General features: G+C 39.7%; 1 protein-coding gene across 1 annotated transcript; it reads left to right on the top strand.

Moving 5' to 3' along the window:
* The first annotated feature begins 40,121 nt into the window (after window positions 1-40,121).
* Window positions 40,122-41,139, top strand: LOC110780164 (uncharacterized). The gene is made up of 4 exons (XM_021984582.2): window positions 40,122-40,247; window positions 40,310-40,601; window positions 40,909-41,007; window positions 41,063-41,139. Exons 1-4 carry the CDS (start codon window positions 40,122-40,124, stop codon window positions 41,137-41,139), a joined length of 594 nt encoding a protein of 197 aa, XP_021840274.2.
* The last annotated feature ends 30,950 nt before the right edge of the window (window positions 41,140-72,089 follow it).

Below are 72,089 nucleotides of genomic sequence, written 5' to 3'. Positions count from 1 at the left end.
AAAACGAGGAACAAATGAAAGGAATTTACGATTCCGTTTCTACCTATAAGTTTATGTTTAAAGAGAAGTGACCTAGCAATCAAACTTCCTTGGTATCATATACCGCTTGAGGTTCTTACTTCGGTAATAACTCAAACAATGGAAGCTAGGATACACTAATGACCTACAAGTGGGAAATGAAGCATGGAAATGCTACATTAGTTGTAGGGTCATCTAGTTTGTTTTAAGTCCTTTCAAAGGCTGGAACTTAATGGCTATTTTGTTCCATAATCAGCATACCTAAATTTCTGTTTTTCAAACACAGAAAGACTCACATTCAAGAAAAAACAAAAACAATGTTTGTTTGTTTATTTGAGTGAAATGGTCAATTACGGGTTGAGTCAAATATGCTTGATTAAAACAAACAACTCTTTAACAATAAAAACTTTACTAGGTTCAAATCAACCCCTTGATTTGAGTTCCACTAATCTTTGGCATTGTTGCTTAGACCATGTCAACAAGTTAACATTCACAAGCTCTATTTTAATGGACTTTTGAAAGTTGGTTGATTTCTAGATCAACTTAAGACAAGCTAGTCTTACTTGTTGAAAGTAACAAAGAATATGAACTATTGTTAGAACGCCTAGACAATAGAGTTCAAAGCTAAAGAAAGGTTTTATGACTTTATTATTTCACACAGATTTGAGTGAATATAGGTTTATTTACTCAATGTGATATAAGTTTGAATCTGTTTGGCTAGTTCAAAGATTCAGAAGTATAAATCCCACTTGGTAAGAAATCATAAAGATCTAGGTTAGATCATGTTGATGATTACTTAAATCAAGAATGATCATCAATGATTGTGTAGTAAAATTCACAATCTAGCTCCATAAGATATGGCATATCTAAAACGGAATGATCGAAGTCGATTAGTACTTGATTCGATCAATGATGGATCATAAAGACTTTTTCCTTTAAATTCTAAAACAAAATGCTCAACTACCACCAAACTAAACTAAATTCGTCAAAGCTATAGAAAAGAAATTTCAGAATATCTTTTCGATAATATATATCTAGAGAGTTGCTAAACTCAGTGGGAGCTTAGTGTTTGTTATTCAACAAACTAAGGCCCAAGTATAGATATATGTTTCATTGTGATTTATTCAAATGAGACACAAGGGTATTGTTTCTACCACGAATTTTTGAGAACATAATGTTTGTTTGCTCGAAATAATGTCCTTTTGGAGATTCGTTTCCAAAATGACAAGTGGGAGAAAATAGACCTCGAAAGTCTTCGAGGCGAACAACAAACATAAACGGACATTCCGGAGGCTTTTCGAAGTGCTTCAGAAAGCCCGAACTTATTCTTTAAGGACTTTAGAAGTGGCTTTAAAGAATAGACTTCTCTTAGAAGACTTTACAAGTGCTTCAAGGAGAACAGAATATTCAAAGGACTTTCAAGTGGCCATTGATATTCTGTTGTTTGATGTTCTATACCCAAGTAGGCATAGAGTTCAAGTCACTGAAACTATGAGATTCTTCTATTAGATAGTGAAGAAACATGGAATTCAGGTCACTGAAACTATGCAATTCTTCTATTAGATAGTGAAGAAACCTACAACTTGCAGTCGAACTATTATCATGTAGATTAATGAGTTTGTGACCTGTAAGAAAGCTATGACGAAACCCAGATTCCCTAAAGTGGTTAGAGGCCATATATAGACTATATGTTTAATTGGTTAAAGGCCATAAAACATACTCAATGTTTTGATGACAAAATTGAAATTTTGTTGATTTGCAAGAATAGTTTCACACCTATTGGTTGCAAGTTTGTTTTAAGGATAAAAACCATCAAACATGGAATTGTGTTCACACACAAAGCTAGATTAGTTGCTAAAGGTTAAAAGCAAATTCATGGCATGGATTGTGTTGAAACCTCATGCAAAATCATAATGCTTAAGTCTATAATTCAAGCAATGATTGCATATGGCAATTGGATGACAAAACGTATTCCTCAATCAAATGTTGGAATATAATATGTACATGGTATGTCATAGAATTTGTGGATCCAAATAATGCTTGAAAAGGAAAGCTAGCTTATGAAATCTAAGTCCAGATTTAAGCAAGCAATTGGGAATTAGAACTGTATTTTAGTGAAGCTAATAAGTATTTTAGTTTCATAGAATGTACATGATTCTTATAGATATATAAGAAGTTTAGTGGGAGTACTTAAAACTTAATTGGTCCTATGTGTATTACACACATATCTCTCTATTGTGAAATAACATTCAAATGCTAATGACTTAGATTTGAAATTATTCATCAATGATGGACCATGGCGAAACTTAGTACATACTGGGTATTAAGATCTATTTACAAAGATCTTATGATATTGTTTTGGATTAAGTAATGGCATTTACTAAATCAAACACGAAAGTCTCCATTGGAGATATTCGACCCATGTGAATAAATCTAAGTAAAGGATGTTTGAACTATGTATAAGCATTTACTGAGTTAAACATCAAAGAATCTAAGTAAGATTCTTAAACCTATATTATATGTCAAAGAATTTAGCTGGATTTAGTATCTACTGAAACTAGATGAGCTAAAGTTACATGAATAGAATTCAATTGGGAATTATTCTGCAAAAGAATTTATCATGTATGATATAATATGAGGATCGCCAAAAACGTATCGTATGACTTTAGCCATGACGAACATATACCAATCTCTATTGATCTAAGTAAAGATCAACTAGATTGAGATCAAGAATACTTATGGTACTTGAAAAGGTACATAGGAATAGTTCTTGATTCAAGGAAATAAAGATATGCTAAATATTGATGCTACACGCATAAACACTGGCAAAGGATCAAGCAAGACCCTTTGGAGTTAACCATTGATAAGGACGAGCTATAGAGCATCGTGTTTTGAAAATGGCAACATGGGTTGGAGACCATGAGTTGTTGCGTGGGAAATTAAAATAATAATTTCTATGTTCTTAGATATAGTTGGAGAGTCTTCCACATATCTATGAACTGCTTGGATAGGTAAATCCAAACAAAGCATCACTAGCAACCTATACAGTTGAAGTAAAAGTAATTATTGCCTAAGAAGCAATAAAACAGGGTTGTTTAAAGTTCTTCACTGAACTTGGGTAGATCACCTATCTGCTGGCTTGATGGTTATTCATTGAAAAATGCGTAGAACCACTCTTGAAGCAAGAAAAACGTCTGCTAACTTGATGGTTCTTCATTGCAAAATGAGTAAAACCACCATCGAAGTAAGAAAGACTAGATCACATAATAAACAAACTCGAAAAGATCTTATCATCATATCTCGAAGAACATTCGATGAAAGGATATTAAGATTGGCAAAGCATGATAACTAAACCTATGCAACAAGTGAGAAGCAACACTCACGTTGTAGCACTGGAAATCAAGCATAGCTTTGAATTCCATGAATTGTTTTAGAAGATGGGTTTGAGGCCCATGGTTATAAAACATTGGGATTGAACATTTATCATATATGAAATGTATTTTCATATTCCATTTAATCTTGGTTTAGTATTAAATGATGAGTCCCTTCAAATTTGACGAAATATTCAAGATAGACTGTCAGGACCAGTCCTGTGACTAAGAAATGTCTATCAAGTGAACTTGAATGTCAAAGGTTGAAAATGGTCCCTAGTCGGAGTTTTCTATAAAATTGGACGCATAGAAAACGTTAGACGATTAGAATGCAAGATGACTAGTAGTTCTGTTTCTTGAACTATGTGGACATGGCAATGTCATAATCATTTGCATAGATACTTACTTTGGGAAGACTAGTATCGGACAAGACCTATGAAACTTTACTGTAAGAGATGAAAGTCTGTCATAAGTAAATTTCATTAAATTATTAGACACTAAATCCTCAATACCTGAGTGATTTGAGATTACTTGTTTGAGAACTGGTTGCTTTGACGTTGACCAACCGTCGCACCGTAAAAGGAGGCTATAAAGGCAACGCTCAGGTAATCACCTATCAAACGAAGTCTAATCTCAAGATCGCAAGATTGGGATTGTCCTCCCATAAATCGGGATGAGATGCTTAAAAGTTGTACAAGCTAGGCCACTCGGAGAGCTAGAAACTGTGAAATGCATGGCCGTGCTCGGATGAATCATAGGCTATGATTATCTGTTTATTTGATCAGTTGAACTCTGAAACCGAGGAACACCTCTGGACATAATAAGGATGACAACTCTTACCTTATGTTCAAGAGCAAGCATCGAGCGACAAAGGAATTAGGAAATGCACACTTGTCCCTAAGGACAAGTGGGAGACTGAAGGAAATAATGCCCTTGGTCCAAGTATGCATTCTATGATAAGTCTAATAAATGCGGTTCAGTATTAATTAACAAGTTAATAATTCAGTGAGATCAAGTGAGCTGAATGCCTAGCTAGAGACCGCTTCAGTTCAAGTGGAATTAATGATATTAATCAACAGCTTACTCTTGACTGAACCCGTAGGGTCACACAAATAGTACGTAAACGGATCAAGTATTTAATGGCATTAAATACTCTATCTATGGATATTCGGAATCGACGGATCTTGGTTTCAGTGGGAGCTGAGATCGTCACAGGCAAGAAATGAATACTCCGGAAACGATGATATTGCCGGAAACGGAAATATGGATCGTATCGGAAATATAAATATTATCCAAGTCGTAGATGTTGCCGGAAACGGAAACATGGTACGTATCGGAAAATATTATCGGAAATGGAAATATTACCAGAATCGGAAATATTGCCGGAAACGGAAATATTGTCAGAATCGGAAATATTACCGGAATCGGAAAATAATTCCGGAAACGGAAATATTAAATATTTGTTCGAAACGGAAATTAATTCCGGAATCGGAAATGTTAAATATTGTTCGTATCGGAAATGAATTCCGGAATCGGAAATTTAATCGGAAGCGTATCGTACGAATAAGCATCGGACGAGGCCTGCCGGACGAGGGCCCAGCACGAAGCCAGGCCATCGCCCAGCAAGCCAAGCGCGCCGCACAAACAGCCACGCCAGGCCCAGCGCAAGGCCAGGCCCAGCAGGCCGTGGCAGCGCGCACAGCGCGCGCAGCGCGCGCGGGAGCTGCGTGGGCTTGCAGCTCGCGCAGGCCTCGCTGCGTGGGCTGCTGCTCGTGCGCACGCATGGGCGGCCCATCGTGGCTGCCGTGTGTGCGTGTGTAAGTGTTTGTGTTCGTGCACGTTTCCTAAAACGTGCAGAGTTCGGTTAATGATTAAATTCCTAATTCTATTTGATAAATTAATTAAATTAGAGTTCTTGTAGAATTCTAGGTTTAATTAATTTGTATCTGAATAGGATTCCAATTCCCTTTCCATACCCCTATAAATATGTGGCCTGGGTTCACAATTTATAACGAGTTTTAAAAAGTATTCAAAGTGAGTTTTTGAGAGAAAAATTCAGCCACACATCTTGCTCAAAAGTGCCGAAAATTCTAGTACCTTAAGGGCGATTCTAGTTGGTCAATCTTAAGGCGGATCCGGACGTGCTGTGGACTATCTACGGAGGGACGACACTTGGAGTCCTAAAGACTTGTTCTTGTTCGGTTCGGGCGCAGCTAGGGAGGGCACGCAACAAAGAGTATGCATCTAAATTATGCTATATGATTATGTGTAAATAATATGTAATCCTGGGTTAATGGTTGTTTCCGCATGATTTATGTAATATCATATGTATCATAACCTAACACCTTTGCTAGTGTTTATGCGTGTAGCATCAATATTTAGCATATCTTTATTTCCTTGAATCAAGAACTATTCCTATGTACCTTTTCAAGTACCATAAGTTTTTCTTGATCTCAATCTAGTTGATCTTCTCTTAGACCAATAAAGATTGGTATATGTTCGTCATGCCTAAAGTCATACGATACATTTTTGGCGATCCTCATATTATATCATACATGATAAATTCTTTTGCAGAATAATTCTCAATTGAATTCTATTCATGTAACTTTAGCTCATCTAGTTTCAGTAGATACTAATTTCAGCTAAATTCTTTGACATATAATATAGGTTAAGAATCTCATTTATACTCTTTGATGTTTAACTTATTAAATGCTTATACATAGTTCAAACATCTATTACTTAGATTTATTCATATGGGTCGAATGTCTCCAATGGAGTCTTTCGTGTTTGATTTAGTAATTGCCATTACTTAATTTAAAACAATAATATAAGATCTTTGTAAATAGATCTTAAAACCCAGTGTGTACTAAGTTTCGCCTTGGCCCATCATTGATGAATAATTTCAAATCTAAGTCATTAGCATTTGAATGTTATTTCACAATAGAGAGATATGCGTGTGATACACATAGGACCAATTAAGTTTTATGTACTCCCACTAAACTTCTTATACATCTATAAGAATCATGTACATTTTATGAAACTAAAATACTTATTAGCTTCACTAAAATACAGTTCCAATTCCCAATTGCTTGCTTAAATCTGTACTTAGATTTCATAAGCTAGCTTTCCTTTTCAAGTATTTATTTGGATCCACAAATCTTATGACATAACATGTACATAGTTTCTTCCAACATTTGATTGAGGAATACGTTTTGTCATCCAATTGCCATATGTACCAATATGCAATCATTGCTTGATTTATAGACTGGAGCATTACGATTTTGCATGAGGTTTCAACACAATCCACGCCATGAATTTGCTTGATACCTTTAGCAACTAATCTAGATTTGTGTTGTGAACACAATTCCATATTTGATGGTTTTTATCCTTAAAACCCATTTGTAACCAATAGATGTAAACCATTCTTGCAAATCAACAAAATTTCAATTTTGTCATCAAAACATTGATTATGTTTTATGGCCTTTAACCATCTAAAACTTTTGAGTCTATATATGGTTTCTAACCATTTTAGGGAATCAGGGTTTCGTCATAGTTTTTTTACAAGTCACAAACTCATTAATATACATGAAAATAGTTTGACTGCAGGTTGTAGGTTTCTTCACTATCTAATAGAAGAATCTCATATTTTCAGTGACCCGAACTCTATGTTTCTTCACTATCTAATAGAAGAATCTCATAGTTTCAGTGACTTGAACTCTATGCCTACTTGGGTATAGAAAATCAAACAATAGAATATCAATAGACATTTGAGAGTCCTTTGAATATTATGTTCTCCTTGAAGCACTTGTAAAGTCTTCTAAGAGATGTCCATTCTTTAAAGCCACTTTTAAAGTCCTTAAATAATAAGTGTTCAGATTTTCTGAAGAACTTTGAAAAGCCTCCGCAATGTCCGTTTATGTTTGTTGTTCGCCTCGATGAACTTTCGAGGTCTATTTTCTCCCACTTGTCATTTTGGAAACGAATCTCCAAAAGGACATTATTTCGAGCAAACAAACATTATGTTCTCAAAAATTCGTGGTAGAAATAATACCCTTGTGTCTCATTTGAATGAATCACACTAAAATATATATCTATACTTGGGCCTTAGTTTGTCGAATAACAAACACTAAGCTTCCACTGAGTTTAGGAACTCTTTAGATATATATTATGAAAAGATATTATGAAATTACTTTTCAATATCTTTGACGAATTTGGTTTAGTTTAGTGGTAGTTGAGCATTTTGTTTTAGAAATTATAGGAAAAGTCTTTATGATTCATCATTGATTGAATCAAGTACTAATTGACTTCGATCATTCCAACCGTGAAATTACAACACACAATCATTGATGATCATTTTTGGTCTTAAAGTAATCATCGTCATGATCTAACCTAGATCTTTATGATTTCTTGTCAAGTGGATTTCATACTTTTCTATGAATCTTTGAACTAGCCAAACAGATTCAAACTTATATCACTTTGAGTAAATAAATCCATATTCACTCAAAACCATGTGAAATAATAAAGTCATAAAATCTTTCTTTATCTTTGAACTCTATTGTCTAGGTGTTCTAACAATAGTTCATATCTTTTGTTACTTTCAACAAGACTTGCTTTATCTTGAATGATCTAGAAATCAATCAACTTTCAGAATTCCATGAAAATAGAGCTTTTGAATGTTAACTTGTTAACATGGTCTAAGCAACAATGGTAAAGGTTTGTGGAACTCAAATCAAGAGATTGATTTGAACCTAGTAAAGTTCTTATTGTTAAAGAGTTGTTTGTTTTAATCAAGCACACATGACTCAACCCGTAAATGACCATTTCATTCAAATAAACAAACAAACATAGTTTTTTGTTTTTCTTGAATGTGAGTCTTTCTACGTTGAAAACAGAAATTTAGGTATGCTGATTATGGAACAAAATAGCCATTGAGTGCTGGCCTTTGAAAGGACTTAAAAACAAACTAGATGACCCTACAACTAATGTAGCATTGCCATTCTCCATTTCCCACTTGTAGGTCAATAGTGTAGCCTAGCTTCCATTGTTTGAGTTATTACCGAAGTAAGAACCTCAAGCGGTATATGATACCAAGGAAGTTTGATTGCTAGGTTACTTTTATTTAAATATAAACTTATAGGTAGAAATGGAATCGTAAATTCCTTTCATTTGTTCCTTGTTTTCCTATTTCTTGTACCCGTTAAACTTATAGCTTTAAGAATTGACTTCTCTAGTGTTGACTTTTATACTTTGTTAGACATGTCCAATGTCACTCCGACAAAGTTCTTACCATTTTATTTATGTTGAATATTCTGTTTCAACTAGATGATCTTACCACAATCTTCTAAAGTTCTCTAAGCATCGATCTATTCGAATGTCTAGGGACTAGACTCATTCGAGAGTTAAATGGATAAAAGATATTAGGTTGTTAACCATTGGTAAAGCTGAGTGTTTAAAGTCAATGCTTTATGATCTCAAAACTACATTGTATTTTGAATTCACAAGCACCAATCGGTTTTCCATTCGACTTTGATACCCGAAAACAACCATAAAAGTGGCTATAAGAAACGTACATCTAAACTTGATCACTTTCTCTCATTTCCGTGAATCGCTCTTGGATTCACTACCAATCGAGGAAATTTACTGTTATCTTTCTAAAAGGATTTACTGCAGTGCAAGATATTTAATTATAAACAATAATTAAAATATACATTGAAGCATGCAAAGTCTAAACATTTATCATAAGTAATAACTTGAAAATTAAAGCAATCATGCAATTTAAACAAGTCATTGGCATTTTATTCGAATTTATTGTTCAGGCAGGTGTGAATAAAATGAATCCAAGATCCTTAAATCATTGAAGAATTAAGCACATTATGTATTAAGACTCAACTCTAAAATATTTTAGGTAAGCAAATCCTTTGCTAATAGTCTAGAAACTACTCTTGGTTGATAAGTACGTCTAAGAACTTATTAGGTAAACCTATATGTTTTTCCACGACATAAAAGGACTCCTTCCTTATATCGTTGAGTTTCACCAAAACTAACATGTACCACAATTATTTGTGTACATTACCCCTTTAGGATCAATAAGTAACACCTCGCTATGGCGAAAAACTATTACTAAGATTGATGTAAAGGTTATCCAAGTAAGTGTTATTTTGGCATGGCACATTTTAACTCAATTTTTAAAAGTTTGGAACTTAAGGCTCTTACTATATTGGTTAGATTTTAAGTGAACTAAAATCCTTAATCAACATAATCAAGCCATAATCTCATGCATAATTAAGACATATTTAAAGCAATAAATAACTTAAAACATGCATAAGATATAAATGTGATCTAGTATGGCCCGACTTCATCTTGAAGCTTCAACTTCAAACTCCGTCTTGAAAATGGATTGGAAACTCCGTCTTGAATTTCACCATGGGAGGCGCCATTTTATTCAAATAGGATAAGCTATAATTGAAACTAATTACAACTATTTGATGGTACGCAGACCATATTTAAAATTAAAAACTTTGGTGCATTAGACCAATTTTACATTCAAATTAATGGTAAACAAACCATATTTATTTGGGTCATACTAGTCAATTTCCATAACCTGCAAAACAGTACATTTACAATATACCATTCATCCATTCATTTATCAATGAATGGCCCACATAGCAAGTTAGTAGAACATATTATGCATCACATAAACATTTGCAACAACTAATTAAGGCTTCCAATAATCTACAATTATTCAATCCTTATTAGTTCTAATAGAGTTGTTTTAACCTTAAAGGAATGTAGACCTAATCAAGAGTTTAATGACTAAAAGCTCCCACTAAAACCAATAAATTTACATGCTTTACAAATTTTAAACATAAAATTGTATTTCCTAGTCCAACCGGAAACTTACAAATTTAATTAAAATTTAAAGCTCATATAAAATACTATTTAAATCCTTTGATTTTATTGTCAATTGATTAAAATTAATTAATTTAAATTTTATCAAGGTTTTAATTTTTGTAAAATAATTAGTATAAATAAATTTATAATAATTAAATTAATCAAAATTAAATTCTGAGAAAAAATTAAATTACGAATTTAAATTTAATTAAAATCGTTTTCAACCGAAAAATTAAAACCAACCAACGGGTTAAGACAAAGCCACAGGCTTGCGCCCATGCCTCGTCGAAGCCTTGTAGTAGCAGCGCCCATGGGCCGCGTGCACAAGTGCAACGCCCATGGTCTGCCACTGCAATGGTCGTAGCACTAGCATCAAGCAGGCCGCATAGCACCCAGCAAGCCGAGCAAGCCACGCACTAAGCGCAGCAAGCATCGCTCGCTGGGACGAGCCAGCGCGCACTGGGAGAACCAGTGGTTGCTGGAGCGTACCAGCGCTTGTCGCTTGTGCGCGCGGCCTGTGTGCTCGTTGCCTTCGTCTCGCCACTCGCTCACATGCACACCGCACACACCACACAGGAGCGTAGTCCCCGCGCGTGTGCACTGTGCCTTGTGCCTAGTACCGCATGGGCGATGAGCTCCCTTGCTCGTCGTCGCATGCCCGCACTATGCAACACCCCTTAAGGGTAACACTTAGCTTCCATTGCTTCGTGCGTGCAAGATTCGTGAACGATTTTCATAAAAATCAAAATTTTTATAATTTAAATTTATTGACAAATTAATAGCTCATATTAATTTCATAAATTTAGGCGAAAAATCGAAAATTTATTATTCAAATTAATTTTCGATTATATTTATTTTCATGGATTTTAATCTAGGTCATAAAATTTTAAAACTTTTTCAATTTTAACAAATTTTATGGTGGTTTTTAATCATAGGATCCTAATTAAATTGCTAATAAATTATGAAAATCAAACCAAATTCTAAATTATTCGAATTTCATCAAATTAATTACAATTACAAATTAGGTTGTACAATTAAAAAGATTAGGCTTTAAAAAATTTAAACATATACAGTAGGTCAATCATAGATTCAAGATTCGCAAAATTTTAATTTAACATCATAAAAATTATAAATTTTGCGTTCGAAAAACTAAAACCTCCGAAAAGTCAGAGTTAGGCTTCGAATTTGGGAATTCTGGGTTCGGCGACAAATCATTGATTTTTGTCAAAATTTTAAAACGTCGTTTACATGCGAAATTCACTATTAAATTATACGATTCCGACCATTATTGACAAAATTGCCGAAAAATCATGCGAACATATAATCAAATAATCGCACGAATTTGCAATTAATTATATACAACGAAATTAATCACCCCTTTAATTCATTGCAAATTTATAAAATTTAACCATGTTAACTATAATTGATTATGGAATTAATTAGAGGCTCGTGATACCACTGTTAGGTTATGACAAATATAAATCATATATTTTCATGCGGAAAAACCGTAAAGCCAAGGATCCAAATTAATTGCCACATAGTCAATTAGCATAATTTAGGATACATACATGTGTGCATGCCTTCCCTAGCTACTCCCGAACCGAACAAGAACAAGTTTAGGACTCCAAATGTCGCCCCTCCGTAGATAGTCCACAGCACGTTCGGATCCGCCTTAGATTCAACCAACTAGGATATTCTCTAAGGTATTATGTTTTATTCGAAAGCTTAATTATATATTTTAGGCGATTTATTAAATTCGTACTTGAACTTAAACTATATGAATACTTATTGATCGTTGTATATAAATTGTGATTATGAACCACGTATTTATAGGGTGGAAATAAAGGACTTAGATTTCTACTAGGATTCAAATAACTAAATCTATTAGAATTCTAGTTAAATTAATCCTTTAGAATTTAATGTTTTAATCAAACACAAAAACATCTAATCCGTGTAGAATTCGGAAAACAATTTAATCAAGCAATCCTAAACGACCAAGGAGTTGGTCGTGCGTAGCATTGCACATACACGCAGCCCACAAGGGGCATGATGCGCGGCTCGGCCCAAGGCAGGGGCTGGCAGCACGCGGCCCATCCGTGGGCGATGCTGCTGGGCCTTGCCTAGCTCGCTTGCAGCGCGCTAGGCTTTGCCTTGCTCGTTGCTTGCGGGATTCGCTGGCCTTGCTGCGCACGGGCTTCGCTAGGCGTGGGCCTGGCTTCGTGCTGGGCCTTGCGTCTAGCAAGCTCGTCCGACGATCGTTTCGTACGTCGCGCTCCCAATTCGTTTTCTGATTCCGGAATTCATTTTCGTTCGAACAATATTTAATATTTCCGATTCCGGAATTTATTTCCGTTTCAAACAAATATTTAATATTTTCGATTCCGAAATTTATTTCCGATTCCGACAATAGTTCCGATTCCGGTAATATTTCCGTTTCCGGTAATATTTTCGATTCCGGCAATATTATTTCTGTTTCCGGCAATATCATCATTTCCGGAGTATTCATATTTTGCCTTTTGACGATTTCAGCTCCCACTGGAACCGATATATTATTAATTCGTTCCCATTTAAATACTTGATCCGTTCACATAATTTTTGTGTGACCCTGCGGGTTCAGTCAAGAGTAAGCTGTGGATTAATATTATTAATTCCACTTGAACTGAAGCGGCCTCTAGCTAGGCATTCAGCTCACTTGATCTCACTGAATTATTAACTTGTTTAATTAATTAATACTGAACCGCATATATTAGACTTAGCATTGAACGTATACTTGGACCAAGGGCATTATTTCCTTCAGTAGTTCAAGATGAATAACCTCCAAGGCCTTTGGAAGAGCCAATAGAAGTAGTTCCTCAAGACGTTGTTGCCCCTCGTAGATTACATAGAACTAAGGCTCTGCCGGACAGATAGACTATTGTCCTCTTGACTGAAAACTTGGAAGTTCTCATATTGGATAGTGATGAACTGATACGGTTATGGATGAAAGGGATAGTCTTATGCTAGCAATTGGAACCAAAACTGATTTGGGTTCAATGGCTCATTTTGTGTGCATGGTGACTTGGATTGAGTGAGCTCGTTATATGGTCCTTATTATCAAGGTGGTACGTTAATCAAACTGGTCCGTTTAATCACATTGGTCCGCTTGTTTAAACAGATTGTACGCACTTATTATTTTAATTGTTTTGGTTAAAGTCGGTTTAATAAAGGGATATTTGTTTAAATCCCCAATTTAAATTCAGTCATTACTTAGCTTTGATTATTGCTGTTTGTAAGGAGAGTTTTAAGCCTTTGTAACCTCCAATTTAGTGACTGAATTGGGAGGCTTTAGAGCTTGTAACTACCAGTTTTAAAGGCTCTTAAATGGCTCTTAATTAGCCGTTTAAAGCTCTTATAGCTGTTGGTTTTTGGCTATTTATAGTCAGCTTCTTGATTGGAATAAACAACCAACTGGATGATTAAAAACACTTGTTTGTTACATTTCGAATTATAGTTTATAATTCGGCCTTTTTCTTTGTTTTGGACGCGTTTCCTATTCAAAGAACTGATTGTGAGTCAATAGGTCTTGTCTTGCATTCACGATCAACGAGTTAAAGGTCTAGCTTGTTAATCAACTATCCTTGGTTATACAACGAGTTTTTAAACTCGTATCATTAGTGGTATCAGAGCTGCTGTTCGTGTGATCCGCCCAAAAAAAAAAAAAAAAGAGAGAAAAAAAAAAGACCTGCTGTTCGTAATTCTTACAAACTGAAATATGGATTTTGATGATCCTGACTTTCTACAACATCTCCAAGAAGCCTTGAAGAACGTTAGAGATGGGGGGTATCGTAGGCCTCCTAGGCGTGATCTACGGGCTATGGATGAATTCAAAGTCACCGAACTTCCTGAATTTGTTGGTGGAACAGATCCGGAAGCCTATTTGGAGTGGGAGCGCAAAATAGAGAGAATGTTCGATTTCAAGGACATTGATGATGAGAAGCGTTGCAAATATGCCATATTGAAGCTAGGACGAGGGGCTTCATTGTGGTTCGAGGGACTGAAATCCAAGAGAATACGTGAAGGGAAGGAGAAAATTACCTCTTGGGAGTCTTTGAAACGTAAGCTACGTAAAAGGTATGTGCCAACAACTCATAGAATAACAACTTATCGTAAAATTGCCGAATTGAGGCAAGGAAAAATGAGTGTGGCTGAATATATTGATGAGTTTGAAAAGTTGTCCTTAATGGGAGAAATTGAGGAACAAAAACTTTCCAGATTTTTAAGGGGTCTAAATTATAATATTGCCAATACCGTAGACCTTTATCCATATTCTGATTTTGACACTCTTTGTGGACTTTGTTTAAAATTGGAAAATCAAGGGAAGGCAAAATATGGGGGTGGGTCTAGTATGGATGGTAAAGCCAAGTCTTTGGCTAAATCCGAACCTAGCTTGAAACCAAACACATCACCTAGTACCGTAGGTTCAAGTAATTCTACGGCTGCCCCTAAACTATCTAACCCAACCAAAGAAACAAGTCTGTCCAAGGTGCGTTGTTTTAAGTGTCAAGGGTTTGGGCATTATCAAAATGCGTGTCCAAATAAACGAGTAGTGACCTTGAGAGAAGCTGTTGAATGTCGTGAGGAGTTGTTTGAAGAGGAAAAGAGGTTTGGGGGACGTATTTGTGTTTGATGAGAGTGGTGATGAGGAGGAAGAGGAAGGGTATGAGGCTCCAATTTATGACACAAATCTGGTTCTTAGAGCGCTACAAACTCAAATTTCACCTACTGATCTAGACCAACGAGATCAGTTGTTTCATACTAAATGTCTAGTGAAAGATAAGTGGTGTAGTGTAATTGTTGATGGGGGGAGTTGTACCAATGCTGCTTCTAGTGAAATGGTGTCAAAATTAGGCTTAATCACTACTGCCCATCCTAGGCCATACGCACTCCATTGGCTTGATGATGGTAATAGTGTAAAAGTGTCGAAGCAAATAAGGGTTGGTTTGACTATGGGTTCGTATGTGGATGAAGTTCTTTGTGATGTTATTCCTATGGATGCTTGTCATATTTTGTTGGGTCGTCCTTGGCAGTTTGATAGGGACGTGATTCATAAAGGGAGAAGCAATGAGTATGAATTGAGACACAAAGGCAAGAAAATTGTGCTAAAGCCTATGTCATCTCAAGCGGTTCGATCCATGAGTGTGAAACAAAAGAAAAAGCCGAATCTCACCATGTTGGCTAGTGAACGAGAAATTGAGCAAGCTCTTGATCATGGAGAGGTTGTGTATTTGCTCGTGACTAAGGAGAGTCCAATTGAAGGCCAAAATTGGAAAGAAGGCAGTCCCATTGCCGAATTGCTGTTTGAGTTCAAGGATGTATTTCCGGATGAATTACCACCAGGTTTGCCCCCTATTCGTGGTATTGAACATCAAATTGATCTTATTCCAGGAACTTCTTTGCCTAATAAGGCTGCCTATCGTTGCAATCCGGAGGAAACAAAGGAATTACAAAAGCAAATTGATGAACTTGTGAATCGAGGCTATGTTAGAGAAAGCTTGAGTCCATGTGCTGTTCCGGTGTTGCTTGTGCCTAAGAAAGATGGAACATGGCGAATGTGTGTTGATAGTAGGGCTGTGAATAACATTACCATCAAGTATCGTTTTCCAATTCCGAGACTTGATGATATGTTAGATGAGCTCCATGGTTCGAAGTTGTTCTCAAAAATTGATTTGCGAAGTGGTTATCATCAGATTCGGATGCGTGAAGGAGATGAGTGGAAAACGGCTTTCAAGACAAAACATGGTTTGTATGAGTGGACCGTCATGCCATTTGGTCTCACTAATGCTCCTAGTACGTTTATGAGGCTAATGAACGAAGTGCTTAAATCATTTTTGGGCAGATTCGTTGTGGTATATCTTGATGACATCTTGGTGTATAGTAGGAACGAAGAGGAGCATCTGATTCATTTGAGGGATGTTTTTGAAACACTTAGAGCTCAAAGACTCTATGGGAAGCTAGAGAAGTGTTCATTCCTTGTTGACAATGTTGTATTCTTGGGCTATGTGGTTTCGAAAGATGGAGTGTCCGTGGATCAGTCCAAAATCGAGGCTATCAAATCGTGGCCTAATCCTAAAACTATAAGTGAGGTGCGTTCATTTCATGGTCTTGCTTCATTTTATAGACGTTTCATTCGTGATTTCAGTACTATTACTAGTCCTATCACTAGTTGCTTGAAGAAAGGTGCTTTTGTATGGGGAGAGGACGCTCAAAAGGCGTTTGATGTGATTAAAGAGCGTTTGTGTGCTGCTCCTATTTTGGCGCTGCCAGATTTCTCTCAACCTTTTGAGGTCGAGTGTGATGCTAGTGGAGTGGGGATTGGTGCTGTTTTGATCCAAGGTAAGCGTCCCATAGCTTATTTTTCGGAAAAGTTAGGGGGTGCTCGTTTGAATTATTGCACTTATGATCAAGAGTTCTATGCCATTGTTAGAGCTTTGGATCATTGGAGTCATTATTTGCGTTCTAGCCACTTTGTTTTGCATTCTGATCATGAATCTTTGAAGTATATTAATGGGCAACAAAAATTGAGCCCAAGGCATGCTAAATGGGTTGAATTCTTGCAATCCTTTCATTTTTCTTCGAAATACAAAGATGGTAAAAGCAATGTGGTGGCTGATGCGTTATCACGAAGGTACACTTTGCTTGCTACACTTGATGTTCGTTTGTTGGGGTTTGAAACCTTAAAAGATTATTATCATGATGATGGTGATTTTGGAGTTGCATTCGAGAAATGTGCAGTTGGTGCTTATGGGGAGTACATGTTGCAAGATGGGTTTCTTTTTAAAGGTAATCGCCTTTGCATTCCTAAGCATTCAATTCGTGAGTTACTAGTGCGTGAGGCTCATGGTGGGGGATTGGCTGGTCACTTTGGCATAGCCAAGACCTTGGAAATCTTGAGAGAACATTTCTTTTGGCCTAAAATGTTAGGTGATGTAACGAACATTGTGAATAAATGTGTGACCTGTCATATGGCCAAGAGTTCTTTCAAACCCGGTCTATACTCACCTTTGCCGGTTCCAGTTCGCCCTTGGGAAGATGTATCCATAGATTTTATAGTGGCTTTGCCTCGTACTCAAAGAGGTAAGGATGCTATTATGGTCGTGGTGGATAGATTTTCAAAAATGGCTCACTTCGTTGCTTGTCACAAAACGGATGATGCTTGTAATGTGGCTGATTTGTATTATAAGGAGATTGTTCGTTTGCATGGAATTCCAAAGACTATTGTTTCTGATCGAGATTCCAAGTTCTTGAGTTACTTTTGGAATACATTGTGGAGAAAGGTGGGAACCAAGTTGTTGTTTAGCACTTCACATCACCCTCAAACTGATGGGCAAACAGAGGTGACAAATCGAACCTTGGGAATGCTATTGAGAGGGTTGGTAAGTAAAACGCAAAAAGGATTGGGATGTCAAGCTTGCTCACGCTGAATTTGCTTATAATCGGTCTCCTACTTATGCTACTGGTCATTCTCCATTTGAGGTAGTATATGGGATTAATCCATACTTGCCCTTGGATTTAATTCCATTACCAAAAGATGAGTTGGTTCACAAGGATGCCGATGCTAAGTTAAAGTCTATGATGAAACTGCACCAACAAGTTCGTGAGCGAATTGAAGCTATTAATGCCTCTTATAAACAGAAATCAAATAAGAATCGCAAACCGAGGTTGTTTGAAGAAGGTGATTTGGTTTGGGTTCATTTAAGGAAAGAGCGTTTTCCAAGCAAACGCAAGAACAAGCTTATGCCTAGGGCTGAAGGTCCTTACAAGGTGGTTGCACGTGTGAATGATAATGCTTACAAGATTGAGCTTCCGGGAGACTATGGTGTCCATGCTACTTTCAATGTAGGTGATCTTTCACCTTATCTTGATGATGATGGCCTTGCTGAATTGAGGTCAATTCCTTTTAAAGGGGGAGGGGATGATACGGTTATGGATGAAAGTGATAGTCTTATGCTAGCAATTGGAACCAAAACTGATTTGGGTTCAATGGCTCATTTTGTGTGCATGGTGACTTGGATTGAGTGAGCTCGTTATATGGTCCTTATTATCAAGGTGGTACGTTAATCAAACTGGTCCGTTTAATCACATTGGTCCGCTTGTTTAAACAGATTGTACGCACTTATTATTTTTAATTGCTTTGGTTAAAGTCGGTTTAATAAAGGGATATTTGTTTAAATCCCCAATTTAAATTCAGTCATTACTTAGCTTTGATTATTGCTGTTTGTAAGGAGAGTTTTAAGCCTTTGTAACCTCCAATTTAGTGACTGAATTAGGAGGCTTTAGAGCTTGTAACTGCCAGTTTTAAAGGCTCTTAAATGGCTCTTAAATAGCCGTTTAAAGCTCTTGTAGCTGTTGGTTTTTGGCTATTTATAGTCAGCTTCTTGATTGGAATAAACAACCAACTGGATGATTAAAACACTTGTTTGTTACATTTCGAATTATAGTTTATAATTCAGCTTTTTTTCTTTGTTTTGGACGTGTTTCCTATTCAAAGAACTGATTGTGAGTCAATAGGTCTTGTCTTGCATTCACGATCAACGAGTTAAAGGTCTAGCTTGTTAATCAACTATCATTGTTTATACAACGAGTTTTTAAACTCGTATCACTAACTAAATATTCATTATAATTTTAGTAGAAATTCTACGTCCCTAAAATAACCCGAAAGCATTATCTATCAACTCTCTCCTCCAAGAAAATTCTATATTTCATACACTCTCTCCTAACTAAAGGTGTATGTTATTTCATTGTCATTCTATCTTACCCCTGTACACTTGAATTCATTTAAGCAAAGTTGATTCTTGATTTGTTATTGCTCAGATTCGAAACCCTCGTTAGACTCCCAACTACCTCCAGAAATTAAGCCTTTATGTGCATGGTAACCCTAAGGTTTTCAGTATCAATTCATTTTATTCTAAAAAAAATTCTACATAGAGATTGACTAATAGTTTGTTTGTGTTCCAGCTTGAGCCTACTGATCATGACGATTGGGTGCCGCCTGATTGTGTGATTCATTATACCACGGAGGGTAGTTCTAGGATGACAAAGGAGGTGCCTTCCGTCCCTGACGAGGAGGGATTTCACCCGCTAGTTCCTGTGAATGCTCGTGCTGTATGAGTTCTTGTTTGTCTGGAAGTTGTACTTATTATGTGCTTTGTTTTGTGTATGCTTGCTGACGTTTTTGTTCCTGTCAGCTACATATTATTATAGTTAGCCATGTGGTCAGGGTGGTTAACCGGCTAAAGGTCGCGCTGTCCTCGATTCGGGCGTCTCTCTCTTGCCGCAACCCGGGTTCGACTCAGGTAGTGTGCCTGATTATTTTGTTTTGGTTGTCAGTTGATTAGATGTGTGCTGACTTGTCATTTGTGTTTTACAGACTGGAGCGTCGTAGGCTCATGCCGGGAGACGGTGCGGACTGCTCGGAGGGACCGGCACTCTTTTGAGGGTGATCGTGGCGCTTCTGGGTCGCATGCGCGGCCATGTTGTTTAGATGCCGGGTTAGGACAGAGGCCTAGGCGACCGCAGGCTGAGCTCATGAGGAGCTATACTGGTCCATTCAGGGTACTGTTGTCTCAAATGAGTTGGCAGGCCCCCCCATTTCAGCCATTCCAAGCCAGTTGGCAGCCTCAGCCATTTCAGCAGCCTTTCAGCACCGGGTGGGTGCCTGCACCGCAACCACAGAGTTGGGAATCTTCTCAGCTTGACGCTTTGTTCAGTGGGCTACACGACTCGCAGGGTGCGGGTACGAGTGGGGGTGCTCCAGATGAGGAGGATGAAACGAGCCCTCATAGTAGGCCATGTACATGTATTTGCTTTATACATGTAGTATTTTCCGTGTTGGTATTCATGCTTTTCAGACTTTGTAGATATTCTTTCATTTATGTGTACTTATAATTTATTATGTCTGCTCGTGCATCGAATCCCATTTGCGAAAAATAAGCCATTTTTTGTAGGGGTGTTCAAAAATACCTGACCCGTATTACCCGACCCGTTGACCCGGTGACCCGGTACATTTAAAGCGGGTAATATGCGTTTTTTTAAAATTAAATGGGCCGGGTACCCGACCCGGTAAAAAGCCCGGGTACCGGGTCGGGGCATGGGCCGCACATTCCATTAAATGGGTACCCGAATATACCCGTTAAAAATTAAAAAAAATTAAAAAACTTTTTTTTTTTTTGAAATTTGGGTACAGCAAAGCCAAAAGCTCAGAACTTCAAAAGTAAAAAGAAACTCAAAAGCCCAGACAACCTAAACTAGGGTTTCATAATTCATACTCTCAATTCTCAAACACTCACACTCAAACCGTCAAACAAACCCTCCTCCGCGGCTCCGCCTCACTTCCTCACTCAGTCTGCAGTCAGTCCTCCTCGGCTGCTCGTCACATCTCTCCTCACTCTCTTGCTCACAGATCTCCTCAGTCCTCACTCTGTCTCGCTCACGGATCTCCTTTTTCCGGCAAGGTTTCACCGCAAGGGCGCAAGGTTTCACCGCAGATGCACTAAATGTACAGGGTGGTGGATCATCTTTGGCTCTTTGCTCATTTGTTGTAGACCTGTAGTGCTGATTGCTGACTGCATTTATATGAATTGTTGCTATGAATTTTTATTTTTAATATTTTGGATTTTACAATTTAGTTGTTAAGTAATCTAAATTTTAGTTCATACATTATGCATTTATGCTACATGATTGTTTACAAAAACTCAAAAAGCATGAGAATTTTTTTTAATAATAAAACCGGGTACCCATGACCCGACCCGGAATAACAGGGTACCTGTTTATCGGGTACCCGGTTATTCCGGGTCGGGTCATGGGCCGAAAAATTTACTACCCGGAAGTCTGGGTACCCGCATTTCCGGGTACCTGTTTAGCCGGGTACCCGGTAATGAACACCCCTAATTTTTAGTTCCTTGCCTTAGTTGGAGGTATTGCCTTTCTTGGAGGTATACCGAGTCACCTAAACAGAAAAAAAATACATAAATGGAAATGATAAATTTCAAGTTTTAGGGTCAACAACATTGTTAGAGTTGTAGTCGAAAAGAAAATTTTATTTAGAAATCGAGTTTGAGTGCGATTACAAATTCTTTAGAAAATCGGTTGAATCCTAACTGTCCTGGAATAGATGAATTATAGCATAGTTTGTGTTGGATTAAGATTCGTATTGAGGATCAGAATTTGTGCAGCCGGAACAGTTTGTAGGGAATTAAACTTCAGGCGCTGGAAAATTCCAGCGCATCAGTTCCGAGCGTTGGAAATTTCTAGCGCTTATATTTGAGCGCTGGAAATTTTCAAGCGCTCGTTTCCTTGTGCTGCAGAAGTACGAATTGTACACCTGTTCCAAACTGATTCAAGTTCTGCATGGCGTAACTATAAATAAGGGTCCGTGATGTTGGCTTATCTTCACCTTTGCATGTGCTATTGCTTGTCTGAGTATTCCTGACTTTTACCGTTTCTCTTTTTCCCGTTTGTCATCATATATGTCGACTCCCGTTCCCCCTTTTTCCTTGAAAATTGTTGTTAGCAAGTGGCTTCGTTCACTTACCCCGACTGATAAGATGTTGCTGAAAGAATATGCTTTAGATGCGTTTTTAGGATTACAACAAATAAAACTAGATTTCAACTTCATTCGTGTTGCCCTGAACTTTTGGGATCCTGACCATCACGTATTTATTTTTCGTAATAGTGAAATTGTTCCCTTGCCTGAAGAGTTTGCTGCGATTTTAGGCTACCCTGTTACTGCACTTTCCATGATCCCTAGTATTGCTGATGAGGGAAAAAAGATGGTGGGGAAAAAAATTCCTTGGTTTTTCTGAGAGTGCGGTTAATGAGATGTTAGTTGGGGATGGGATACTGTCGATCTGTCCATGCTCATTAAACCTTTTAGGATCTCTACTGTTAATGTAACTGAACAAAAGCGTAGTATTAGGGCTCTTTGCTTCTGTTTGTTGAATTGTTATTTATTTTACAATAACGACAATATGTTTGGAGATCTGAAGCTGATGCCAATTGTCATCAGTATTCCGTGATGCCCATGGTGGGTTTCGAAACTATTCTTTGCGCGGATGTTTTGAAGAAGGATGCGCAGTGCGGGACATTCGGGGGTAGCTCTGATACCAATTTGTAACACCCCAAATTTGGACCGTTTCTATAACAAAAAAAACCCTGTTTTTATTTCATAAAACAATCGCCCAAACCTTAGGAGTTTCACTGCTACATTTATTCTCCATGGAAAATAAATGCAAAGCAACATACCAATTTAAAACCATTAAAGTCAAAATTAACTAAGTGGTCTAAAAGATGGCCAATAAAATATTACAACCAATTCTCATAAAACAAATAACACAAACCAACATAAACCGAATTAGAATTTGTCTCTTGACTAGGTGGTTATTCTAAGAGTCTCCTCACTCGTAGCCAAGTACCTTTACCAACCTGAAATAATCATAACACATATAAAGCCATGAAGTTTAGTTACTATTCCTGTAATAGTGATATTACTGAATTGCCCCCAAATTTCTTCATGATTTTTTTTGTATTTTCCTTAAGAATAGTAGATTTACATTTTTCTCCGCTTGCCTCTTACCCTACATACCACATATCTCCTCTTAGGTTAGAAACTTGCGTTTCCCCTTTCCTCCTTTCCTCAGCGTGGTAAACTCCGCTTCTCTCCTATCCTCTCCCAATTAGGCTTAGCTCCACTGCTCCTTTGTCCCTACTTTTTTTTTCTTGAAAGTGCAGAAACCATCATCACTCGAATCTAGCTTTTGCCATCATCACTCGAATCCATGCTGAAAATGCAAAAGCCATCATCACTCGAATCGAGCATAAAACTCGCAAGATCCAAAACCTACTTAAACATTATTCCAATTTTCTCTCTCACATTTTTTCAAAGTTTCAATCTTTTCAATTTCTGATCATCAATGTCATTTCTAATTCTGGGTTTAACAAAAATTGGGGGAAAAAATAGGTATAAACCAGTTGAAGCTCTCAAAACCGTGCATGAAGGTTCATCTTCCATTACTAAAGAAGATAGGTTAATGTTGACATTTTTCTTTTTAATTTCATAATTTGATTATTTTGTATTCTAGGGTTTGTAATTTTGGTTTCTAATTGCAGATAAATTGTGTATAGTCGGCGAATTGGATATCGGTTCATCGGAGGATAATGGCGATTAAAGATGTTGATGGATGCTCGCTTCTTTGGATTATGAGTATTATGATATTCTCATGAAGTATGATACCTTCACTTTGATCTCCAATTTCAATAATTTTATTTTACACTATATATTTTTTTGCTTTTGCATTTTTGATTTTTTTTTTTTTAAATCATTTATTTGATTTTGGTAAATGTATGCATTGTGAGTCTGAAATTGTTTCTCAATTGATGCAATTTTGCTGGCTTAATACCATTATGCCATAATGTAGTTTTTGAAAGCAAAAATAATGGGTTGCAGTGTTGAACATTTTAGAAATTAGAAGCACTAGCTAGAAATCTAGAACATTTAGTCCTAGATTGAGGTTTATGATTGTTGGGCTTGTGATGTAACTGATTTACTAATAGGTGAAGACTTGGCCAGATAGATTTTTAAACTATGTCTAGAGAGTTCTGATTGGTTTCAAACAACGTCCTATAATATGATCCAGTTTTGACTGCAGATAATAAAGATAACAATATTCTAAGCAGTACAAAAAGATATAATTCTCCTTAAATCTTTGTCCTCTGCTTTGAAAGAAAGCTTGACTGTTTTGGATTCTTAAAAAAATATAGGAATCTGCAAAATGGTGGAAGGTGGAATTTTCAAGGCAGAAAACACAAAGTTTACAGAATGTTTCAGAATCATTGGCAAAACACCTTATATCATACACCTTGCCTTTTCTGCTTACATTGGAGGCCTTCTCTTTGGCTATGACACATGTTTTTTTATCCCTATCAGACCTTGTTTTTATATGGTTGCTTGATAAGAGGTAAGGTTGTATACATCTGAACCACCACCTTAGACACGCGCTTGTCTTAGGCGGAATGTTCCAGTGAACAGTTGGTAGAATGTTTAAAGTTCTGTTCTTGAATTTACAAGTTTTGATTGTTTATGTAAACAAACATGCCGTTGAGCCAACAAGAAAACATCTCCCTTTTCTTCATATGATCGTTCATTTAATATCTTTTGACCCACTGCTAGGATCCTCACAGCAACTTCAAGCTAAAAATTGTTTTGTAACACTATTCAATTGATTAGTGTTTGTTGTTTTCTATGGTTGATTTGTAACACCCCAAATTTCTCTTCTTTTAAAAAACAAAACAACCTTTAATTAAATAAGGCCAATCGTGAGAGAAACTTAGGAGTACTACCGCCACGTGATTACGTTAAAGGCTAATTACTCAACTAATGCAGCGGAATAACTCAAATACTTTTCTTCATTGAATAATAGTAGTCGAAATAATAATAGTGTATATTCAATAAACCCTTGAAATTTAAATACTAAAATATGAACTCACAAATGAAACCAACTTAGAAAAATAAATCCTAACTAGTGAACTCTCCATTAATCCTGTATGCAAGCATGTCAAATCATCACATCAAGTTCCTGAAAACTGCTCACCAAAAGGTGAACCGGGCCAAGCCAAAACAAATAGGAAATACGGGTTAGCAAAAGCTAAGTACGAATATATGCAAGACATGTAAAACATTTATATATAGTTGAACATACTTTCACAAACCATTTAATTTAAACTTGTTTAATTGAAATCATAGAAGATTCATTTTCCAAAATTAGAAACTTTCCATAAATAGCAACTCTCCATAAATAGTAACTTTTCAAAAGTATTAACATTTCAAGAATTAAGATTTCCAAAATAGAAATTTTCCAAAAGTAGAAACATTCCACGAAAAGAAATATTCCCAATATATAAACTTTCCAAATATAACAATATTCCAAAAGTAGAAACTTTCCAAAAATAGATTCCAATTAGAATATGAAAATCAAACACCTCTTCTTATCTCCCCTTCCTTCCTAAATGTGCACACCCCCAAGCTAGTATTCCATCACAAATCTATACATTGGGGTACTAACCAAATAATAGTCAACAAGTGACCCTCGACTTACACAACAAGTGATGCGTATGAACATAAAAGTTCCATGAAATCCATTCCACCTTGAGACTTTATAAAAGTACAATAATGTCATGAAAGACCATCCAGTTCCAACCATATGATAAACCAACAATCCTCCTTTTATTTAATCAAATTTATTTTTAAAGAAAACAACGTATTTCGAAATAAAGATTTATAACTCATCAAAACCAAACAAACTATTTCAAACACCACTTGAACAAATCCATCATCATATTAAAATCAAGAAAAATGTTTAACCTTTAAAAAATCCTCAAACAATTTTCACAAATCAAGAAACAATTCAAAATCACTAATTCACAATTTTCAATTTGAAAACAATTAGTAATTTGAAGTTAATAATCAAACCATACATAGATTTCATTCATATAATAATCTAGCCACATACACGTACCTTGATTAAATAACACCTCACACAAAGATTAGTTTGATCCTGCTACAGATCACTCACGAGTTCCTAACAATTAATAAATAAGACCCTAATTAATTCATGGTTAAACAATTAAATTAATAAAAATAAATTTAATGGACTTAAATTAAATTCATGATTTATGAATGCATAATAACAGTATTATAAATCAAAATTTTAAACTTATGGTTTAAAAATACACTTTTAAAAATTACGGCATTAATTTAGAAGAGTTTAAATAGTAAAAACTGACCGTAAAAGAGAAGGCTTTGAAAACAATTGGGGTGTGGAAGTCATGACACCAAGAGGTAGACGTCGGCGGCAAGGAGTGCCAATGGGGGTGTCGTGGTGGTTGTATAAGGGTTTTAGGTAAGAAGGTTTAGAGCCAAAGAGGGAGAAGAAGTTTAAGAGCGGGCGTGGGAAAGCTCTCAACTTTTGGTGTGAGGAATGATGAATGAAGTAGGGGGTATTTATAGGTATAGGATTAGGTTTAGGGTTAGAATGGAACCCTAAGGGTTATGGACGTGGTTGGTGTTCAAGCTATGATAGGATTCTGAATCTAGTCATGATTTTGGTGATATTCGGTTTAGAGTAAAATTGTTTAAAATAGAAATACAAAAGATAAAATCATGAAATTTTAAAAATAGGCTTGAATAATTAATTAAGATTTATCCTGAAATTTTCAGAATTTATCTCAAAGAATTCGGATTTTTATGGAATTTTAAATTGGTAAAACTCTTTAAATCCAATTTCAAATAGAATTATCTTATTTTTCCAAAATAAATCCGAAATATATTCTCATTAATATCTAATTTTATAAAATTGATTTTATAAAATACTATACATAATTATCGGATTTATAAAATAATTTTAAGTTGATTAAAACTCTTTTTCTCCAAAATTGATTCCTAATAGAATTAGGAATTAATAAAATCCGAAAAAAATAATTTAAATTCAGTTTTGAAAATAATATTCCCTCTAAAAAATTTGAATATTTTCTCTCCAAAATATTTGAATATTAAATATATATTAAAAAATGCATAAAATGATTAATAAAATGCCTAAAAATATGGGGTATTAAAGTCTACCCCCCTTAAAAGAAGTTTCGTCCTGAAACTTAGGACAAAATACCACGCTATATTCCAAAAACGGAAATATCTCAATTTTATCGACTCTTTTAGAAAGAAGAAGATGCTAATGCACATGCATAAAATAGACCAAATTTTACAAAAGTTTCCAAAAATATGTTTAAAATGGGTAAAAGCGCGCGAAACTCTATCACATTCTACCCCCTTAAAAAGAAAGTTACGACCACGTAACTCGCCTATTAAGTTTTTGAAAACTAAAACTCTTGGAATGAATGAATGTGATGCCCTACTATTACATTAAAAGTTTAGCTAGCAAGTAGATCATAAATAGAAAAAGTACCAGCTTCTACTTCTTACGCTTTTTCAGCTTCACGCTGATTCATAACGAACAATTGTCCCTTCAATTGGGTGGCGTTATTCCCACCTCCACGTTTGGTGTTGTTGATTCCATTCTGCTGGCTTAATCCTTGTTGACTTGAGTGTGAGTTTTTCCCATTCTGGCCTAGGTTATATGTTGATTCCCCAAATGCTTTCTTATAGCATTCAAACTCACGATGCCCTTGCTTCTTACAGAAATAACAAGTAACTAGGTTTCCCTCACAATCCATTTCTGGATGGTTGTTCTCACACTTTTTGCAAAAGTAGTTTCTTTTAGGCTTATCCTCATTCCCGTTACTTCCATTTTCATAATTTCCCTTCCATTTTTGGGTGAAATTGCGATTCTCTTCCCTATTTTGGTTAAAATTCCCTTCCCTCTTTCCATGGTTAAAATCCCCATCCAGCTTAGGTTTCTTCTCGATCATTCCCTTAGAAGTTTCTATTTCCCTTCCTCTTTTCACCAGAATTTCCATCAAGCTCTCTTCCTTTAATCCCATACAGGTGAGTTGCATGTCCATAAACATCATCTAAGGATTCAAAGTTAACTCCCCCAAGCTTTCCTTGCAAAGTCAAAGTTAACCCTTGCTCAAACCTTGAGCTTTTATGGCTTCAGTTGGGACTATTTCAGGTGCAAACCTCATTAGCTCTATGAACTTGGTGTAATAGTCATTCACAGTCATGGTCCCCATTCTAAGGTTTGTAAACTCTAGGCATTTCTGCTTCTTTAGGTAGGGAGGGTAAAACTTAGCTCTCAAAGCTTCTTTCATGGTTTCCCAATCAAAATCAGGTTTGGCCATTAAGTCTTTCTTTCGTTGTGACCACCATAGGTCAGCTTCTTCCCTTAGATAGTACACAGCATTATTGATTTTTAGATCCTCAGAGCAACTGATAGCATCAAATAGTTTGTCAAATTATCACCCCTAACACAATGCAGCTTAGGACCATGGGAGTTCTGTAAAACTCTGGTTCTTATGCTTATTTGCCTTTAGATAAATCGAATATGATTTATTAAATACCAAAAAAATCAGTCTTTTACATGCATTGCCCTTCTTCCAATGCTTTCGAGGTAAACTACTCAAAAAATATTTTATTCTTCCACCACACTCCCCCCCCCCATCCCCTAAGCCCCCTACACCACCCACCAAAAAAATGTTTCGCCTTCCCCTTTTTTGGGATGGGTGTTACCACTAATAAATTCCCATCAAAGCCCTTTTTATCATCTGATATGATTCCAGAAAGGAAGTGTAAATACTACCAAGTTCCATGATTTCCATTCTGACTCCATAGCTCCAGAAATCAAATACGTAATACCTCTTTCCAATATCTAGCTTCAGATGTTATAAAATATTACTATCAATTAGCAGTCAGGAAGAATATATTTCTACTTCGTATTTGACTTCATATAATTCAACAATATAGATGTGTCAATGCTTGAAGAAGATCAATAGGTTGTTAATAATGGTAAATTGATTGATGGTGTATGTGTGGTATCTGGAGCTCTTCTTTACATCAGAGATGAATTCAAAGAGGTAGAACTAAAAACATGGTTGGAGGTATGCTTGTAACTTATAATTCAGACGATGATAACATGGTTTTGACTTTGATGTTAAAGAATATGTGATATGTGCCCACTTTTGGTTATTTTGTTTACATTAATTGTATTCTCTTTAGATGTTATAGATGAGTAGGTTTGTCCCTACTTACTCGTATACTCTATATTAAGTAGACATGTTAAAAAGTGACACCGACTTGAATGTTCGAAATAAAACATGCCCGCAAATGACTTGAAATATCGGAAGCCTGTGAGAAGTTTGTTTAGAAAAGTATTTTAAAGCCGAATTTTATAAGAATTTTATAATATTGCTAAATTATATCAAATCAAATACGAAGTAGTTTGAATGACACATCTAATATTCTAATACAACGTAGTTATATTTTAAAGTAGAGTATACTCTTTGAACCAGGTTAGTTAATGTGTGAATTTAAAGGATTTGAATCATGGATAATGTTGATCCCAGGCATATATCATTTATTTTATATATGTATTTTCTGGTTATATATACGAAAAGATTATTAAACTATCCGCAATTTCAGGCTATACTTGAAATGTATTGATGTATTGTTCTAGTTCATATTGTTGTTTATTATCATTATATGGTGAACTTGCTTTTAGATTCTAGAGATCCATTGTTGACCGAGGCAATAACATGCAAAGTAACACGCCACAAGGTTTAATAATTTTACTTAATGCTTTTGCACGTTTGCTAGGAAGAGGTTGGGGGTGTTGTTGTTGTCCGGCGGTGCTTTTACTTTGTGGGAGAGGAGTTTTGTGTCGGAGGTTTGGAATCTAATTAGAGTAAATCGTGAATTTATTTTATATATCTCTACGTGTGATCCCATTTCCTAAATTGGGATTCTTATTTTCACTATGTAATATGCACACTCTCCTCTTATTCTTATATTAGTTCCCAAAGTTAGATCACATAATGGACTTCTCTGTTCCCGAACAAGTAAAAAAAGTAAAGGAAATAGTAGGTGCTTGTGAGATCAGACTTATCTATCTAATATTTTTGTCTTTGAACATGGGGAGAAAAATTTATGATGAACCTATGATAAATAAGAAAATGGGATTTATTGTATATGGATTCTAGATACCTTATCGCTCTTGCTTGGATTTTATTTTGTTTATACCCTAATTCGGTTGGAAAGTCAAACTCTTGAAAAGAGACCTAGGAATTATTTAAGTCGTGCTTTCAAAAAGTTTCAAAGTAGGTGCTGAAAAATCAAAATTTGAGATTTTTTTATACCAACAGATTACTTACAGGGCTGCCATTGCAGCTGCTATTTCTCAATATTGATTCATCAGTGAAAAAAAGTTTTTAGTTCCTGAAAAGAGGCAATCTTGTTGTGCGTCTATCTTCGGATAATTGGTCAGAGGTTGTATCGTTTAAGCAGATGAAGATTCAAACGCACATGTTCACAACAGTAAGGCCAGTAGCCTATTTAATTTTTAAATGTGTATTAAGATAGAGGGAGATCTGCTGAAAGAGGGGGGAGATTAGCCGAAAGGCTACTATTGTTCAAGGCTGTGTAGTGAAGCCAAATTCTTGTGATTGCTTTGTTTGAACTACTTTATCGAGTGTTTGTTTGATCTCACTATAACCAACCCGAGGTAGTATTGGCCAGATTGATTTTTATCCCCTCTTATCTACCTTGGAATTTTTTTTAATAATATTGTGTATTTCAAACCCGGGGTAGTTTGTTTGAAGTGCTTAATTCCTTGTAAAAGTGATGTTTATGGTTCGTTATTACGTGTAAACTTTAAATGTTTTCAGAGTTCCAGACATTAATTAATTACCGATACTTACTGTTGTGGGATCTTTTACGGTGCTGACGTGGCACACGTTCCTCGGAGGTATCAAGTATGACTTGGCATGAACTTCTGGCAACCTGCAAAACAAGAATATTCCCGTAGGAATATTCCCTCCGATGCTTAAGTAAGTATAAGCTAGAGAGATAAGTAATTTGTAGAGAGAAGGCAGAGCAAAGATAAGTTTTTGTTGGTAGGGATGAATTGAATGCCCTTTTACCTTGGGATCTGAGCTATTTATAGTGCTAGGGTTTCTTGGGGACTGTGCCCTCAACCCTAGCTGCGGGGTGTGTGCCCCTTGGGGATTTAGGACACGTGGCATTCGGCCCGCAATGATGAACCTTTTACCATTTGGACCTGCCTTCTCAGAGAGGATGGGCCTTCCAAAATGGGGTTCTGCTCTTATTTCGTTTGGGTACCAAGGTTTGGGCCTTCTTTCTAGGTTTGAGCCCAGCTGGCCGGTATTGATCGTTGTGTCATCTTTGGGCTTTGTGGTGGAGATATTCAAGCCCACATCATTTGCCCCTCATGAGGAGTGAAAACAGACGTTAGTTTTCACTGCTCTTGGAGTGTCCAATGAGGTGATGACGCGTGGCAGGGGTAATCATTTCTTGCCCCTCTATAAATAAGTGGCCAATTTGAGTGATTTTCCCCCTCATTTCTAGTGATCATTTGAGAGCAATAGGAGAAGGCGATTTCCGGCATCTAACATCCACCGAAATCCACCGTAGCACCGCCACGATCTTCAAAGTCGTGTTCTTGCAGTTCTTCATCAAAGTTCTTTCACAAACTCTCTTTGATCTATCAGGTAAATGCTTTCTTTGGAAAAATTTGTTTGTTGATTTTGATCCTTCCCAATTCTCTTTTCTTAATCTGCAAGGGTCTCGTCAAACTGAGGGCGTCAACTTGTCCCTTTGACGCCTTCTCTTTTCAAGTATGCCCATGTCTTGAGCCAAGTCTCCAGCCTGTGCAGGATTAAATGGCGCGGATAGAGGACGAAGAGCAATTCGAAGGAGAATCCTCTTCTCCTATAGAGGAGGACGTCCCTGAATGCACCGATGTCGCGCCGGCGAGCACGTCAGGTGGGGAGGAAGGTCACCTTCATTCTAGTGCAATCTTCCCACTTCAGACGTGGCTGAACTTTCTCACCCTCAAGGGGAAGGTCTATGGGAAGTCTCTGAATCTAGGTTCGGAGTACAAGTTTCGTATGCCGGCTGGCATGGACTGCACCAGCTTTGGACTGGTGGAAGGAGAATTCGCCGTGTACAACTCATTTCTGAAGCTGGGTATGAGATTCCCCCCTCACCCTTTTGTGGTGGAGTTGCTGGACGGCTTCAACATTGGCCTGAACCAAATGTCCCCCAACTCCTGGGCGGGTGTGTTTGGCTATATCGCTCGTTGCGAGCTCGCAGGTATCACCCCTTCCCTTCCGGCATTCCTAAGGATCGCCTCCATGTCCCAAGTTTCTAGAGCCGCCGCGGGCTGGCTAATTCTTACGTACAAGGGAGCTTATCGGACGGTGATGGGGAAGGCGTCTAAATGGCATCACTGGAGGAAGAAGTGGGTGGTCATCAAAACCACAAATCTGGAGATGTGCGAGCGGATGAGACGTTGGAACGTCAAGCCCAACTTGGTTGGAAAAGGCAGCTCTTTCCCTCCAGTTGTTGTTGTTGTTCAAGGCCAAACCACAAATCTGGAGATGTGCGAGCGGATCTCGTTGTTGTTCAAGGCCAAGCCGCTCGTCATTAAGGACAAGTCGGCCTACATACCCGAGGGTTGGTTGCCTCATCTGGATCAACTGGGCGATCCCGTTTTCCTCTCGACTGTGGGCTTGTGTCCATATATGCCGAGAGGTAATGTATCTATACTTCCAATCCTTCACTGTTTTATCAAAACTGTACTAATGTCTTTATTTGTTTTTTCAGACGAGGCCATGGATAAGCTGGACGATGCCTCCAAAGGCCAAGTGGATATGTCGTCCTGGTTGGCGAAGGTACTCGACGCCAGCACCTATAAGGCTTGGCAGCGTCAGCAGGCGGCCGAGCAAGCCATCCCAGAGCAAATGGCTCCCCCTCCTGCCGAGGAGAAGGTATTGATCAAACCTTCCTATGTAATTCCCTTTATTGTTTGCAACTTATATGTTTTCATTTCTTCAGAAGACGAGGAAGGCGGCCACGGACGTGGCTCCTTCTTCTAAGCGCAGGGCTGGCGGCATAGGGAAACCCGTCTTCAAGTCAGTGGCTTCGAAGGCTCCTAAGGGGTTTGCCGTCCCCAAGGCTGCATCCGCTTCTCCTAGCTTCCAGAAAGCTGGTGAGACGGCTGATCCTCTTGCGGGGATTCCTGAAGTCGTCCGCCGAAACATCCCTCTGAAGACGGCGGAAAGAGCTAGGAATTCTGGGGGTAAGTTTTACTCCAACATCGTAACCACCTGTCGTTCCTCGTCTAGCAGTTCTCTAGTTTCCCCCAGCGATTCTAAGGGCGTTGTTTTTCCCATAGAAATTCCCGATCCTCAGAAAGACATTGATGCTGAATTGGATCAGATCCCTTCTTCAGGCGGGTTCAATTTTCATGACCACATGAAGATAATGACGTTGATGCGCAATGCCATTCCTCCCCAATATGTTGAGACTCTCCCCGAGGCGGCCGAGAATATGCTTGCCGCCATGCAGTCCTCGGCACTGGACGTGAGTTTCATTATGCCTTTATTTTTACACACTCGTTTCTCTTTGTTTTACTCTTGCTATTTTTGTGCAGATGTTCATTCTGCTGGACTCACTGAAAAAGTGGCGCACTGCTTTAGTGCATGAAGAAGCTCGACACCGTCTTCTAGCCAGTCAGTGTGACGACCAGCATTTTGCTGAACTGGAGAAGCTTCGCTTCGACAGGCGGGAGCAGATTGACGCCGTGACTACCGCCCTGACCTCCCAAAATGCTGAGAACACAGCTCGTCTCCTGCAAATTGATCAGAACTTTTCTGAAATGGAGGACCTTTCCAAGAAAATCAAGGAGAAAGAAGCTGAGTTTTCTCGTCTTGAGACTCAGTTTAAGGAGTTGGAGGTCCAGCTGGAGGCGGCTAGCAAGGAGGTTGCTTCGTCAAAGAGCGTTCTCGACCAGTCGACCATGCTAGGTGAGAAATCAACCCGAAGGGGTATGGAGCTTGCATGGAATGCTGAATTTGCAAGTGAACGTCCCTTTAGCTGGTTCGAGAAGTTCCTCACCTATCAGATTGAGGTGGGGAAGGCTCAAAAGGAAGGACGCACTCCTCCTGAGTTTGTACCCAGCGAGGATGAGGAATGAGCTCCTACGCGTCTTGTATTTATTTTGAACATGTTTTCGTGACGCCTTGCTTAGTGGCTTTGTGCATAATTTTTGTAATTATGACTAACTTTTTGGGAATGACATGGCGTCTTTTGAACGTCTTATTGCTTTTTAGCTTTTGTCATCATTTTTTTTTAATTATGTCTGACGCCTCCAACTTGAGACGTCAGATGTCTGCCCTGGTCTTTTTGCCGAGGTCTTTTGCTACTTTATATAGCTATGTGTTAGAAATGTGTATCCCCTGTGTTCTAGGTGATCAGCCTAGTGAGGGTGCTAATCTGGGCCACTTCTTAGGCCTTTAAACGACTAGTCTTTTTTAGGAGAGCGCTAGTTTGCATTTCTCCGAGGAATTTGATAACATATTTGCCATAAGGCTTTCCCAGCAAGGCCGGCTTGCAGGGAATTTTTCATTTAATGTTTAAAACATGCTACATGGTGCGTCTAGGTTCTAGACGTCTTTACAAAGCATATAATCAAGATAAGTGTCGATCTAGAAAAAGTACTTTTTGAGGTTATCCGCATTCCATGTACGCAAGATCGGACATCCCTGCATGTCCTGGATCCGGTATATTCCGTCTCGAACCTCCTCGTAAATCTCATACGGACCTTCCCAAGTAGGGGTGAGTTTCCCTTGTTCATTGGCGCGTCCGACGGCTTCCATTTTCCTAAGTACAAAATCTCCAACTTTAAGTATTCTTCTAGAAACCCTTTTGTTGTACTCCCTCGTCATTCGGAGTTTGTATAGCTGCTGTCGTAGAGCCGCGTTACCTCTGGTTTCTGGTAAGAAATCCAAGGCCGCCTTCATCATTTCCCAATTGGCATCTTCATTAAACAACATGACGCGCAGGGTTGGTTCACACATTTCAATGGGTAGGACGGCTTCAGCCCCATAAGCTAACAAGAATGGTGTTTCTCCTGTGGAATTTTTTGCCGTGGTCCGTATAGACCATAAAACATTGGGTAACTCGTCGGCCCATAAACCCTTTGCCTCATCAAGCTTCTTCTTCATCCCTTCATAGATGATTTTGTTGAATGCTTCTACTTGTCCGTTAGCTTGGGGGCGTCCTACTGATGCAAAACATGTTGTGATACCATGGTCAACCAACCAATCTTCTAATTTGGGCGTCTTGAATTGTGGCCCATTGTCGAAGACAATAGACTGAGGCACGCCAAATCTTGTTTATTATGTTTTTCCAAATGAATGCTCTCACATCTTGTGCCTTAGTGTTCTTTAAAGCTTCAGCTTCTACCCATTTGGTGAAGTAGTCGACGGCTACTATTACATAACGTAGTCCTCCTGGTGCCGTCGTATAGAGGCCTAATAAGTCCATCCCCCACTTGGCGAATGGTATAGGGCTGGTGATTGGCGTCAGTTTATGTGCTGGTTGTCGAATTAGGTGAGCAAATCGTTGGCATTTATCACACCGCTTGACCAAATTGAGGGCGTCTTCTTTGGGAGTGGGCCAATAGTATCCGGTTCTTAAAGCTTTTTCGGCCAGGGCCCTCCCTCCTATGTGAGAGCTGCATAATCCCTGATGAAGATCTTCCAGTACCTCTTGCCCCTTCTCGGGGGTTACGCAACGAAGAAGAGGCCGTGAGAAGGCTTTTTTGTATAGAGTTCCATTCCATATCTCAAACCAGGTGCATTTCTTTTGTAATCTTTCTGTCTGCTTGGGGTCAACAGGGAGTACTCCATTCATTTTGAAGTTGACAATATCATCCATCCAGGTGGCTGTTCGGTCTAAGATGTCTGTTCTCGAGGCGTCAATGCTTTTGGACTGTTTTACCTCCCAGAATACATGACGTGGCGTGTCGCAGGATGCTGAGCTTGCCAGTTTGGATAAAGCGTCTGCCTTGTTATTTTCAGACCGGGGTATGTGTTGTACTTCAAAGTTAGACAACTGTTGAACTTCTTGACGAACTCTTTCCAGATATTTTATCATGGCCTCATCCTTGGCCTCATATTCTCCTTTGACCTGACTGACGATTAACTGCGAGTCAGACAAAACCAGGACGTCTGTTGCCCCTGCGGCTTTTCTCATCTGAATTCCACATATCAGGGCTTCGTATTCAGCTTCGTTGTTTGACGCCTGAAAGTTAAACCGCATTTCATATTCATAGATATCCCCTTCTGGTGATTCATAGACAATGCCGGCTCCTGACCCGTTCTGAGTGGCAGAGCCGTCCACATGAACTATCCACTGGGTTTTCTCATTCTTCAAATAAGGTGGCTTGGTCAGCTCCGCGATGAAGTCAGCAAATGCCTGTCCCTTTATTTCCTTCCGCGGTTCATACGAGATATCAAACGCGTTAAGCTCAATTGCCCAGTTGAGCATTCTTCCGGACGCTTCAAGATTGGTGAAAGGCCGCTTTAGCGGTTGATCCGTGTATACTACCAGTCGATGAGCCAGGAAATATGGACGAAGCTTCTTACTAGCCAAGAACAGAGCAAAGCCAAACTTTTCGACTGTTGGATATTTGAGTTCAGCATTCTGCAGCATGTGACTGACAAAGTAGACAGGTAGTTGCGTCCCATCCCTCTCTGTAAGTAAGACGGCACTTAGTGCATATTCTGAGATGGCAAGGTACAGATACAAAACTTCCCCTAAGAGAGGGCTGACCAGTCGTGGCAAAGTATGCAGGTGTTCTTTTAGGCGAAGGAAGGCAGCCTTAGCTTGCGACGTCCACTCAAACTAGGTGCCCTTTTTGATGGTACTGAAAAAGTAGTGACACTTGTCTCCAGCTCTAGATAAAAATCGTCCCAAGGCGGCAAGACACCCAGTTAGGCGTTGCACATCTTTGACCATCCTTGGCGACGTCATATTGATGACCGCCTGCACTTTGTCCGGATTTGCTTCAATGCCCCTTTCGTCAATAAGGAAGCCAAGGAACTTGCCAGAAGATACCCCAAATATGCACTTCTTGGGATTGAGTCTCATCTGGTATGTCCTGAGGGTCTCAAAGGTTTCTCTCAAATCGTCGAGGTGATCCATCTTCTGCTTTCTTTTTACAATCATGTCGTCGATATAGGCTTCTATATTCCTCCCCAGCTGCTTTGCAAAAACTGTGTTCACCAACCGTTGGAAGGTGGCGGGGGCTTTTTTTAAACCGAACGGCATTACTTTGTAGCAGTACAATCCTTGTTCCGTGACGAATGATATCTTCTCCTGATCTTCGGGCCATAATGGGATCTGGTGAAATCCGGAGTAGGCATCCATGAAGCTCATCATGGCATGTCCGGCTGTTGAGTCGACGAGTCGGTCTATCTTTGGCAGTTGGAAACTGTCCTTAGGGCAAGCTTTATTGAGATCGGTGTAATCAACACACATCCTCCACGTCCTATTGGGCTTGGGTACCAGGACTACGTTAGCTACCCAGTCTGGGTACTGACACGGACGTATGAAGCCTGCATCCATTAGTTTCTTAACCTCGGCAGCGGCGGCCAAATTTCTTGCTTCTCCATGATTCCTCTTCTTTTGTCGTACTGGCTTTACAGCGCTGTCCACAGTTAACTTATGCACGGCCACCGCCGGGTCTATGCCTGGCATCTCCTCTACCGTGAAGGCAAAAATTTCCTTGTATTCTCGGAGCAGTTGCACTAATGCTGCTGACATGGGGTCGTCAGGGTGGACCCCAATGGGAACCGTTCGAGACGGGTCTGCTAAGTCCAGAATTATAGCATAGTGTGCTCCCACTGGCTCAGGTCGTCTTTCTGCATTGTGCTCCGTTGGTGTCTCCCGGGTTTTACGACGACTTGCCAGAGGTTTAGCTTGCTCTTTTCCCTTCGGAGAGGCTCCCTAGGCCGTCGGCTCCAATGTCGATAAGTAACAATCCCTGGCCAACTGTTAATTTCCATAGAGAGACCCAAAGCGTCCGTTACTTCCGACAAATTTGACCAACAGTAAATGAGGAACGATCACAGCTTTTAGGTCGTTGAGCGTTGGGCGGCCAAGTATGATGTTGAATGTGGTGAGGTTTGCTACAATAATAAACCTGATGACAACTTCTTTGGTCACTAGGGGAACTCCAAAAGAGGCCGGGAGCAAAATGGAGCCGATTGGATGAACGATGCTCCCTCCGAATCCTACCAAGGGCCCGTACACTTTTTCTATGTCTTCAGGATTGTGTCTTAATTTCCGCAGACATTGCAGACTGATTATGTCGGACGAGCTCCCCGTGTCCACCAGTACTCTCTTCACCTTGAGATTAGTCACCTTAATCTCTATAACCAGAGGGTCATCATCATATGGCGTTGCCGCCCTTCTGTAATCGTCTTTGGAAATTTCTACAGAGGGTAGATTCTTCTGTGCTGGGCGAAGATGAGATGGACCTTTTTGCCGTCCTTCCTTACATGGTTCTCCTGCAGCTATTCCCCCTGATATTACCATAACTCTTTCGTTTAAATACTTAGAGGTGGGGCTCACTTCTTGGTGTGCGTCCTCTAAATGGACGTACTGGCGGAGGTGTCCTTCGGCCGCGCGATCAGTTAATATCTTCCTCAACATCCGACAACTTTGGGTGTCATGCCCTTCGTCGTTGTGGAAAGCACAGAAAGGGGTTTGTGGGCAGGAGGTGGTCAATCGTCGGGGGGATGGTTCTATTCCCAGACTCGGTCCTTCAGCAAGGAGGATCTCGTCAAGAGCCGTGTTGAACATAAAGGGACCCCTAGAGGACGACCTCCTTCGCCCCGTTTTTCCCTCGGAGCTACAGCCATTCTTCCTTCGGGTGACGCTCTCATGCTGTCTTCTAGGAGCCTCTAGAGAGTAATGGCCCTGGGCCTCATTTTTCTTCTGTAAAGTTCGTTTCGTCCATCTTCCTGGACGTTCCTCTTTGACATGCCAACTCTCTCCCTCCAGGGTGCGTCTCTTCATAGGTGAGTCGGGATCTTCTGACAAAAACTCTACCATCCTGCCATTATCGTGCTTAGGATTGACTTCGTGAGAACCATCCAACAAGGGCCGCACAGAAATGACGGCAGCAGGCCGGCTAGCTGCCGCGTCACAATGAGTGTTGGACCCATCTTTAGACACCCCTTCTCTGGCTGGGAGTTCTGTTTTGCCCTTGGTTTTTCCGCAGTCAGTTTGAAGTTCAGCCATGACACTGTACCTCCCCACAGACGGCGCCAAATGTTGTGGGATCTTTTACGGTGCTGACGTGGCACGCGTTCCTCGGAGGTATCAAGTATGACCTGGCATGAACTTCTGGCAACCTGCAAAACAAGAATATTCCCGTAGGAATATTCCCTCCGATGCTTAAGTAAGTATAAGCTAGAGAGATAAGTAATTTGTAGAGAGAAGGCAGAGAAAAGATAAGTTTTTGTTGGTGGGGATGAATTGAATGCCCTTTTACCTTGGGATCTGAGCTATTTATAGTGCTAGGGTTTCTTGGGGACTGTTCCCTCAACCCTAGCTGCGGGGTGTGTGCCCCTTGGGGATTTAGGACACGTGGCATTCGACCCGCAATGATGAACCTTTTACCATTTGGACCTGCCTTCTCAGAGAGGATGGGCCTTCCAAAATGGGGTTCTGCTCTTATTTCATTTGGGTACCAAGGTTTGGGCCTTCTTTCTAGGTTTGAGCCCAGCTGGCCGGTATTGATCGTTGTATCCTCTTTGGGCTTTGTGGTGGAGATATTCAAGCCCACATCACTTACCCTATATCTTCTCTCATGAAGTATAAACATATGCAGAGAAATATAGGTCAATCTAAATTCTCCCTATTAGTATTTTGGCAACATATTAAACCTACATTGTGAGGTAACAGTTCGTTGCCTGATTTTGTGTTATTTATATTTACATTTTACATATCCAGTGTGCTATCATCTGAGTGATCTCTTTATTGAACTAACTTTTGGTTATGTTCATTCGATTTGGTTAACTGAATAACTGATATACATAATGTAGAGTATATGTGTGATTTTGTTAGATGCCCTAATACACGGGCGCATATAGGGAACACGTGTACCTAACTGTGAAGCTTACCCTAATACCCTGCATACCTCATTATGCTTTCATTTTCTATTTCTAATGTGAATTATCTCATTACTTCCCCAAATGTTGGCTCCTTTATGTGCTAAAATCTTTGTAGGTGTGGCAAGTTTGTGCCTCATATAACTCGAAACCTTAATGAAAACTTGGGGTGCCAAGGTTCACCCATCACCATCTGAGTTAACTGAGGCAGGCCGTAGAATTCTCCAATCAGATCCTTTGAGCCCTGGTAGTCTAGGAATAACAATAAAGGAAGCTGTAGAGGTTTGTGCAAAAACTCCTGATACAGTCAAGGAAGTGTGCTTAATGATGTCCTGCTACACCAGGCTGTTATAGGAGAGGAATGCATAAAGCAGATGACAACATTTGGTGAGACCCCCGATGTGATTATTGGGTGTACTGGTGGAGGGTGCAACTTTGGAGAGTTGTGTTTCCCTTTTATTAGAGAAAAGCTGATTGGTAAAATGAATCTTCTCAAAAGATCTATTGAGCCTACTGCTTGTCCTTCCCTGGCCAAAGGCGTTTTTTCTTATGGCTCTGGGGATCCGACTGGGATGACTCCATTGTTGAAGATGCATACCCTTGGTCATGATTTCATTCCAGATCCTATCCATGCTGGTATTTTCTAACTTTTTTCTTATCCTCTATATACTTTGGAAAACCAACAACTATCATTCATACTTTGCCACTGGTTATGGTTTTTTCAGAAAGATCATCAAACTTAGTTATCCGCCTTATCCCATTGCAGTTCTCAAATAGATGGACATATAATAACTATTAACAATTATTTCATGATAACTGATAATTAAGCAAATGATATTGCAAATCTACAGGGTATCATAGAATTCTGAAAACAGATGTATTTCTTAAGGTTTGTTTTTCCACTTATGACAACCATCGTGATTCATGGTTATTTGGTTTGCAGGTGGACTGCTTTACCATGGTATGACACCACTGATTTCACATGCATATGAATTGGGTTTGATGGAAGCAGTGGCAATCCTGCAAACTGAATGCTTCCAAGGTAATTTCACTCCCTTGTTATCTTCAGACTTCTACTTATAACTTTCTTTTTCTAGCTTATGTTTCCAAAACAAAGAAAACAATGCATTGCAAGTATAGTTCCCATGAAAGAAAATTTATCTGGTACAACTGATGACATTCAAGTCTGATCTGACCCCTTCTATGATATACTTTCAAGAGCCATTCAATTTTCAAGGTCTGAAGTGAAGGAAATAATGCCCTTGGTCCAAGTATGCATATAATTTTAGTCTAATAAATGCGGTTCAGTATTAATTAACAAGTTAATAATTCAGTGAGATCAAGTGAGCTGAATGCCTAGCTAGAGGCCGCTTCAGTTCAAGTGGAATTTAATTATATTAATCCACAGCTTACTCTTGACTGAACCCGTAGGGTCACACAAATAGTACGTAAAAGGATCAAGTATTTAATGGCATTAAATACTCCATCTATGGATATTCGGAATCGACGGATCTTGGTTCCAGTGGGAGCTAAGATCGTCAAAGGCAATAAATGAATACTCCGGAAATGATGATATTGCCGGAAACGGAAATATGGATCGTATCGGAAATATAAATATTATCCAAGTCGTAGATGTTGCCGGAAACGGAAACATGGTACGTATCGGAAATGGAAATATTGCCGGAATCGGAAATATTGCCGGAAATGGAAATATTGTCAGAATCGGAAATCTTATTGGAATCGGAAAATAATTCCGGAAACGGAAATATTAAATATTTGTTCGAGACGGAAATTAATTCCGGAATCGGAAATGTTAAATATTGTTGGTATCGGAAATGAATTCCGGGATCGGGAAATTAATCGGAAGCGCATCGTACGAATTAGCATCGGACGAGCTTGCTAGACGAAGGCCCAGCACGAAGCAAGGCCCACGTCCAACAAGCCAGCGCGCCACACGAACAGCCAAGGCCACGCCAGGCCCAGCGCAAGGCCAGGCCCAGTAGGCCGTGGCTGCGCGCGCAGCTGCGAGCAGTGGGTTGCGAGCAGTGCTGCTGCGCTCGCGTGGGCTTGTAGCTCACGTGGGCCGAGCGGCCGTGTGGGCTGTGCGCGGGCATAGCCTGCACGCTTGCGGGTCATGCTCGTGTAGAGTTTGTGTTCACATTCGAAACCTAAAGTGTATAGGATTTGTTTAATGATTAAATTCCTAATCCTAAAAGATAAATTAATTAAATAAGAGTTCTACTAGGGTTCTAATTTAATTAATTCGTATCCTAGTAGGATTCGATTACTTATTCCATGGCCTATAAATATGAGTTAAGGGCTCATAATTTATATAGATAATTTCAAGTATTCAAACAATAAAAAGCTAAGATTTTTAAGTAGAAAAATCAGCAATATTCTTGCCATATTAGCCGAAAATATATAGTACCTTAAGGGCGATTCTAGTTGGTCAATCTTAAGGCGGATCCGGACGTGCTGTGGACTATCTACGGAGGGACGACACTTGGAGTCCTAAAGACTTGTTCTTGTTCGGTTCGGGCGCAGCTAGGGAGGGCACGCTACAAAGTGTATGCATCTGAATTATGCTAAATGATTATGTGTAAATAATATGTTTCCTGGCTTTATGGTTTTTCCGCATGATTTATGTTTATTCATATGTATCATAACCTAACAGTGGTATCACGAGCCTCTTATTATTTTCATAATCTAAATTGCATGAACATGGTTAAATTTTACAAATTTGCAAAGAATTAAAGGGGTGATTAATTTTCGTAATTAATTGCAAATTGCGTTTATTTAATTATATGTACGCAGTTTTTCGGCAGTTTCTTCGTTACTCATCCAAATCGAGTGATTTTTGTGTCCATTCCGCATGTAAAAGGCATTCTAAAATTTTGACAAAAATAAAATTTTTTGGCCGAACCCAGAATTCCCAAATTCGAAGCCTAACTATTACTTTTCGGAGGTTTTAGTTTTTCGAACGCAAAAGTTTGTAAATGTAAGATGTTAAATTAAGTATTTGCGATTCTTGTTGATAAATCTTGAGTTTTTGATTGACCTACTGTATATGTTTAACAATTATGAATGCCTAGACTTGTTAATTATACAACCTAATTTGTAATTATGATTAATTTGTTGAAATTCGAATAATTTAGAATTGATTTGTTTTTCATAATTAATCAATAATTTAATTAGGTATCCATGATTAAAATCCACCATAAAAATTGTTAATTTATGTTAAATTTTAATTTTTATGACCTAGATTTGAATCCATGTTAATCGAAAATTAATTGATTAATAAATTTTCGATTTTTCGCCCTAAAATTATGAAATTAATATGTTTTATTAATTTGTCATTAATTTTAAATTAAAAATTTTAAATTTTTATGAATACGCCCATAAATGTTGCACGCACAAAGCAATGGAAGCTACGTGTTACCCTTAAGGGGTGTTGTATAGTGCGGGCACGAGACGACGAGCAAGGGAGCTCGTCGCCCGTGCGGTACGAATGCAGCGAGCAACGAGCGTGGCATGCGCAAGGCTGTGCGCCTAAGGGGCGTGTGCTACGCGTGTGGGCGATGGGGTAACGGGCGAGCAAGTGCAGCGAGCAAGGAAAGCACGCGTGGGCACCGATGGATGCTGCGCCACACATGCGCTGCCTCGCTCAGCAGCACGCCAAGGCAGTAGCCAAGGCAGCGACAAGCGCAGCACAACGTGCACCCGGGCAGCGTTGGTTGGCCTGTCCAGCGAGCGTTGCCCAGCAGCGCGCCAAGGCAATGGGCGAGTGGGATGCGCGCAAGCGTAGCTCGCTGGGCCTGACGCATTGGTGCGTTGTTGCTTGGGCTTTGCGGTACGATCAATCGAGTGACAAGGGGTTTGTTGCTTGTTGGACTTGACGAGGTATGGGCGCAAGCCCATGGCCTTGTCTTGACCCGATTGGTTCGTTTTAAATTTTAATTTGAATTTTTCAGTTCGGAAATAATTTTAATTAACGTTAAAATTAATAATTTAAATTGTTTTCTCGGGATTTAATTTTGATTATTATAATTATTACAAATTTTAATTTATACTAATTATTTTACTAAAATTAAATCTTGAATTAATTTAAATTCGTTTAATTCAACTGAAATAAATTAAATTAATGGATTCGATTATAATTTTATATGAGCTTTAAATTTTAATTAAACTTGTATGTTTCCGGTTAGACTAGAAATACATTTTTATATTTAAAATTAGTAAAGCATATAAAGTTATTGGTTTAAGTGGGAGCATTTTAGTCATAAACTCTTGATTAGGTCTACAAATCCTTTAAGGTTAAACAACTTGATTAGAATTAATAAAGACTGAATAATTGGTAGATTATTGGTGCCCTTAATTAATTGCTGCAAATATTTATGTGATGCATACAATGTGTTTTAACTAACCAATTATGTGGGCCATTCATGATAATGAATGGATGAATGGTATATATTGTATATGTACTGTTTTGCAGGTTATGAAGTGACTAGTATGGCCCAAATAGGATAGAAAATATGGTCTGCGTACCATTAATTTGAATGTAATTGGTCTAAAGCACCAAATTTATTTTTCAATTCAAATATGGTCTGCGTACCATCAAATAGTTGTAATTAGTTTAATTATAGCTTATCCTATTTGAAGAAAATGACGCCTCCCACGGTGAAATATAAGAACGAAGTTTCCAATCCATTTTCAAGACGGACTTTGAAGTCGAGGCTTCAAGATGAAGTCGGGCCATACTAGATCACATTTATCTTATGCATGCTTTAAGTTATTTATTGCTTTTAAATATGTCTTAAATATGCATAAGATCGAAGCTTGATTATGTTGCATGATTAAGGATTTTAGTTCACTTAAAATCTAACCAAAATAGTAAGAGCCTTAAGTTCCAAACTTAAAAATTGAGTTAAAAGGTGCCATGCCAAAATAACACTTACTTGGATATCCTTTACATCGATCTTAGTAATAGTTTTCCGCCATAACGAGGTGTTACTTATCGATACTAAAGGGGTAAGGTACACAAATAATTGTGAGTACATGTTAGTTTTGGTGAAACTCAACGATAGGTTTACCTAATAAGTTCTTAGACGTACCTATCAACCAAGAGTAGTTTCTAGACTATTAGCAAAAGGCTTTTGCTTACCTAAAAGATTTTAGAATTGAGTCTAAATACATAATGTGCTTAATTCTTCAATGGATTTTAGGATCTTGGAGTCATTTTATTCACACCTGCCGGAACACATAACTTGAATAAAATGCTTAATGAACATTGAATTATGCATGTATGCTAGAATTTAAGTTTATTAAGAGAAGGTGTGAATAATTATTTATTTGTTTATTCTTTTTCAATTGTAGTTTTAATTATGGCAAACAACAATTCATTCAACATTCGATCAATTCTCGAAAAGGAGAAGTTGAGCGGGAAAAACTTCCTTGACTGGCAAAGGAACTTGCAAATAGTTCTTATGCGGGAAGAAAAGGAGTATGTCCTGGAAGAGGCGATGCCCGAAGCCGCAGGCAAAGGGGTCACTCAGGCAGCCCTCAATCGTTGGATTGATGCCAACAAGGATGTGAAATGTCTAATGCTTGCAACCATGAGTGCAGATCTACAGAAAACGTTCATCAACTCAGATGCTTTCACGATCATCAGTGAGTTAAAGAACATGTTCCAAGATCTGGCTCGGGTCGAAAGATTCGAGACTCATAGGCAAATTCTTGAGACCAAGCTTAAGAAAGGCGAGCCCGTAAGTCCACATGTTCTCAAAATGATTGGACTCATTGAGAATATGAGTCGGCTGGATCAGCAGTTCTCTCAGGAAATGGCTGCAGACACCATCCTCCATTCTCTTCATAACGGGTATGATCAGTTCAAGCTGAACTACAGTGTGAATAGTCTGGACAAAACGCTCACTGAGCTTCACGGTATGCTGAAGACCGCTGAAAAGACGCTCAAAAGTGATAAGCAAGATGTTCTTATGGTGCGTGGGGGCAAGTTCAAGAAATCTGGAAAGAAGAGGAATGCTAAGAAAGGTGGCAAAAAGGCCAGCCCAACTAAGCAAACTGGCGCCAAGTCTGGAAAGAGGAAGGTCAGTCAACCCACTTCTGAATCCGAATGCTTCTACTGCAAGAAGAAGGGGCATTGGAAGAGAGATTGCTTGAAGCTTAAGGAAGATCAGAAGAACGGAACAGTCGTTTCATCTTCAGGTATTTTCGTTATAGACTGTATACTTGCAAATTCAACTTCTTGGGTATTAGATACAGGTTGTGGCTCACACTTATGTTCCAATTCAAAGGGACTAAGAAGAAGTAGAAAGTTAAGCAAGGGTGAAGTCGACCTACGAGTGGGAAATGGAGCACGGATTGCTGCATTAGCTGTAGAAACTTATTATTTGTCGTTGCCCTCTGGGCTAGTTTTGGAACTAGAAGAGTGTTTCCATGTTCCAAGTCTTACTAAAAACATCATTTCTGTTTCATGCTTAGATGCTAAGGGATTTTCCTTTTTAATAAAAGACAATAGTTGTTCGTTTTATTTTAAAGAGATGTTTTATGGATCTGCTAGATTAGTCAATGGACTTTATTTATTAGATCACGACAAACAAGTTTATAAAATAAATACCAAAAAGGCCAAAAAGGATGATTCAGATCTCACCTATCTGTGGCATTGTCGATTAGGCAATATTAACTTGAAACGCATGGAAAGACTTCAAAAGGAAGGAATTCTAGAACCATTTGACTTAGAGGATTATGGTAAGTGCGAATCATGTTTACTTGGCAAAATGACAAAGCAACCTTTCTCTAAAGTTGGAGAAAGAGCAACTGAACTATTGGGTTTAATCCATACAGATGTATGTGGACCAATGAGTATAAATGCTAGGGGTGGTTTCAGCTACTTTATCACTTTCACTGATGACTTCAGTAGATATGGTTATGTCTACCTAATGAAGCATAAGTCTGAATCCTTTGACAAATTCAAGGAATTTCAGAGTGAAGTAGAGAATCAATTAGGCAAGAAGATTAAGGCATTGCGGTCTGATAGAGGCGGTGAACATCCGAGCTATGAATTTGATGACCATCTGAAAGAATGTGGAATTCTATCAGAATTGACTCCTCCTGGAACACCACAATGGAACGGTGTGTCGGAACGGAGGAACAGAACCTTGCTAGACATGGTTAGATCAATGATGGGTCAGGCCGAACTTCCAATAGAATTTTGGGGACATGCACTAAATACAGCCGCACTCACTATAAATAGAGCTCCGTCTAAAGCTGTTGAAAAGACTCCATATGAGTTATGGTTTAGAAAGCCTCCAAAAGTGTCTTTTCTTAAGATTTGGGGATGTGAAGTATACGTCAAACGATTAATTTCAGACAAACTTCATCCGAAATCTGATAAATGTATCCTTGTGGGCTATCCAAAGGAAACAAAGGGGTATTACTTCTACAATACATCTGAGAACAAGGTGTTTGTTGCTCGAGATGGTATCTTTTTTGGAAAAGAATCACATTTCTAAAATGACAAGTGGGAGAAAAGTAGACCTCGATGAAATTCGAGTCGAACAACAAACTCTAGAGAATGCTCAAGATGACATTCAGGATGAAACTCAGAGATCTTTAGAAGTATCTGGTGAGAATCATGGACAATCTAGAGATGTAACCCCGCGTAGATCGCAGAGATATAGATCTCAACCGGAAAGGTACTTAGGTATTTTGACGAACGAGAGCTATGACGTTCTATTACTTGAAAGTGATGAACCTGCAACTTACAAACAAGCTATGATGAGCCCTAGCTCCAAGCAATGGCAAGAAGCCATGCAATCTGAATTAGACTCCATGTCTGAAAACCAAGTTTGGGATTTGGTCGATTTGCCAGATGGCTACCAAGCCATTGGAAGCAAATGGGTTTTCAAACTGAAAAAGGACAAGGATGGGAAACTTGAAGTTTTCAAAGCTAGATTGGTTGCAAAAGGTTACAGGCAAGTCCACAGTGTGGATTACGATGAAACCCTTTCACCAGTTGCAATGCTAAAGTCTATTCGGATAATGTTAGCAATCGCTGCATATTACGATTACGAAATATGGCAGATGGATATCAAAACCGCTTTCTTAAACAGCGTTTCAACAGAAACTGTGTTTATGACACACCCTGAGGGTTTTGAGGATCCAAAGAATGCTAAAAAGGTATGCAAGCTAAAGAAATCAATTTACGGATTGAAGCATGCATCCAGGAGCTGGAATATACGTTTTGATGAAGCAGTCAGTGACTTTGGTTTCATCAAGAACGCAGACAAATCTTGTGTATACAAGAAGGTCAGTGGGAGCAAAATTGCTTTTCTAGTTTGGCTTGGGAAATGTTTTTTGATGAAGGATCTAGGAGAAGCACAGTACATATTGGGCATCAAGATTTACAAATATCTAAAAAGATGATTAGACTTAGTCAAAGCACTTATATCAATAAGGTGCTTGATAGGTTCAAAATGGCAGACTCCAAGCGAGGCTACCTACCCATGTCTCATGGAATGACTCTAAGCAAGACTCAGTGCCCAAAAACACTTGATGGGATTCCGTATGCATCATTGATTGGTTCAATAATGTATGCTATGATATGTACACGCCCGGATGTTGCGTACGCACTCAGTGCTACGAGCAGATACCAGTCAGACCCAGGAGAGGCACATTGGACTGCTGCCAAGAATATTCTGAAGTACCTGAAAAGGCACAAAGATGACTTCCTGATCTATGGTGGAGATGATTAATTAATTGTTAAAGGCTATACGGACGCAAGTTTCCAAACCGTCAAAGATGATTTGAGATCACAGTCTGGGTTTGTCTTCTGCCTCAACGGAGGAGCAGTAAGCTGGAAAAGTGCTAAGCAAAGCACCATTGCGGATTCTACAACTGAAGCGGAGTACATTGATGCACATGAAGTAGCAAAGGAAGCTATATGGCTAAGGAAGTTCATAGGCGAACTTGGTGTAGTCCCCTCCATTAAAGGACCAATAGTCCTGTATTATGATAATAACGGAGCTATTGCACAGGCAAAGGAGCCTAGACACCACCAAAGAGTCAAGCATGTACTTCTTAAATTTCACCTTCTACGAGAGTTCGTTGAAAGAAAAGAAGTCGAGATAAGCAAGATTGGAACTGATGACAACATATCAGATCCATTGACTAAACCTCTGCCGCAGGCGAAGCACAACTCGCACACTGCAGCTATGGGAATCAAGCATATTGGAGAATGGCTTTGATGTCCTTGTTTAATGTTTTAAAGTTTTAGAGTTTAATACTTTGTAAAACATTATTGGTTAATCATTCACAATAAATGAATAGAATTCATTTTCCATTTAATTTGTGGTTTATTAAATGATGAGTCCCTTCAATTTGACGAAATGTTCAAGATAGACTGTCAGGACCAGTCCTGTGATTAAGAAATGTCAACCAAGTGAACTTGAATGTCAAAAGTTGAAAATGGTCCCTGGTCGGAGTTTTCTATAAAGATGGACGCATAGAAAACGTTAGACGACTAGAATGCAAGATGACTAGTAGTTCTGTTTCTTGAACTATGTGGACATGGCAATGTCATAATCATTTGCATAGATACTTACTTTGGGAAGACTAGTATCGGACAGACCTATGAAACTTTACTGTAAGAGATGAAAATTTGTCATAAGTAAATTTCATTAAAATTATTAGACACTAAATCCTCAATACCTGAGTGATTTGAGATTACTTGTCTGAGAACTGGTTACTTTGACGTTGACCAACCGTCGCACCGTAAAAGGAGGCTATAAAGGCAACGCTCAGTTAATCACCTATCAAACGAAGTCTAATCTCAAGATCGCAAGATTGGGATTGTCCTCCCATAAATCGGGATGAGATGCTTAAAAGTTGTACAAGGTCACTCGGAGAGCTATAACTGTAAAATGCATGGCCGTGCTCGGATGAATCATAGGCTATGATTATCTGTTTATTTGATCAGTTGAACTCTAAAACCGAGAAACACCTCTGGACATAATAAGGATGACAACTCTTACCTTATGTTCAAGAGCAAGCATCAAGTGACAAAGGAAATAGGAAATGCACACTTGTCCCTAAGGACAAGTGGGAGACTGAAGGAAATAATTCCCTTGGTCCAAGTATGCATATAATGTTAAGTCTAATAAATGCGGTTCAGTATTAATTAACAAGTTAATAATTCAGTGAGATCAAGTGAGCTGAATGCCTAGCTAGAGGCCGCTTCAGTTCAAGTGGAATTAATTATATTAATCCACAACTAACTCTTGACTGAACCCGTAGGGTCACACAAATATTACGTAAACGGATCAAGTATTTAATGGCATTAAATACTCCATCTATGGATATTCGGAATCGACGGATCTTGGTTCCAGTGGGAGCTGAGATCGTCAAAGACAAGAAATGAATACTCCGGAAACGATGATATTGCCGGAAACGGAAATATGGATCGTATCGGAAATATAAATATTATCCAAGTCGTAGATGTTGCCGGAAACGGAAACATGGTACGTATCGGAAAATATTATCGGAAATGGAAATATTGCCGGAATCGGAAATATTGCCGGAAACGGAAATATTGTCAGAATCGGAAATATTATCGGAATCGGAAAATAATTCCGGAAACGGAAATATTAAATATTTGTTCGAGACGGAAATTAATTCCGGAATCGGAAATGTTAAATATTGTTCGTATCGGAAATGAATTCCGGAATCGGGAAATTAAACGGAATCGCATCGGACGAATTAGCATCGGACGAGCTTGCTAGACGAAGGCCCAGCACGAAGCAAGGCCCACGTCCAGCAAGCCAGCGCGCCACACGAACAGCCAAGGCCACGCCAGGCCCAGCGCAAGGCCAGGCCCAACAGGCCGTGGCTGCGCGCGCAGCTGCGAGCAGTGCTGCTGCGCTCGCGTGGGCTTGTAGCTCACGTGGGCCGAGCGGCCGTGTGGGCTATGCGCGGGCATGGCCTGCACGCTTGCGGGTCATGCTCGTGTAGAGTTTGTGTTCACATACGAAACCTAAAGTGTATAGGATTTGTTTAATGATTAAATTCCTAATCCTAAAAGATAAATTAATTAAATAAGAGTTCTACTAGGATTCTAATTTAATTAATTCGTATCCTAGTAGGATTCGATTACTTATTCCATGTCCTATAAATATGATTTAAGGGCTCATAATTTATATAGATAATATCAAGTATTCAAACAATAAAAAGCTAAGATTTTTAAGTAGAAAAATCAGCAATATTCTTGCCCTATTAGCCGAAAATATATAGTACCTTAAGGGCGATTCTAGTTGGTCAATCTTAAGGCGGATCCGGACGTGCTGTGGACTATCTACGGAGGGACGACACTTGGAGTCCTAAAGACTTGTTCTTGTTCGGTTCGGGCGCAGCTAGGGAGGGCACGCTACAAAGTGTATGCATCTGAATTATGCTAAATGATTATGTGTAAATAATATGTTTCCTGGCTTTATGGTTTTTCCGCATGATTTATGTTTATTCATATGTATCATAACCTAACATGAAGGACTGATCCCCGCACCAGACCAACTCATGCCATAGCTGTTGTGATTAGGGAAGCTCTCCATTGCAAAGAGACGGGAGAATCCAAAGTAATTCTGATGGCAATGTGTGGACATCAGATCTTTTCTAGCATTTACCATAAATTTGTAAATGTATGTCGTTTACGTAATATTTCTACAAACTATTTTTTTATACCTTGGGGGATCGTGCAGGCTAGCGCACGGTCCAACAACTAGTAAATAGAAAAGAGACAAGAGAGACGAATTCCCAAAAACTCAGAAAAACTGAGTAATTTCAACTCCATCCCGTAAAATAAATAATTTTAGTTTGAAAACGTTTTGAGTATATAAAATATGTAAATAAACAACAAATATCAATTTAATAACTCCATTATTAAAATTGTCACATAAAAATCAATATTAGTTAAGTGAGGGAAAGATGACGCTAATGGTCGTGTGTAACCCTTGAAAATGGCCAAAGTAAGACAAGTACAGAATGTCCCTAGTGTGCACACCCCTCACTAATTAACTATGGGTATTCGCGACCGTGCGCCAATAGAATTAGGAGGAAGACTAAGCAGAAAGTTTAATACTGAATAATAGAAACCTACTAGAAGCCTACCGGGTCTCCACTAAAGTGCACCGATAGAACAACATCTAAAAGAGCAACCGGTTCCTATCCCTTACGGGCTTTCCCCTCAGAGATTACACTTTAAGTCATTAGTATTTTAATAAGGTCGAAACACATAATACAAGTACTCCCACGAAATCATTACCAATATCACAATCCAAAATTATCACCTCATTTGACCGCATAATCTACCTGCTAATATAATTCTCAATACTGACGTCTATTTGTCCCACTCACGAACTAGTATTAAAGGGGTCATTAATTGCAGCAACTTACCGCCACAATCAAACTATAACAAGAACATATGTAAATGTTAATTAATATATTGCACTTTGTAAAACATGTCCACAGACCATTTTTTTGTAAAGTATTCATGGGTTTCAAACAACACTTAGTCTCCCTAGCACATAATAGCACATAGACATGTCTAAAATATTTTTCCTAACGGTATCTAAAGATGATGGACATTGAAAATTACCTTTGTGCGCACAGATTCCCTAGAGTAACTTCTTTCAGTAACACCTAATTATCCTCTAGATATAATACTACCAAATACACAAGGAACTAAATTAGCTTATGTAATCCTCACTATACAAAGCAAATGGTTAGGAAAATATTAATATAATTCATTATCTTATTAAATTTAACAAAGAAAATCAAGATTACCTTTTGAAGTAAAAACTATGAGTACTTTTATTTAAATCATGGTAAACTGCTTCTTTTTTTGTTAAATTAAGCCCAAAACGATGAAGGGGAACAATTAATTCCCAATTTTAGAGCAATTTATCACATCTTAGTCAATATTTAAGTAGTAATACTAAGTGATGTGGCCTAAAACAAACGCCACCTAAGCTAAACCATAATGGCCCATTAAAGGACCTTCCAGAAAGCCTTTAGGCCCTCTTACTCTGAAGGGACCCATCTTCACTGATTACAAAAAGCCCAACTCACTTAATAAAGCCCGCGAGACTCAACTCCAACCCCCAGTATTTACGCAAGACACGTGTCATGATCTCAAGAAACTGTCCAATTAAAGCAGGAGCAGCTCCCAAAAAACCCTAACCCCTATAAATAGGGCTCAGATCCCAAGGAAAAGGGGCAATCAATTCATTCCCACCAACCAAAACTACCATTGCTCTGCCTTCTTTCTACAAATTACTTCTCTCTCGCTTACTTAATTAAGCATCGGAGGGAATATTCCTACGAGAATATTCTTGTTTTGCAGGTTGCCAGAAGTTCGTGCCAGGTCATACTTGATACCTCCGAGGAACGTGTGCCACGTCAGCACCGTAAAAGATCCCACAACATTTGGCGCCTTCTGTGGGAAGGTACAGTGTCATGGCCGAACTACACTCTGACAGAGAGTACACATGTGAAGGAGAAGAGAGACGGCCCCTCGAAAGGAGCCAACGGGACATAGAAGAAGCCAATCGAATCGCAAATGCAGGAAACACACCGTGACGGGTGCAGGAGGTTGAGGTGGTTGTAGAAGAAGAACCAATGACCGAGGTGTCTCCGCCAGGCGGCCATCTAAGTCCCAGCGTCCGAGACGCCGTTCTAGATGAGAATCTAGATTTTCCGGTCTCGGTAGGCTCCTTACGCGAGATCTTAGCAGGATTCCAACAGCAAATGAATCAAACCTTTCAAAAACAGATGAGCACTACATTGCAAGATGAAATTCGGAAAAATATGCTAATCTACAGCGCTGAGAGGACGGCTCCACAGAGACCCCTCAGCCTAGGCGTCAATCGGATAAGCAGAATGCCACTCAGATCCAACGTATGGAGGGCTGGAGAAGGTTCTCGTCCACAAACAAGCAGGGGAGTCAGCCTTGTGCCTGAGCACTCGGGAAACGCCCGCGACCCCCCTACTTTCTTACCTCGAAGGGACCCGGTCATACGACCATCGTCTAGGGGAAGCCCACCAGCCGTCTTACGGCCTGCCTCAAGGCGTCAAGAACATTATGAAGCTGAATCTGAACTATCAGACACCGGGTCCACTCCTGTGATGGAAGATCCGCCATTTTACCCCACTACACGTGGACAGACCCAGATGACGCCCAACAGAGTAAGCATGCGCCCCCGCCTGCTATCTAACCGTCGTGAACCAACTTATCATATCTAGCAAGGGTTTAACAATCTGACGTTAAGGCACATGAGTACCCCCTTCTCTGATGAGATCATGAACGCCCCGAAGGAACCAAGGTAAAAACTCCTACAATTGAAGCCTATGACGGGACCACCGATCCTGATATGCACCTTGTCGCATACCGCCATCACATGTATGTTCAAGGAACCAATGAAGCCACTTGGTGCAAATACTTCCCAGCCACGCTCAAAGGAGTAGCGTCTAAATGGTTTGAACGGCTACCCCCAGGGTCAATTGCCTCTTTCAACAAACTACAAACTTTGTTCTCTACAAGGTTTATGGCACACAAGGAAGAAAGGAAAACAAGCATGCATTTGGGACGGATCCAACAGGGGAAAGACGAGTCCCTAAGAAGCTACGTGAAGCGTTTCAACCTAGAGGCCGGACAGATCCCAGACTTGCCCGATGGCGTCTCCTTTGATAATTTTATCAGAGGATTGAAGAAGGGATCCTTTAAGTTTGATCTGGTTAAGAAGAGTGTAAGAACTATGGCCGAAGTCCTGGACGAGGCCGAAGCATTTATCCATGCAACAGAAATATGCAGCGCGTCAAAGGAAGGAAGGATTGGAGAAACAACAGACTCCTCCGGAAAGAAAGATAAAGTGGACCGAAAAGCCCCACGAGTAAATGGCACATGGGCCCTCTCAAAAGAGCATGATACCAACTCTCCTGGGCACAAGAGAGAACGTCCGCAGGAAAGGGAATATTTTGAGTATAACACAGATCTCCTCACAATACTAAAAGATATTGGGACAAGGTTTGACCTTGATCGACCTTTCCCCATGAAATCTCCTGCTGAGAGTCGAGATCCCAAATTATATTACCAGTTCCATGAAGACATAGGACATGAAACTATGAATTGTAGAAGCTTGAAAAGGGCTTTAGACGGCCTCGCCTCCAAAGGACACCTCAAGAACTACTTACAGAAGAATGCTCATGGCTTTGGAAAAAACCAATACAAAAAGAACAAGTCACCTGCCTCACCTACCAAGGGACAGCACAGCGACGGAGGGTTTGTAGCCGTCATATCTGGAGGACCAGCCGCTGGAGGACCCACCATGAGAGGACAAAAAGATTATGCTTGCCGCCTAGGACAAGTACTGCTATTAGCAAAATTACCCATGGATCCGTTCCCACGGATAGAGATATGTGAGTCAGATGGTGGACGGATAGCCACTCCGCATGATGATCCCCTTGTGGTCGAATTCAAGATATCTAACATGAGAGTCAAACGCATTCTAATAGACACGTGAAGCTCGTCCGACATAATGAGTCTAGAATGCCTCAATCGCCTAGCGCATGACCCCAAAACCATCGAAAGAATTCACTATCCCATCATTGGCTTCGGAGGGAGCATCATTCACCCTGTGGCGTCATCACTCTGCCGGTTCGAATTGGGGATAGGAAAAAGGACGAAAGATGGAGGTGGACTTCCTAATTGTTAAAGACTTGACTGCATACAATGTCATTTTGGGACGACCCACCTTGAACAAGATTAAAGCTGTAGTCGTCACCCATCTGATGCTTTTGAAGTTTGTGTGCAATGAATGGAGTGATAGGCACCATACATGGAGATCAACAACAGGCTAGGGACTGTTATCTGACGACCCTCAACCCGTCAACATGGAAGCAAGATTCTGCCGAAGTCAGAGGCAAACGAAAGCATGAAGATAAACCTCAAGTCGCCAAGGAAACTAAACCCGTCCAAATAGAAACGGTCAAGATTGAAGAAAGTGGCTAAAAATATAATATCATTAGGTTAACTATTGTACTCAGAGCCTACAAAACGGCCTAGCTATTGTACTCAGAGCCTACAAAACGGCCTAGCTATTGTACTAGAGCCCACAAACAGCCTGTAAATGCCCGCCTAAGACGCGGTGAATTTAGCGTGCAATTTAGTAAATGAATATTTTCTTATCTGACGAATACAAGTCTCAGTTAAACCCTTCAAAAAACACTAAGGGGTGAAGAAACTCACAAGAAAACAATCTCTAAATAGTGGCGTCAATATCTACTAAATAAACAATACCCAGTGCTAATAAACACAAAGGGTTCAGACATCCAACATGACGCCTTCTCCTCGGAAGTCGCCCAAAAAAAAAGAGAGAGAAAGAAGACTCAACAAGAGCAAACATTCAGACATAACACCTCCTCCTTGGAAGGTGTCTAAAAAGACTAATCGATTGACGGCCTGATAAGTGGCCTAGATTAACGCCTCAAATTAGGCTGATCATCTAAAACAATGAGGTTCCCGTCCATCAAATGGACCCAAAAAGAATTCCCAAGAAATCAGTAACGAACTGAAATGGAATTAAAATAAAATAAGTGCACGAAGGCACAAAATGTTTATACATAGCGCCCATGGCGCAAACAAACCAAATCAAATAAATGCCAAAAGGCATCAAAGTTATTACAAACGCCCACGGCGTCATTCAAACCAACCACATGAAAAGCTGCTCAAGGATGAGGGGCGATAGAACTCCCGTCCTGGACGTCTTGGCCTTCAGGGGAGTTCACTTCGTCCTCCTCCATGTCCTCCTCCCCGTCGGTAACGAACGCAGGGGGATCTAAGCCTAGGCGTCTAGCCGTCGAAACGGCCATCTGGTAGGAGATACGGCGTTTGAACCAGGAAAAGTCTTTCCCATCCATAGACTGATCCCACGCCCTTTAGGTACTCTCAAAAATGGACTCTTTGCCCAATTTGAAAGAGCTAGCAGCCTCCTTGCGCACGGCTTCAATCTTCCCCTGCATGGCCTTGAGCTGACCCTCCAGGACGTTCACCTTGGATGAGAAATTGGTCACCCGCTCCGAGACGGAGGAGTACTCATTTCTCAGCACAGCCAGCCTCTCCTCATGCTCCAGCAATTTCTGTTTATAATTCTCGGCGTCCTCCTCAGCCTTCCTCAGAGCTTCCGTTTCGGACTTAATCTTCTTGTCCGCGTCCAAATTGATCGATCTGGCTGTCTTCTCAGCATACTGCTTATGATTCTCAATCTGGTCCTTGTGCTTGAGCATCTCATTATGCATATCGAAGCGGTAGTTCCTACTCTTGGCACAACGGATGAAGAGCTGCCGAAGACAAAATAGAGTTTAAAAAAAATAAAAATAATAATAATAAATAATAAAAGAGAACCAGGAATAAGTGTCTCACATCAAGAACGAGGGACAGAATGGACCCAAAGAACCCCAAGTCAATCCCGGGGAGTGACCTCACATACTCCTCAGGAATGGCCGCATACACGTCCGAAAGGATCTTATCCTTCACCTCTGAGCTAAAACCGTCAGAAGGGGGGATGCTCGCCACCTCGGCACGCCGCATCCGTTTAAACATCTCAACTGAACCAAACGTCAAGTTATCAAACATCATGCAAATACCGACTTGACACAACAGATTAAAGTATAGAAACACTAACCAATTGGCGAAGCTACAGGAGGCATGGAGGCATTATCAGTAGAAGGAGTTTCAGCTTCCTTGCCTTTACCCTTGTCCTCCTTGGACGAGGTGGTCAGCAGCCTCAGCCAGTTCAGCTGCTACTTCGTCAGCAGCTGCTCTGGCAGCGGAATCCCCTTCGGTGTCCACCTGGGGAGAGACTTCCTCATACTCATGTGGAGGAATGGACGCCTGGTTAAGGAGAACCTCTCCCCCAGCTAGGGGAGCAGACGGTTTTGATACCGACGGCTTTGCTGCAGCATCGGCCGTACCCATCTTCTTAAAGAAGGGTCGTTTTGGCTTAGGAGCCACCGTCGAAGATGCAGGACGCTTCTTCGTAGCTAACGAAGTGGGCTCCTAAAAAATGTAAGAAGTCAACGACCAAATCGAAATCAGAAAAGAATACAGAGGCATAGTAAAAGCACAAAAAAATACCTTGGCGACGTCACCAGAGGCACCCTCGTCGGACTTCTTGGAGGAGTCCTTTTTCTTGGCCTCCACGACCTTGAGAATGTCCTCAGTGTATACCTCGGACAGCCAAGCGGGTACGTCCACTACGCCCTTGTCTTCGGAGGATAGATGATCCGTGGCAGAATCTACAAAGCCAAGGGTTAGTAGAAGAAAAAGAAAAGCGATGTTGAGTGAAAGTCTATGGAAAACTACCTCTACTCAAATAGGAACAAAGACCAACGACCGAAAGAAAGACTGTATTGGTGAACTGGCCTACATGGGGAAGCCAAGCATTAGGCACCCAGGCATGGCTCTTTGACGACAGCCGATACATCTCGGCCTGGAACTGAAGGAAATAATGCCCTTGGTCCAAGTATGCATTCTATGTTAAGTCTAATAAATGCGGTTCAGTATTAATTAACAAGTTAATAATTCAGTGAGATCAAGTGAGCTGAATGCCTAGCTAGAGGCCGCTTCAGTTCAAGTGGAATTAATGATATTAATCCACAGCTTACTCTTGACTGAACCCGTAGGGTCACACAAATAGTACGTAAACGGATCAAGTATTTAATGGCATTAAATACTCCATCTATGAATATTCGGAACCGACGGATCTTGGTTTCAGTGGGAGCTAAGATCGTCACAGGCAAGAAATGAATACTCCGGAAACGATGATATTGCCGGAAACGGAAATATGGATCGTATCGGAAATATGAATATTATCCAAGTCGTAGATGTTGCCGGAAACGGAAACATGGTACGTATCGGAAAATATTATTGGAAATGGAAATATTACCAGAATCGGAAATATTGCCGGAAACGGAAATATTGTCAGAATCGGAAATATTACCGGAATCGGAAAATAATTCCGGAAACGGAAATATTAAATATTTGTTCGAAACGGAAATTAATTCCGGAATCGGAAATATTAAATATTGTTCGTATCGGAAATAAATTCCGGAACTGGAAATTTAATCGGAAGCGTATCGTACGAATTAGCATCGGACGAGGCCTGCCGGACGAAGGCCCAGCACGAAGCCGGGCCATCGCCCAGCAAGCACGCGCGCCACAAGCCCAGCCAAGGCAGCGCCCAGGCCTACCGCAAGGCAGGCCCAGCGCGCGCCAAGGCCACGGATGCGTGGGCCGCGCTGCGTGGGCTGCTGCTCGCACGCGCATGGGCAGCCCTTGTGGCTGCCGTGTGTGTGTGAGTTTGTGCTCATGCGTGATTCCTAAATCTACAAGAGTTAGTGTATGATTAAATTCCTATTCCTAATTGGATAAATTAATTAAATAGAATTCATGTAGGATTCTAATTTCAATTAATTCGTATCCTACTAGGATTACGATTCCTTTTCCATAACTCTATAAATGAAGGCCTAGGGGTCATTATTTATACACAAGTTTTAAGTATTCAAAACTAAGATTTTTAAGCAGAAAAATCAGCCAATATTCTTGCCTACCTAACCGAAAATATTAGAACCTTAAGGGCGATTCTAGTTGGTCAATCTTAAGGCGGATCCGGACGTGCTGTGGACTATCTACGGAGGGACGACACTTGGAGTCCTAAAGACTTGTTCTTGTTCGGTTCGGGCGCAGCTAGGGAAGGCACGCAACAAAGAGTATGCATCTAAACTATGCTAAATGATTATGTGTAAATAATATGTTTCCTGGCTTTATGGTTTTTCCGCATGATTTATGAACTGTCATATGAATCATAACCTAACAGTGGTATCACGAGCCCCTTATTATTTTCATAATCTAAATTGCATGAACATGGTTAAATATTACAAATTTGCAAGAATTAAAAGGGGTGATTAATTTTCGTAATTGTTAATTAATTGCAAATTGCGTTTATTTAATTATACGTACGCAGTTTTTCGGCAGTTTCTTCGTTACTCATCCAAATCGAGTGATTTTTGTGTCAATTCCGCATGTAAAAGGCATTCTAAAATTTTGACAAAAAAAGTATTTTTCTGCCGAACCCAGAATTCTCAAATTCGAAGCCTAACTATGACTTTTCGAAGGTTTTAGTTTTTCGAATGCAAAATTTTGTAAATTTAAGATGTTAAATTAAATATTTGCGATTCTTGTTGATAAATCTTGAATTTTTGATTGACCTACTGCATATGTTTAACAAGTTTGAATGCCTAGTCTTGTTAATTATGCAATCTAATTTGTAATTATGATTAATTTGTTGAAAATTAGAATAATTTAGAATTAATTTGATTTTCATAATTAATTGTAATTTAATTAGAAACCTATGATTAAAAACCACCATAAAAATTGTAAATTTACGATAAATTTTAAATTTTTATGACCTAGACTTGAATCCATAACAATCGGAAATCAATTGGATAATAAATTTTCGATTTTTTCGCCCTAAAATTATGAAATTAATAATATTTATTAATTTGTCATTAATTTTAAATATAAATTTTAAATTTTTATGCGATTCGTTCATATAACTTGCACGCACGAAGCAATGGACGCTTCGTGTTACCCTTAAGGGGTGTTGTATAATGCGGGCATGCGACGACGAGCAAGGGAGCTCGTCGCCCGTGCGGCACGAATGCAATGAGCAAGGGCGTAGTGCACGAGCACAAGGCAGCAGCCCTGCCTTGTGTCGTGTGCCACGAGCAATGAACGAATGGGCATGGGCGAAGGGCGAGCCAAGGCAGTCGCGTGTGGGCAGCAAGCGAGCTGCGCCACAGCGCGCGCTGCCTCGCACAAGAGCGCGCAGCCTCGCGCGCAGCGAGCGCAAGCTCGCGTGCCACGAGCGCTGCGCCCAGCATTACTCACGCGCACAGCGCGCGATGTCGCCCGCCCAGCGAGCGATGTCGCGCCCCAGCGAGCGATGGCTCGCGCCAGCGAGCGATGGCTCGCGCGCACAGCGAGCGATGTCGCGCGCCCAGCGAGCGATGTCGCGCGCCCAGCGAGCGATGGCTCGCGCGCCCAGCGAGCTATGTCGCGCGCCCAGCGAGCGATGTCGCGCGCGCGCACTGCGAGCGATAGCTCGCGTGCGATGAGCGCTGGCGCACGCAGCGAGCACCAATGCGTGCGGAGGCTTGCGATAGGGAAGCAGCAGCTATGCGACGAGCGCATGGGCTGCGCGCACATGGCCAGCAATGGCTGTGTGCGTACGGCCCATGGGCGTGCAACGCGTAGGGTGTTTGCGTTACGATTAGATCGTTTTGAATGATTAATTTGAAAATTTCAGTTCACGTAATTTTAATTGATTTTAAAATTAATAATTTGAATTATTTTCTTGGATTTTAATTTTGAATATTATAATTATAATAAATGTTATTTATTCTAATTATTTTACTAAAATTAAAATCATGAATTAATTTAAATACGACTGAAATTAAATTAAATTTTTGGATTCAATTATAAATTGATATGAGCTTTAAATTTTAATTAAATTTGTATGTTTCCGGTTGGACTAGAAATACATTTTTATGTTTAAAATTGGTAAAGCATATGAATTTATTGGTTTAAGTGGGAGCGCTTTTTAGTCATAAACTCTTGATTAGGTCTACAAATCCTTAAGGTTAAAACAACTTGATTAGAATTAATAAGGACTGAATAATTGGTAGATTATTGGTGCCCTTGATTAATTGCTGCAAATGTTTACGTGATGCATAATGTGTTTTACTAACCAGCTATGTGGGCCATTCATGATAATGAATGGGTGAATGGTATATATTGTATATGTACTGTTTTGCAGGTTATGAAGTGACTAGTATGGCCCAAATAGGATAGAAAATATGGTCTGCGTACCATTAATTTGAATGTAATTGGTCTAAAGTACCAAAGTTATTTTTCAATTCAAATATGGTCTGCGAACCATCAAATAGTTGTAATTAGTTATAGCTTATCCTATTTGAAGAAAATGGTGCCTCCCACGGAGATTTTCAAGACGGACTTTGAAGTCAAAGCTTCAAGATGAAGTCGGGCCATACTAGATCACAAATATCTTATGCATGTTTTAAGTTATTTATTGCTTTAAATATGTCTTAAAATGCATGAGATCAAAAGCTTGATTATGTTGCATGATTAAGGATTTTAGTTCACTTAAAATCTAACCAACATAGTAAGAGCCTTAAGTTCCAAACTTAAAAATTGAGTTAAAAGGTGCCATGCCAAAATATACACTTGCTTGGATATCCTTTACATCAATCTAGTAATAGTTTTCGCTCAGCGAGGTGTTACTTATTGGTCCTAAAGGGGCAAGGTACACAAATAATTGTGAGTACATGTTAGTTTTGGTGAAACTCAACGATATAAGTAAGGAGTCCTTTTATGTCGTGGCAAATTCGATAGGTTTACCTAATAAGTTCTTAGACGTACCTATCAACCAAGAATAGTTTCTAGACTATTAGCAAAAGGCTTTTGCTTACCTAAGATGTTCTAGGATTAAGTCGACAAACTGTGCTTAGTTCTTCAATGATTTTAGGATCTTGGAATCATTTTATTCACACCTGCCGGAACACATAACTTGAATAAAATGCTTAATAAACATTGAATTATGCATGTATGCTAGAATTTAAGTTTATTAAGAGAAACTGTGAATGGTTATTTATTTGTTTATTCTTTTCAATTGTAGTTTTTAATATGGCAAACAACAATTCATTCAACATTCGATCAATTCTCGAAAAGGAGAAGTTGAACGGGAAAGACTTCCTTGACTGGCAAAGGAACTTGCAAATAGTTCTTATGCAGGAAGAAAAGGAGTATGTCCTAGATGAGGCGATGCCCGAAGCTCCAGGTGACGGGGTCACTCAGGCAGCCCTCAATCGTTGGATTGATGCCAACAAGGATGTGAAATGTCTAATGCTCGCCACCATGAGTGCGGATCTGCAGAAAACGTTCATCAACTCAGATGCTTTCACAATCATCAGTGAGTTGAAGAACATGTTCCAAGATCTGGCTCGAGTCGAAAGATTCGAGACTCATAGGCAAATTCTTGAGACCAAGCTTAAGAAAGGCGAGCCCGTAAGTCCACATGTTCTCAAAATGATTGGACTCATTGAGAATATGAGTCGGCTGGATCAGCAATTTTCTCAGGAAATGGCTATAGACACCATCCTCCATTCTCTTCATAGCGGGTATGATCAGTTCAAACTGAACTACAGTATGAATAGTCTGGACAAAACGCTCACTGAGCTTCACGGTATGCTGAAGACCGCTGAAAAGACGCTCAAAAGTGATAAGCAGGATGTGCTTATGGTGCGTGGGGGCAAGTTCAAGAAATCTGGAAAGAAGAGGAATGCTAAGAAAGGTGGCAACAAGGCCAGCCCAACTAAGCAAACTGGCGCCAAATCTGCAAAGAGGAAGGTCAGTCAACCCACTTCTGAATCCGAATGCTTCTACTGCAAGAAGAAGGGGCATTGGAAGAGAGATTGCTTGAAGCTAAAGGAAGATCAGAAGAACGGAACAGTCGTTCCATCTTCAAGTATTTTCGTTATAGACTGTATACTTGCTAATTCAACTTCTTGGGTATTAGATACAGGTTGTGGCTCACACTTATGTTCCAATCCACAGGGACTAAGAAGAAGTAGAAAGTTAAGCAAGGGTGAAGTCGACCTACGAGTGGGAAATGGAGCACGGATTGCTGCATTAGCTGTAGGAACTTACTATTTGTCGTTGCCCTCCGGGCTAGTTTTGGAACTGGAAGAATGTTTCCATGTTCCAAGTCTTACTAAAAACATCATTTCAGTTTCTTGCTTAGATGCTAAGGGATTTTCCTTTATAATAAAAGACAATAGTTGTTCGTTTTATTTTAAAGAGATGTTTTATGGATCTGCTAGATTAGTCAATGGACTTTATTTATTAGATCACGACAAACAAGTATATAACATAAATACCAAAAAGGCCAAAAAGGATGATTCAGATCTCACCTATCTGTGGCATTGTCGATTAGGCCATATAAACTTGAAACGCTTAGAAAGACTTCAAAGGGAAGGAATTCTAGAACCATTTGACTTAGAGGATTATGGTAAATGCGAATCATGTTTACTTGGCAAAATGACAAAGCAACCTTTCTCTAAAGTTGGAGAAAGAGCAAATGAACTATTGGGTTTAATCCATACAGATGTATGTGGACCAATGAGTACAAATGCTAGAGGTGGTTTCAGCTACTTTATCACTTTCACTGATGACTTCAGTAGGTATGGTTATGTCTACCTAATGAAGCATAAGTCTGAATCCTTTGACAAATTCAAGGAATTTCAGAGTGAAGTAGAGAATCAATTAGGCAAGAAGATTAAGGCACTGCGGTCTGATAGAGGCGGTGAATATCTGAGCTATGAATTTGATGACCATCTGAAAGAATGTGGAATTCTATCAGAATTGACTCCTCCTGGAACACCACAATGGAACGGTGTGTCAGAACGGAGGAACAGAACCTTGCTAGACATGGTCAGGTCAATGATGGGTCAGGCCGAACTTCCATTAGAATTTTGGGGACATGCACTAAATACAGCTGCACTCACTATAAATAGAGCTCCGTCTAAAGCTGTCGAAAAGACTCCATACGAATTATGGTTTGGAAAGCCTCCAAATGTGTCTTTTCTTAAGATTTGGGGATGTGAAGTATACGTCAAACGATTAATTTCAGACAAACTTCATCCAAAATCTGACAAATGTATCCTTGTGGGCTATCCAAAGGAAACAAAGGGGTATTACTTCTACAATACATCTGAGAACAAAGTGTTTGTTGCTCGAGATGGTGTCTTTTTGGAGAAAGATCACATTTCCAAAATGACAAGTGGGAGAAAAGTAGACCTCGAAGAAATTCGAGTCGAACAACAAACTCTAGAGAATGCTCAAGATGACATTCAAGATGAAACTCAGAGATCTTTAGAAGAATCTGGTGAGAATCATGGTCAATCTAGAAATGTTACCCCGCGTAGATCGCAAAGATATAGATCTCAACCGGAAAGGTGCTTAGGTATTTTGACGAACGAGAGCTATAACGTTCTATTACTTGAAAGTGATGAACCTGCGACTTACAAGCAAGCTATGACGAGCCCTAGATCCAAGCAATGGCAAGAAGCCATGCAATCTGAATTAGACTCCATGTCTGAAAACCAAGTATGGGATTTGGTCGATTTGCCAGATGGCTACCAAGCCATTGGAAGCAAATGGGTTTTCAAACTGAAAAAGGACAAGGATGGGAAACTTGAAGTTTTCAAAGCTAGATTGGTTGCAAAAGGTTACAGGCAAGTCCACGGTGTGGATTACGATGAAACCTTTTCACCAGTTGCAATGCTAAAATCTATTCGAATAATGTTAGCAATCGCTGCATATTACGATTACGAAATATGGCAGATGGATGTCAAAACTGCTTTCTTAAACGGCGTTTTAACAGAAACTGTGTTTATGACACAGCCTGAAGGTTTTGAGGATCCAAAGAATGCTAAAAAGGTATGCAAGCTAAAGAAGTCAATCTACGGATTGAAGCAGGCATCCAGGAGCTGGAATATACGTTTTGATGAAGCAGTCAGTGACTTTGGTTTCATCAAGAACGCGGACGAATCTTGTGTATACAAGAAGGTCAGTGGGAGCAAAATTGCTTTCCTAGTATTATATGTCGACGACATATTGCTTATCGGAAATGACATTCCTATGTTGAACTCTGTCAAGATTTGGCTTGGGAAATGTTTTTCGATGAAGGATCTAGGAGAAGCACAGTACATATTGGGCATCAAGATTTACAGAGATAGATCTAAAAAAGATGATTGGACTTAGTCAAAGCACTTATATCAATAAGGTGCTTGATAGGTTCAAGATGGCGGACTCCAAGCGAGGCTACCTACCCATGTCTCATGGAATGACTCTAAGCAAGACTCAGTGCCCAAAAACACTTGATGAGCGTAGACGAATGAATGGGATTCCATATGCATCATTGATTGGTTCAATAATGTATGCTATGATATGTACACGCCCGGATGTTGCGTACGCACTCAGTGCTACGAGCAGATACCAGTCAGACCCAGGAGAGGCGCATTGGACTGCTGCCAAGAACATTCTGAAGTACCTGAAAAGGCACAAAGATGACTTCCTGGTCTATGGTGGAGATGATGAATTAATTGTTAAAGGCTATACGGACGCAAGTTTCCAAACCGACAAAGATGATTTCAGATCACAGTCTGGGTTTGTCTTCTGCCTCAACGGAGGAGCAGTAAGCTGGAAAAGTGCTAAGCAAAGCACCATTGCGGATTCTACAACTGAAGCGGAGTACATTGCTGCACATGAAGCAGCAAAGGAAGCTATATGGCTAAGGAAGTTCATAGGAGAACTTGGTGTAGTCCCCTCCATTAAAGGACCAATAGCCCTGTATTGTGATAATAACGGAGCTATTGCACAGGCAAAAGAGCCTAGACACCACCAGAGAGTCAAGCATGTACTTCGTAGATTTCACCTTCTACGAGAGTTCGTTGAAAGAAAAGAAGTCGAGATAAGCAAAATTGGAACTGATGACAACATATCAGATCCATTAACTAAACCTCTGCCGCAAGCGAAGCACAACTCGCACACTGCAGCTATGGGAATCAAGCATATTGGAGAATGGCTTTGATGTCTCTGTTTAATGTTTTAAAGTTTTAGAGTTTAAATCTTTGTAAAACATTATTGGTTAATCATTCACAATAAATGAAAGGAATTCATTTTTCCATTTAATTTGTGGTTTATTAAATGATGAGTCCCTTCAACTTGACGATATATTCAAGATAGACTGTCAGGACCAGTCCTGTGACTAAGAAATGTCTATCAAGTGAACTTGAATATCAAAGGTTGAAAATGGTCCCTAATCGGAGTTTTTTATAAAATTGGACGCATAGAAAACGTTAGACGATTAGAATGCAAGATGACTAGTAGTTCTGTTTCTTGAACTATGTGGACATGGCAATGTCATAATCATTTGCATAGATACTTACTTTGGGAAGACTAGTATCGGACAAGACCTATGAAACTTTACTGTAAGAGATGAAAGTCTGTCATAAGTAAATTTCATTAAATTATTAGACACTAAATCCTCAATACCTGAGTGATTTGAGATTACTTGTTTGAGAACTGGTTGCTTTGACGTTGACCAACCGTCGCACCGTAAAAGGAGGCTATAAAGGCAACGCTCAGGTAATCACCTATCAAACGAAGTCTAATCTCAAGATCGCAAAATTGGGATTGTCCTACCATAAATCGGGATGAGATGCTTAAAAGTTGTACAAGGCCACTCGGAGAGCTAGAAACTGTGAAATGCATGGCCGTGCTCGGATGAATCATAGGCTATGATTATCTGTTTATTTGATCAGTTGAACTCTGAAACCGAGGAACACCTCTGGACATAATAAGGATGACAACTCTTACCTTATGTTCAAGAGCAAGCATCGAGCGACAAAGGAATTAGGAAATGCACACTTGTCCCTAAGGACAAGTGGGAGACTGAAGGAAATAATGCCCTTGGTCCAAGTATGCATTCTATGTTAAGTCTAATAAATGCGGTTCAGTATTAATTAACAAGTTAATAATTCAGTGAGATCAAGTGAGCTGAATGCCTAGCTAGAGGCCGCTTCAGTTCAAGTGGAATTAATGATATTAATCCACAGCTTACTCTTGACTGAACCCGTAGGGTCACACAAATAGTACGTAAACGGATCAAGTATTTAATGGCATTAAATACTCCATCTATGAATATTCGGAACCGACGGATCTTGGTTTCAGTGGGAGCTAAGATCGTCACAGGCAAGAAATGAATACTCCGGAAACGATGATATTGCCGGAAACGGAAATATGGATCGTATCGGAAATATGAATATTATCCAAGTCGTAGATGTTGCCGGAAACGGAAACATGGTACGTATCGGAAAATATTATTGGAAATGGAAATATTACCAGAATCGGAAATATTGCCGGAAACGGAAATATTGTCAGAATCGGAAATATTACCGGAATCGGAAAATAATTCCGGAAACGGAAATATTAAATATTTGTTCGAAACGGAAATTAATTCCGGAATCGGAAATATTAAATATTGTTCGTATCGGAAATAAATTCCGGAACTGGAAATTTAATCGGAAGCGTATCGTACGAATTAGCATCGGACGAGGCCTGCCGGACGAAGGCCCAGCACGAAGCCGGGCCATCGCCCAGCAAGCACGCGCGCCACAAGCCCAGCCAAGGCAGCGCCCAGGCCTACCGCAAGGCAGGCCCAGCGCGCGCCAAGGCCACGGATGCGTGGGCCGCGCTGCGTGGGCTGCTGCTCGCACGCGCATGGGCAGCCCTTGTGGCTGCCGTGTGTGTGTGAGTTTGTGCTCATGCGTGATTCCTAAATCTACAAGAGTTAGTGTATGATTAAATTCCTATTCCTAATTGGATAAATTAATTAAATAGAATTCATGTAGGATTCTAATTTCAATTAATTCGTATCCTACTAGGATTACGATTCCTTTTCCATAACTCTATAAATGAAGGCCTAGGGGTCATTATTTATACACAAGTTTTAAGTATTCAAAACTAAGATTTTTAAGCAGAAAAATCAGCCAATATTCTTGCCTACCTAACCGAAAATATTAGAACCTTAAGGGCGATTCTAGTTGGTCAATCTTAAGGCGGATCCGGACGTGCTGTGGACTATCTACGGAGGGACGACACTTGGAGTCCTAAAGACTTGTTCTTGTTCGGTTCGGGCGCAGCTAGGGAAGGCACGCAACAAAGAGTATGCATCTAAACTATGCTAAATGATTATGTGTAAATAATATGTTTCCTGGCTTTATGGTTTTTCCGCATGATTTATGAACTGTCATATGAATCATAACCTAACAGGAACAAGGGCTTTACTAGTCCCCATTCCCTTAACGAAAGGCGAGGGAAGGCGTCATCTCTAGATAAATAGCGGGGACGACGGTTCCACCTAGAAAGGCGCCTTGAAAGAGAGAGGTCTTCCATTCGAACAATAGACCACTTCTTCCTCCACCAAACCCAACTAGAAGTCTTACCCACCACCGTCTTATATCCCCGACGGCTGTAAAGGGTGAACCATCCCTGGGGAGAACGAGAGGAAGGGGCAATAACTACAAGACGAAGGAAAGCAGGAAAGGAAGGGGTGATGCCGCTCAAAGCGCATTTGGCGATAAATCCAAAAACGTTTGCCCAAGAGTTAGGCGTCAATTGAGCAAGGCCAATATCATACCCCTCCAAGACGTCCATCACAAAGGGATGCAAAGGAAATCTAAGACCCAATCTAAAGGCAGCAGTATAGAAACTACCTCTCCCTGAGAGAGTTGGTCCACGGAATCATGGGGTCGAGGGCTCCTAAGACTAAAACCTGGGGGCAGAAGCAGAAAACGCTCAAAGTCACGTCCCTGCTCCCTCGGATACCTCAGCCATTTCATGCTAGGAAAGATGTCAGAAGGAAACAAATTGACATCCTCCTTCCCCCGGACCATAGGAGGAAGGTTTTTTGCAAACTCCTCGTCCGAAGAGCTAGAGGAGTCATCTTAAAAATCCTCGCGTGGAACACGGGGACGGCAAGCCACATTCTTCCTTCTCCTAGGAGAATGTCTCGTTCTTATGTCCCCGTCTCCTGTATTACGAGAGGAACGGACTCCACTCCTACCTCCTTGGGACGGGTTTGAAAAAGGAACCCTATCGTCCCCCTCTCGCGGTGCAGCCTATGCACGCACGTTGGCTGTTTGTCTAATTCGAGCCATGCCGTCCTACATAAGGAACATGACGTTTGACTTTAGCAAAAGAAAGAAAGAGATGGGCGTCATAACACCCAGGACGCCTCCGCAGGACACTATAAACGATAAAAAAAGAGATGGGGCCCATAAGCATCCAGAAAATAAAAGTTTTGATAGAGAACGTACCAGAAAATGATCAAGCTGATCTATTGGCAAGCACAAGCGGATCTATTGGCACAACGATCTATTGGCACAAAATCTTCTAAATCCTCAAGAACACCAAACAAAGAATCCAAGAACACTCAAACGCAAGCACAAGCGGATCTATTGGCACAACGAAATTCGTTTTCTCTCTCTAGAAAAATTGCTCTGAGGTAACAAAAGAAAAATGAAAGAAGTTCTGAAGGTTTAAATAAAAAACTGAGCTCCGAAAAACCCTCACACGTGGCACGTTCCCAGGACAAGCAGCCTACCCCACATGGGTGAGGGACATCCTCCTTGAGGGGCAAATGATGTGGCCTAAAACAAACACCACCTAAGCTAAACCATAATGGCCCATTAAAGGACCTTCCAAAAAGCCTTTAGGCCCTCTTACTCTGAAGGGACCCATCTTCACTGATTACAAAAAGCCCAACTCACTTAATAAAGCCCGCGAGACTCAACTCCAACCCCCAGTATTTACGCAAGACACGTGTCATGATCTCAAGAAACTGTCCAATTAAAGCAGGAACAACTCCCAAAAAACCCTAACCTTATAAATAGGGCTCAGATCCCAAGGAAAAGGGGCAATCAATTCATTCCCACCAACCAAAACTATCATTGCTCTGCCTTCTTTCTACAAATTACTTCTCTCTCTAGCTTATACTTACTTAAGTATCGGAGGGAATATTCCTACGGTAATATTCTTGTTTTGCAGGTTGCCAGAAGTTCGTGCCAGGTCATACTTGATACCTCCGAGAAACGCGTGCCACGTCAGCACCGTAAAAGATCCCAGAACACTAAGACTTTGAAAAAACAAGAAATCCTACAACTTAATACTGACTCTTTCTTTTTTTAACGCACAGGGACATTAACAAAACCAAATCAAATGTTAAAACAAAGATTTTTAGACAATGTCATAGTTTATTGACTAAAGAATTGAAAAGAACATATGGTAATATTCATACAATAATAGAATTGGAGCATTAGCAAGACGACGCTCCAGTGCGGCAAAGCAGGTTCAGAATGGCTGGGTCCGAATACATTATCGACGATGCAGCTTCTTGTGATGGTGATGGTTGTGTCATATATATGCGGTGAACGTGGTACCGGTGGTGGTTTTCAATGAAGTAATAATGAGAAGATTAGATGGTGTGGGTGATGGTGGCTACGACAAAAATGGAGTAGAATAGTTTTTAGGAGTTCAAGGAGTATGGGCGGCAATTTGGTTTAGCAAATAGTATTTATATAGCTTAGGTTAGGTATAGGGTTTCAGTAGTTTATTTTAAACGAATGATTTAAAAAACAATTTTAAAAAAAACAGTAATTTAAAATTGTTAACTCAATTAATAATAATTAGAAAAGTCAATTTTAGAATCTTAAAATATTTTATAAAATACTCAAAAAATCGGGGTTTTACACATATCGTATTTAAATTAAAGTTTATGGTCCTTTTGACCATATTTTACATTCAAATTAATGGTTTGTAGACCATATTTTCTATCATATTTGGGTCATACTAGTCACTCTACGCAAATTGCAAAACAATATAGGTACAATATACCATTCACCCATTCATTTATCAATGAATGATCCACTTAGAAAGCTAGCTGAAAATGCATCGCGTAATATATGCTTCAACTAACTAATGCAAAACAAGCTACCAATTATTTGACCTTATTAGTTCAAATCGAGTTGTTAATCCTAAGGAGATAAAGGAACTAATGTAGGATAAAATTAAAATTCAACCGAAACATGCATAAGCTCCCACTCAAACTGTTGTGGGATCTTTTACGGTGATAACGTGTCACGCGTTCCTCGGAGGTATCAAGTATGAGATGGCACGATCTTCTGGCAACCTGCAAAACAAGAATATTCCCGTAGGAATATTCCCTCCGATGCTAAAGTAAGTATGAGCTAGAGAGAGAAGTAATTTGTGGAGAGAAGGCAGAGCAAAGATAGTTTAAGGTAGGTGGGAATGAATTGAATGCCCCCTCTTACCTAGGGATCTGCACTATTTATAGTGCTAGG

This window comes from Spinacia oleracea, chromosome 1, assembly GCF_020520425.1.
Source record: "Spinacia oleracea cultivar Varoflay chromosome 1, BTI_SOV_V1, whole genome shotgun sequence".
NCBI classification, from domain to species: domain Eukaryota; kingdom Viridiplantae; phylum Streptophyta; class Magnoliopsida; order Caryophyllales; family Amaranthaceae; genus Spinacia; species Spinacia oleracea.
The sequence above is the reverse complement of the archived record's forward strand: the minus strand, read 5'-3'. Positions and strand labels throughout refer to the sequence as shown.

Bases quoted from the DNA above. Each gene is read 5' to 3' on its own strand.
- LOC110780164 (XM_021984582.2), top strand. From the start codon at position 40,122: ATGAAAACTTGGGGTGCCAAGGTTCACCCATCACCATCTGAGTTAACT. The intron at 40,248-40,309 runs GTTTGTGCAAAA...CTGCTACACCAG, and splicing joins CAATAAAGGAAGCTGTAGAG to GCTGTTATAGGAGAGGAATG. The intron at 40,602-40,908 runs GTATTTTCTAAC...TTTGGTTTGCAG, and splicing joins TCCAGATCCTATCCATGCTG to GTGGACTGCTTTACCATGGT.